The sequence below is a fragment of the Dryobates pubescens genome, chromosome 28 (genome assembly GCF_014839835.1).
Source record: "Dryobates pubescens isolate bDryPub1 chromosome 28, bDryPub1.pri, whole genome shotgun sequence".
Lineage (NCBI taxonomy): Eukaryota > Metazoa > Chordata > Aves > Piciformes > Picidae > Dryobates > Dryobates pubescens.
Genome location: NC_071639.1, coordinates 6,091,644 through 6,163,099, shown reverse-complemented (window position 1 = coordinate 6,163,099; position 71,456 = coordinate 6,091,644). Strand labels below are relative to the sequence as shown.

General features: G+C 43.7%; 2 protein-coding genes across 2 annotated transcripts; one reads left to right on the top strand and one right to left on the bottom strand.

Annotated features, from left to right (window-relative positions):
• The first annotated feature begins 37,644 nt into the window (after positions 1–37,644).
• Positions 37,645–55,407, top strand: HSF2 (heat shock transcription factor 2). The gene is made up of 13 exons (XM_054174072.1): positions 37,645–37,824; positions 41,173–41,281; positions 41,478–41,605; positions 42,370–42,494; positions 42,896–42,971; positions 46,673–46,734; positions 46,834–46,918; positions 47,735–47,901; positions 51,064–51,333; positions 51,904–52,009; positions 53,412–53,465; positions 54,032–54,116; positions 54,465–55,407. The coding sequence occupies exons 1-13, from the start codon at positions 37,687–37,689 to the stop codon at positions 54,752–54,754; spliced, it is 1,695 nt and encodes a 564-aa protein (XP_054030047.1). The 5' UTR covers positions 37,645–37,686; the 3' UTR covers positions 54,755–55,407.
• A 961-nt stretch (positions 55,408–56,368) lies between these two features.
• On the bottom strand, positions 56,369–70,826 carry SERINC1 (serine incorporator 1). Its single transcript, XM_009909524.2, has 10 exons — positions 70,674–70,826; positions 65,387–65,548; positions 63,664–63,857; positions 62,714–62,793; positions 62,386–62,523; positions 61,303–61,472; positions 61,096–61,186; positions 59,556–59,697; positions 58,657–58,884; positions 56,369–57,907 (listed from the first exon to the last, which is right to left on the bottom strand). Exons 1-10 carry the CDS (start codon positions 70,710–70,712, stop codon positions 57,769–57,771), a joined length of 1,383 nt encoding a protein of 460 aa, XP_009907826.1. The 5' UTR covers positions 70,713–70,826; the 3' UTR covers positions 56,369–57,768.
• Positions 70,827–71,456: the final 630 nt, after the last annotated feature.

Below are 71,456 nucleotides of genomic sequence, written 5' to 3'. Positions count from 1 at the left end.
AGGCTGAATGTTAGGAAGAAATTCTTCACAGCAAGAGAGATTGGCCATTGGAATATGCAGCCCAGGGAGGTGGTGGAGTCACTGTCACTGGAAGTGTTTAAAAGGAGACTGGATGAGGCACTTGGTGCCATGGTTTAGTTGATTAGATGGTGTTGGGTGATAGGTTGGACTTGATGCTCTCTGAGGTCTTTTCCAACCTGGTTAATTCTGTATAATACCATAGTCTACATCAGGATAGATAGGTCCTTAATCTGAACAAATGCAGACCTCTTTATGCCATTGTATAGGATGTAAATTAAAAGATAGTAATTTAAAAATCAGCTACATTAGTGTGCTATATACAGGTCCATTGTTTGAGAGCCCCAGAGGTGGACACAGTACTGCAGGTGAGGTCTCACCAGAGCAGAGTGGTATGCAGGTAAACATGTATATGCATATATGCATTCCTGCTAAGGGATAGCCAGGATTTGCTTTGGTTCCAGGTACCTTTTTAGCAGCAAGTAACAACATAAATTGCTGCCTTGGGCAAGCCTTAGCAGCCTGTTGGTATGAGGACGCTGTAAACTCAAATGAACTGTGCACCAAGACTCCTGCTACAGATGGGCAGTAGAGGCTCCTGAGCTAGCAGAAAGGGCAACTTCAGTAATGGGTTTTGACAGTTTATTTTTGGGTAAGGCCCCAGCTTAAAAGCAAAGGAAAACAGCACACCAATAACAGAAACTGAAAAGAATCTAGCCCAAATTCCAGTGTGCAGCTCCACTAATGATGCCCACGTGTGCCTTTTGCAGGGCTGGAACCCTCACTCTTCCTTACAGACATCCACCACTAACCAGCTCCTCAAGGCATAATCCGGAGCATCCCTGTCATTACCACTCCAATTTCCTCAGGTCTCTCAATTCCTGACCCTTCATCCAAGGAGTCTCAATCTCTTCCAAACCCACCATCTTTGTCCAATAGTTCTTACTTGACCTTTCTCCATGACTCCCAGCCTGTCCAAGTGAGTTTTGCCCTTCTTTTCTTGTTGATCAAGACGAATCAAGCTTTTGCTTATTCCCATCAGTTTTACCTCTTCCTTCTCTCTTCCCTACACAAAACCTTTTAATTCAAAGTTATACCTTACATGAGGTAATGCCCTTCTGTCAATTTCCTTGGTAGATCTATGCAGCCACAATTTCTCTTTCCTTCCAGTATGAACCAGCTGGGAAAATCCTTTTCTCCCCTAAAAGCAATCTTCTATTTAATGAGGAAATACTTCTCCAGTAGAATTAAGAACTTCAGTGCACAGCCGTTTTATGACCTGACAGTGATCCTCTGGGTTGGGCAAAGCTTTTAGTTCCTTTTGTTGATGGTTTTTAGTCTCAGACTGTCTTTGTGCTTGTTTTGTGTGTGTTGCCAACCATGTGTCATTTTGGGCCACTGCTCGAGACATTTGTGCTTTCTGCCTTTGTAAAATGTCCTGAAGTTGTTCTTCTGGTACTGACTGGTAAAGCCACAGCTCTGGCCAAGGATTTGGAGATCAAATCTATCTTGGAGAGTTTTGAATAGATTTCCCCCAGAACCTTCACCACATGGCATTGAGCCTGTTCTAGCTTCTGACTATCCAGTTGCATCAGCAGCTCCTCTCCGTCCTTTCCTTGTAGAGGTTTGGCCTTGATCTTTGTCATGATGATGGCAGCATCATAGCTCCAAGTACAAGAGGCAGACATCAAGCAAGAAGAGGACCCATTGCAAGTCTGGGTTCATCCTCCCAAGTCCAGGTTGTCAGCCTGCCAGACCTGCACACTGCCCCAGCAGGGGAGGAGATGCAGAACAGTCAGTAACCACTTAGCCACAGGGATTTTAGTGCAGCATATTTGAACAGAAGGTAAGCAAAGACTTTTGACCTCTTTGAATGCATTTTCCTCAAGCATATTCTCAATAATAGCCAAAGTATTTTGATGGGATTTTCTGCACATGCCCAGACAGCATCTGCCTGTCACTGTCATCAAGCCTAGTAAATTTTTCCTCATGACAGAGCTTTATCTTGCAGTTGCACCTATAGTAAAAGTAAGTAGCTGCCATTCTTTTTTCCTTCACTTCTGCAAAAGATGTGCAATTTGTCACACATAACCCCTGACAGACATTAGCAGACAACTCTGCACACCTAATTAAATACTGGCAAATCATCAGGCTCAGTCAAGTGCTCATAGCAAAGCTTTCTACATTGGTCTGCAGGCAGTACCCCTCCTAGCCCTTCCATATCTCGAGATATTTACAATAAATGATGTAAACGTCCACATTTTCTCCACCAGCTGCACATCTAAAAGCAGTCAGGCCTCCTGGCTTTCTCTGCAGGTCTTCCTCATGCATGGGAAGGGATGAGGGAGGCCAAGAGTAGGAAGCAGTGATATGCAAGGAGGTCTAGGACCGCAGCCGGATCTGAGCGAACGCACGTCATCCCTTTTCCTGTTCTGGGGAGCTTCCCAGAACAGAAACTGGGACTCCAGAATGCACTTCTTAGCTAAAAGAGCATCTAAAGTTGGATCTGTTGAGAGGAGTAACACATACCACAGACAGCCAAAAAATCCCACAGAGGACTCTCTCACCACTATAGAGACAATTTGCTGTCCAATTCAGCTAAGAAAAAGAGGTGTTTTTTTTCCCTCGTTTTTCTGCCCCCCCCCTTTTTTTCCCCCTCTTTTTTTCCCTCTTTATGCAGTATTAATGCCTCTCAGTGTGTTTTTAACCTAATAAAAACCAAATCAACTCTTAACAAATCTGAACTGTAAGAGAATGTAAAGATTAAAGTCATCAGCCATACACAGCCAAAAAGCTTTGCTGCAAGGGACACTATCATCATAGATATTTCCCAATAAGCTGGAAGATATATTTCTTTCTTTTTTTTTTTGTTCTCCCCTTCTCTCTCTTTACTCCAGGTTATTAGAAAAGCTGAAACTGTTAAGAGGAAAATAGCAGCCAGGACTTTCTGTTCACCCTTTAATTTTGCTGCTGTAATGCTAGTGATCCTGTGTAATGTCATAATTCTGTGTACAATTATATATGTATTAAGCAGATTTATCTAATCTGCAGGGGGGGGGGGGAAATGTGCTGTATTTGATAAGCCTCAAGGTAAAGGGCCTCCTTTATCAGCAGTGGGTTTTGTAGACTTCCATCCTTGGCTTGATAGGCAAGTTAAAACCATGGTAAAAAGAAAAAAGAGTGAAGTCCTGTGCAGATAACATGAATTATGCATGGCAAAACTTTGCAAGTAAAATGTATTTATTGAAATAATCACAGCCACACTGAATTACCATTTTCAAGCTGGAAGTAGGGAGCTCCAGAGTGGTGTGCAGATACATAGTTGTAGAATTACAAGAACACGCTCAGATTCTGTCCTACATATTCCTCCCTCCCCCCAAAAGTAACCCTTTGCTTGCAAAGAAGACCTGTAAAAAACCATTGCAGGATTATACAATTGCCTAAACAAATTATCTTTAAAACAATCCACAGATTCCAGTAACTACAGGTTAAGAAGACACAACAGAGAATACAAAGTATATCAAATCAGTGTTCAATGAATGCGTCCAGAGAAGGGCAGCGAGGCTGGGGAGAGGTCTGGAGCACAGCCCTATGAGGAGAGGCTGAAGGAGCTGGCAGTGTTTAGCCTGGAGAAGAGGAGGCTCAGAGGAGACCTTATCGCTGTCTACAACTACCAGAAGGGTGGTTGCAGACAGGTGGGGGTTGGTCTCTTATCCCAGGCACCCAGCAACAGAACAAGAGGACACAGTCTCAAACTGTGCCAGAGGAAGTTTAGGCTGGAGGTGAGGAGAAAGTTCTTCCCAGAAAGAGTAATTGCCCACTGGAATGTGCTGCCCAGGGAGGTGGAGTCACCATCCCTGGAGGTGTTCAAGAGGGTTTTGGACATGGCACTTGAAGCCATGGTTTACTTAGTCATGAGGTGTTGGGTGACAGGTTGGACTTGATGATCCTTGAGGTCTTTTCCAACCTTACTGATTCTATGATTCTAAGGTATGTCCTCATGCTTTTTCACTTGTGCATTCCATACCTGTCTTTAATAGCAAGAGCCCATAACAATATATGTGTGGCAGTCTCCTGCAATAAACCACACATGGATAATCTCTTTTAGCATGCATATTGCTTTGTGTATACCATGCTAGACCACAAAAGCTATTTATACGTTATGCAAGTATAAATTGCATTTACACAACGTGCTACAAATTAAGTATAACAATGAGCAAAGTAGTAAATATCTGATACAATATTAGGCCAACAAAACACTCAGCCAGAAGTTGTCTAGATGGAAATTTATGGGCTTTTATTTAAGGTTTGCATTTCATTTAGTTAGAGCTCGCTTCAGCTTACACATAGCTTATCTCTGTTTGCTTCTTATCATTTACAAATAGGCTTAGACCTAAAGAGAGGTTGATTTTTAAGCTGGAGAGAGTTTCTCTCTTACCTTGTTCTCTCCTTTAATTTAGAAAGTGAGCTCTGTGTAAGGAGCTTTACAGCCAGCCTCTTCATTCTGCAGAACAACTATAAGAACCCTTTATGTATAGTGTGCTGTATACCTGCACACTGCAAGGGGGAGAAATTCCATGCAAAGTTAAAATGTTCAACTAGTTACTGCTCTTAACAGGAATTTTAACTTAGTTAATCCTCAGCTTTGTATCTGTTGCCTGTTAAATAAAGCACTGGTATTACAGCTTTGCTGTTGCTGTTAACATTTGCAAAACCCCAGCTTCCAGGTCAGAAGAGACTTCCAGAGCAAAAGTAGAAAATGCATAATGGGATGATGCTGATTTAGAAACTCTTGTAAGTATTCTGATTTATTCACCTATTAAGCATGCAAATACGCTGCCTAAAGCCTTCCCCTTCCAGCCCTGGTCCACCTAGGAAAACAAATATGTGCAGGCTAGCACAAGCAGAAGGTATATTTCCTAAGGGCCATCCTTAACTGCCAAGTAGCATGAAGGATTTTCTTAGCAAGAAACCTCTCTGAAATAAGTAAAAAGTGGGGGAGGGGGGAATTATTGTGTATATATATGTATATGATTGATAGACTGACTTCCTCTGGGAATAGATCTATTTGCTTGTTAACACTCATTGCTCAGGATATTCTCTCCTGTGGTTCTTCCAAGCTTTCTGCCCACCCAGATGGAGGGCTTTGCAGTCCAGGGCTTGTGGCACCTGCCTTGGTAGGAATCTAAGTGAATCTGGAGGCACAGAGCTGAAAATCAAAACTTGACTCAAGGTCCATGATGCAAAGTCCACTGCCAGGGAGCCTTCTGTCTTACCTGGACTCATAAGACACATTCCTGTGATAACACAAGGAAGGGGCTGATACTTAACAGTTCTTTCCAGGTTCATCTCTGTGTTGTCAGGCTCAGCCAAAGTAGCTGAGCTCTCATTCAGACTCAGCTCTGAGTGCAGAAATTACAGAAGTTCAGCATGAATAGCACTGATTGCTCAAGTTTTCTGACTGCTGATTTCTGAGACACAAAGTGGATATCTAAAGAAAGCTCTAGATAGAAATGTCAGGAATGTCCACAAAACAGCCAAATAAGGTGTTTTAATTGTACTACAGGCACAATGAGCTCAGTTTTAAAGCATGAGAATATTTTTATGCAGTAAGTTACAAAGACCTGGAGTTGTATTAGCTAAGTTTTCTTTCCTGTCAGATGTCAGAAGTGGGATCATCGAAGGAAGCATTAGTGAAATCATCAGCAACACTCTTTCCTCACTAAATAAAGAGGCTAAGCACTTGCTTTGCAAGCTAGGACCCAATGTTCCTTGGTGGATGAGGCACATAGGACTGAAACAATTTTTTGGAGGTGGTCTTGAAAGAGATGCAATGATGTTGGGTCCAGTGCCTTGGCAAGATACAAGCTTGGATAATTACAATGCTCTGTCCTCCTAAAACTCTGTTTCCTTCCCAAGATGCCTGCTGTGGATTTCCTGTCTTGCAATGCTGTACAGCATCATAGAATTGTTAGGGTTAGAAGGGACCTCAAGGATCATATAGTTCCAACCCTCCTGCCATGGGCAGGGACACCTCCATCAGGTTGCTCAGAGCCACATCCAGCCTGGCCTTCACCTCCAGGGATGAGGCTTCTACCACCTCCCTGGGCAACCTGTTCCAGTGCCTCACCACCCTCATGGTGAAGAACTTCTTCCTCACATCCAATCTGAATCTACCCATTTCTAGTTTGTTTTTTTTCCATTCTCCCTAGTCCTATCATTACCTGACACCCTAAAAACTCCCTCCCCAGTCACCACTACTCCATCGTTCAGTGTTGCTCTGTGTCCTTTAACATTTTCCTTTTTTTTTCCAGCAGTACATTCACTTGGATACTGTGCAGACTACTGCCAAAAATATTTATATATCTTCATAATAAACCCATGATGGTATAGCATTAACTCCTGTACCCAGAGTCACCTTCCCACTGCACCAAAAGCTGTGACACACAACAAAATTCCAGACATAGATGCTTTCTTTCCTGGAAAGGGATTGGGGCTGCACTCATTCATCTCCTGTGGGTCACTCTCCCAAGCCTGGGAAATTTGCTCATAGAACTCCAGCACAAGGTTGGCACAAGGATTTTCCAAGCATGTCATGATCCTACTTGGTGGCAAGCATTATAAACTTGGATAATCTGCACTGTGGGATGTTTGGGTCAGGATAGATGAGAAGTTATAAGCTCCTTTTTCCTCATTTCTGCCTTTGACACCAATGGCAGGAGTACAGACATTTTCTGCTGCACTGTGAACAAGCTTGTACTGGGTTGTTTTGAAGGGGACAGACTTTGAAATATTTGCAGCACAGGCAGTCAACTTGTGCTGGTGATTTCAGTGCTGCTGCCACCCACAGAGATGCTCTGGCAGTCGCATTCCTCTGAGAGCAGGAATAACTAAGAAGGTTGCACAGCCAAGCTTCTTCTACCAGGTCCAAAGCCAGCCACAGACTTTGATAAGCATTCAGTCAGAATTTTAGTGTTTGTGGTGTATTGACCTTCTACTGCACCATTGAGGGATAATTCTATGTGTATTTGTCACCTAAAGATGTGACTGTATTTGCCCTTTCCTTCTTCAAACGAGCTAATGGCATTCCCCTCAGGATTAACCAAAGCAGTAAGGAAATCCCAAACCCAGGTAGCTGCATCTCTGGGAATAAATATATGCAAACACAAGACAAGTAGAAAAATGCAAAAGACCAGACATCCTGCTTCCTCTAGTGGAAATAACTGAATGTTATGCATGCAGGGAGGAGGGCTCTGGAAAGTGGAGGAGTTGCAATTTTACATACATATTTAAAAACCCTTTAGAATATATTTATTTAGATACTAAAATAGTAATGTTTTGAAATACTGAAAGTCTGTAGGTTTTGAGAAGGAAATTCCCTCTCACTACCTATATTTGTAAATTCTAGAAGTTGATTATGGATTTGCACCTGAAGAAGCACTGCTTCCAAATCCACACTCTGCCTTACCTTCAGAGCCTTGCCATCTAAATCTGCACAAAGCTGACTATATAACATTAGTCACAGAATCAGTAAGGTTAGAAAAGACCTGAGAGATCATCAAGTCCAACCTGTCACCCAACAGTTCATGACTAACTAAACCATGGCTTTAAGAGCCATGTCCAATTCTTTTTTGAACACCTTCATGGAGAGGGACTCCACTACATCCCTGGGCAGCACGTTCCAGTGGCCAATTACTCTTTCTGTGGAGAACTTTCTCCTCACCTCTAGCCTAAACTTCCTCTGGCACAGCTTGAGACTGAGTCCTCTTGTTCTGTTGCTGGGTGACTGGGAGAAGAGAATCATAGAATCATATACAAGGTTGGAAAAGACCTCAAAGATCATCAAGTCCAACCTGTCACCCAAGACCTCATGACTACTAGACCATGGCACCAAGTTCCACATCCAATCCCCTCTTGAACACCTCCAGGGATGGTGACTCCACCACCTCCCTGGGCAAGAGACCAACCCCTACCTGGCTACAACCTCCCTTCAGGTAGCTGCAGACAGCAATAAGGTCTCCCCTGAGCCTCCTCTTCTCCAGGCTAAACACCCCCAGCTCCCTCAGCCTCTCCTCATAGGGCTTGTGCTCAAGACCTCTCCCCAGCCTCGCGTCCCTTCTCTGGACACATTAACTCTCCTTCTTCTTTCCCATATCAAGCGAATCAGAGTGTGTATTTGTATAATAAAGGATAACAGGAGTGCCTATTAAAGGGATTTTCACTGCCTTGCCTTCACATCAAGGCAGCACAGCATAACTGAACAGCTTCACAACTGAGGGTTTGGGGTCTTTTTAAATTAATGGCTATTCTATTTTAATTCTTTTTTTCAAGTGAACGGAAATTGACCTTCATTGTCTCTTTAGTCAATTCAGCTCAGAATCAAAGAGCAAGTTAATTATAGCCATTTAAAACTTAACAGTTGAAGCCTTTTGATGTAATATTGCATTCATTCCTAATTAACTGTACATATGTCTTCCTGAGTTATCCAATAACTCTTGAGATCTGTCAGCATGCAACCTTAATAAAAGCATGAAGACTTCAGGATGAAGATTAGACAACCTTTATATAAGAAGGAACAGAAGGTGAGAGGGAACAAGGCTGCATATAGGAAGAATTCTCTGCCTAACTGCTTTTCCTCATGGGTTGTTACAAATGTGGCTGCTCCTACACAGAGCATAGTGGCTTTGTGTCCTGAGAGTCTGGCTTGTCAACTTTAGTTTTATAAAAGCAAAATACAAGTAGTTGTATGTTTCAGGCTTTTCCATTACCTGTTGTGTAAAGTTTTCATTTGGCTAAGCATAAACCTTTAGTTTCTGAAGCTATTTACAGCCCCTCTCCTAGAACCTGGGCATCAAAATCAGTGAAAACCACCACAGCAGCACAGTGGAGTAAGCTGAAGTCAAGGAAATGCTGTTCCTCTCCCAGTGAAACTCTTCCCTCCAGTGGCTACGTTCACTGGGCATGAAGTTTGAGTTGGGGTTTGGGCTTTGCAATCCAGCAATGTGCTAGGATCGCAAATTCTCTGAAAATGAAGCTACATTGTCTCTTAATCCATTATGTTTATCATTATCATTGCTATTTTTAACATCCTCACTCCTAAAAGTAGCTCATGTTAAAAAGAGACTTCACAACATGGTCCTAAATGTGATTTTCATCCCATATGACTCTTAAAACAGCAATGAGCTAAACAGCAGGGCTCAGAGCCAAATTCACAGTGTGCTTGCTTTCTTCAGAGTTTCTTCAATCACTCAAGTGGCAGATTAGGTTGGTTGGATTTTTATTTGATGCAGGAGGGACAGGAGCAGGTTGATTCTCCCCTCTGCTGCTTCAGCTTTGAACCCTCTATCAGGTAAGGCAGTAAGAATGAAAGTGAACTGAGCAGCGTCCTCTGTGGGTTCACCCCTTGAGGCACAGCTCCCCACAGCTGAGCAATATAAACTGAGTGTGATCTGTCTGCTCACAGTATTGAAACTCAGGGGATAAAAGTCTTCATCAACAGTGGTAACAATAAATCAAGGTAAGAATGATCATTGTGTGGAGGAGTACAGACACCAGAACCAAATGGCTGGAAACCCTTTGGAAGGAGTCAGTGAAGATATGGGGAAGGATGCTGGAAAGACAAAAACATCAGGCTCAGCAGGAAGAGAAGCTCTGTTGGTTTCTCTTAATTACAATGTCAAAGGTATTTGGAGGTTACTCTGGGAGAAAAGTTTGCAAAAGGCCTGGGGAAGGTCCAGGGTAACAGAGGGGAAAAAAATATTATTAAAGGATGTAATTTATTATGGATTATTGCTACCTTGGGAAGAATGAAAACTAATCTGTACTGGATAATTAGAAGAGTCAGGAATAAAGCAAGACTGGGGCAACAGCAGACACCAGTGGAGGAAATCTGTATCCTACAACACTGTCACTGATGAAAGTGTGACACATCAGGAGGCACACTACGGCATTTTCTGCTCTCCTGAACTCCACTGAATCATAGAATGGTAGGGGTTGGAAGGAGACAGGAACAAAGAAATGCCAATCACACTCAAAGTAGTCAATATTTTTTCCCCAGAAAAGGGCTTGCTTGATTTTATGTATTGATGAGCCATAGCAGATAGGTGCAGTGGATAGCAGCTGCATTTTGTTTTCACTTCATTGGACTTTTTTGCCCCACTGAAAATCCGTAACCAGTAAACCTATTCCTGCCAAGGTCTGGGAAGAATCAGACAGAAGGTTGCATAAGTCTGCATCCAGTTAAACTTAAAATAAAAGCATTTAATTGACCACAAAAATTAGTCTTGTCCCTGTACCATCTTTCCAAAAAATACTGAAAGGAAATTATGTCACTGAGACTATTTTGTATTCAAATGGTTTTGCTTAGCTTCTCATCACAGCCAGCTAGCTGTCATGAAAGGACTTTTAAATTTACAGTGTTTCTCAGCATGAATGATCCCAAAATGCTTTGGTTTGGGGAGAGGGGTGTGTTTGGTTGTGTTGGGTGTTTTTTTTCAAATGGGAAAACATTCACCACTGAAATGCAGCCCCTTTGGCTTGGAAGAAGGCAGGCAGCTAAACAAATGGGACAGGAAAAGGCTGCACAGATATAAAATGAAGTAAATCACAGCCAGTGCTTACAAGCAGAGCTATGTACCATGAAAGTGGGACCAGAATGAGTTTAATATCCACTGAGTGAGGGCTGCAGACTGGAAAGTTAACAGCAATGCACCTGTGAAACTTGAAGCTCTTTATCTAAGGTTCTGGGATATAGCAAACTTTATTCATCAGCCTTTAAGCTCTCACTGCTCTTGGCCTAACCAGATGTAAATTGAACTTGGGATAAGTACAGATGTAATTCTCCAACTTGTACAACCTGTAGTGCAGGAAATTAGTATAATTCAGCAGTATGGTGGCAATATCCTCAAGGTAACTACACCAGATGTCTGGCAAATGAATGGTATAATGGAACTTTCATGGGTCTGAGACACTCATGGCTGAATCTGCAGGACTTTGGTTCCTCTCACTCTTTCAGCTGTGACAAAACCAACCAAGATGCAAACTCTTCATGTGTGACCTATAGCCCTTCAAAGACATACCTAGATTCACTTTATTCTTGCTTCTAATAGATTTAAATCTCCACTGGATGATTTAAATCCCCACAGGATGATTTCTGCTCATTCTGTCAAGATGAAAAAGCTGTGCAAGGGGAAGTTTAGGCTTGATCTCAGAAAAAAGTTCTTCCCAGAGTGGTTGCCCATTGGAATGGGCTGCCCAGGGAGGAGGTGGAGGTGCTTAAGAAAAGAGCTGCCAGGGTCTAGTTGATTAGATAGGGTTGGGTGATCAGTTGGACTTGATGATCTTGGAGGTCTCTTCCAACCTGGTTGATTCTGTGACTATTTACAATGTCCAGGTTTAGTTCAGTCTGCTTTAAAGGACTGGCTGTAGATAATATCAGTCACTTGTGAAATGTGATGGCCAGTTTACCAAGCAATGAAAAGCTCCTAGTACTAAGCCCTACATAAAATCCCATTCAGGGATTCACCACTGAAACCAAGAAGAGGTCAGCAGCTTGCATGATCAGGAACTTTCTGCACAGAAACGAGTTCTGCTCAAAAAAATTCAACAGCTGTCCATTGTGAAAAATAAGAAAGATCGTGATGACAGGACTGAGAGTCTGAAACAGAAGATAATTGCATTGGAAAGGAGTTATCTAGACAGTTGGTTATATTTAATGAATGTGAAAACTCTATTTTGTGCAAAAAAAAAAAAAAGAGAGATGGCAAGTTCCTTTAACTCCTAGTCTTTTTAAGCCAATAAAAGACAAAGCTGGGAAAGAAAAACTGGAGTCTAGACATCTGCCATCACACCCTGTCATATTATTCTTTTTAGAAATGCAATCTGATGTCCCTGACTTTATTTCAACCCACAACCTTCTCACTCTCTCATTTTCCCTGTTTTCTCCCCTGTCCTGCTGCCATGGCAGTGAGCAAGTGGCTGTGTGGGTACTCAGCCACATGCTGAGGCCAAGATGCACTTCTGATCACCTTGCAGAAAGTCCAGTTGAAGATTTAAACATTTAATCTTTACCTTCTTATTTGTAGCTGCCTGTCAAGAGCCTAGAGGAGAAGAGTTTCTGTCTTCCACAAAAGTAAATGGAGAGGACTGCCAGCAACCAGTAGTCACCAAAGGCTGTTTTGGGTACTGAACATTACACACCTAGCAAGGGAGTCTCTTTACTTAGTAGCAAGAAAGGAAAGGGCAGAAAACAGAAGAACCTGAAGTTGTTATTCAAAATTGTAAGCAGAAATGTCAAGGTTAACTTGACTCCACAGTGTCTGAAGAGCACAGTGATGTGTCTGAAGGACACAGTGATGTGTCTGAAGGACACAGTGACGTGTCCTTCAGATCAAAGAGAGCATAGATTAAAATGATCTGGTAGATAAGACAAGGTAAAGCTTGCAACCCCCAGAATATGAAGGAGGAAAAAAAAGCAGGGGGGGAAACAGCCTTGAAATGGTGTTCATGTAAGTTCCATCTTTTCAAATCTGCTTGGCCTTATGGAGTTGCTTCCAAGATGCCAGCAGAGCAGGCAGCTGCAGCATGGCAGCAGTCATTCCTGAGAACTCCTGAAGGAAGGGGGAAGAATCAGAGGCCTAGAAAATAAAAAGATAATGTCTATCTTTAAGAAGGAAATAAAAGTTTGAGGCCACATAACTTCAGTTCTGTTTCAGAAATGGAAAAAATCTAGATAATAATTAATTATCTGGAATAAAAAGGAGAGCGTGGGAGTCTGTCAGGAGCACAGTGTTTCAAACCCCTTTGGTTCCTTCTTGGGCAATGTAATAATTAGCTTTAGCAAAGTTTGCTTCCTATCCATTCCTACCAAATATATTTTAGATGAAATGTCCACAGGATGGAGGAGCACTGGTAGATAACCCTACCTACAGAGTATTTCCTAGTGTGTCACTGTGAGTCTGGAGAGAGTCCTGTGTCCACTTCTGGGCCCCTCAGTTTAGGAAAGATGTTGAGTTGCTGGAACATGTCCAGAGAAGGACAACAAAGCTGGGGAGGGGTTTGGAGCACAAGCCCTATGAGGAGAGGCTGAGGGACCTGGGCTTACTTAGCCTGGAGAAGAGGAGGCTCAGGGGAGACCTTATTGCTTTCTACGACTACCTGAAAGGAGGTTTCAGCTAGGTGGAGGTTGGTCTCTTCTCCCAGGCAACCAGCACCAGAACAAGAGGACACAGTCTCAAGCTGCACCAGGGGAGGTTTAGGCTGAATGTTAGGAAGAAATTCTTCACAGAAAGATTGGCCATTGGAATGTGCTGCCCAGGGAGGTGGTGGAGTCACCATCACTGGAGGTGTTTACGAAGAGACTGGATGAGGCACTTGGTGCCATGGTTTAGTTGATTAGATGGTATTGGATGATAGGTTGGACTTGATGATCTCAAAGGTCTTTTCCAGCCTGGTCTATTCTATTCTATTCTATTCTATTCTATTCTATTCTATTCTATTCTATTCTATTCTATTCTATTCTTTTCTATTCTATTCTATTCTATTCTACTCTACTCTACTCTACTCTACTCTAAAGATCTAATGACTACAGTTCTCTAAGGGTCCTCCCTGGGTGCAGGATGTTCACTGTTTAAATTAACCACCCAAATGATACAATACAGAGTAGGCTTAATAGGAATCCCAGCAACACAAATCTGGAAGGGATTGCAACTGTGGTAGAGGACAAAATACCAATTTTTAAATGAACTTGTTCAGGAAAAGTAAAGGGTTATTTATATATCACAAATGCAAAGAAGTGATTTCTTAGAGAACAGGAAGTTGCTGTTGAAGTCACAGTTCTGCTGAAACCGACTGGAAGGTTAGAAAGCTTCACAAGCTAAACAAGAGTTAACAACATCATGCTCTTACCATAAGAAATTTTCACAAAGGCAAAAAAAACCCCACACTAGAATTTTAATTGAGATTACAGATTGAAGGATTTATAAAGGGATCCTTCTGTTCTGTCCAACATCAGTGAGAATATTTGTATACAGCACAGCTCTTAACCATGATTTAAGGAAGATGCAGAATAAACAGATGAGTGTAGAGCAAAGCAACAAGAACAAGAAGAGCTAGAAAGCACCTTTGGCTAGGGAAGATGGACAAAATTAGAAGAGAAAGTGGGGGTAGAGACAGTAAATATTTCAAAAGCAGAATAAAATGGAAAACAAGCAAGCAAACAAACCAGTAAAGGATTAGTTTATTTTCTGATGTCATTTTAGGTGCCCTAATGTATCCCACTTGGCCTTGGCTGCTTGTCCTGGACAGTGTCATGTAGGATTTGTTGCAAACAGGTAAGCCTCTAAAATGTCACTAGGCACCTTTGATACCAATCTCTCCATGAGAGAAGACTGGTATATAGATGACACTGTGGGGAACAGACCTCAAGGCTAAGTTAATACTGAGCAGTGTGCCTTCTCCATATGCTCTGTTCACTTTGGGAATGACTCATTTCACCCAAAAGTCTTCTGTCTGAGATATATTAGATGACTTGCACTCTAGAAGCATTTCCTTGCCTCTATTCTTCACAAGAGGAGAGTGACCAAGGCAGGTGTAGACGTGTGTGCTGTAAATATCTACAGTAATATGAGATTAATTTCCCCCCATTGTAAAAATATTAACTCCCAGGTCATCCAATATTTTCACTCCATCACAAGTAATGGTCTTGATGCAAGAAATGCAGACAGAACTCTAAGACCTATGCTAAAAAGAAGGTCAGATTGTAAATCCCCTGTTTATTACTTTAACCTGCTCAGGATGAGCAATGTCTACTCTTCTGTGCAGCATGCCACTAAACTTCTTGAACTGTGATAAGAATCACCATTACACACTACAGAGGTCATAAATCATGGAAATAGTATGCCTGCTCTGGAGGCAATATAATTTCTCAAAACAAAAGAGAGGGGAAATTTTAGCTGTTATTCACTCAACAAAGACAACAACTGTGCTGTAATATGGTTAAGCTTCGTCTTTGATCTCTATATTGTGCTTTAAGCCTCATTGTCTAATGCTCTCAGGAAGACCAAGTGAGGACTGTATTTCAGCCTCAGTAAAAGGTAAAATGTTTTCCATCTCTGGAAATGGACAATTTCATCCACAGTAATTTGCTGTCCACCTAGCAGGAAATAATCCAAAGCTCAGTTCCATCTTGGTTTTGAAGGAAGGAAGATAACATCTAAAAGAAAGCAAACCATTGTTTCTCTGCAGGAATTTGGTTTTAGCTTTTCCATCTTGCCTTTTTCCCTTGTGTCAGCCACTGCATAAGTGCAAGAATGGTGAGACCACTGCTGTGGTTTTTTTTCCTTCTCTTCTGGCAATTACAGAAAATAAAACCCAGTACACCTGTCACTGCTACTGGCAACAACTTCCTCAAAGAAGTTCTCAAAGTAGTCCATAAACCCCACCACCACCACCACTACTTTACTATAACCACTTTTTTTTTGCCTAAGCAGGACTTTGGCAATAAAAGAATCACCTTTATTTTCCAGAGACTTCCACTGTCCCTTAGCAGCACAACACAAAGCACCTCTAGAACAGATGCACTACAGACTTGTCCTGGGTATACATCTGTAGGTTATCAACTGCCTTGACTTTGATTCCTTGGAGAGTCTTTGGTGAGTCTTTGGTAGACAGACATGTGAAGGATGTAAATTGCTGGTGAGCTTCCACCTTCAGTTTCTGACATGTTAAAGGATGAAGCCCATCATTGTTTTTTATCATCTGTGTTGCATAAATAGAAGTAAGGGATCCTAGCAAAGAAATTAAGTGAAACTGAATGGGTTGTGCATGTAAACTCCCACTAAATGTGCAGTAAAATGACTCAAGATCTTCTAGATCTTCAGAGCCTCACTTGGATTTCACCCTCTACATGAGCTGTTTCAGCACCATCCTCTTAGGCAGCTGAAATGTTCCTGCTAGGGTTTGCACAGCTCACAGCATGCAATGGAAAGATTCATGTACCAATAACTGCACTTACTAGCTGCTGTCTTTCATTTGTATCTCTTGGGTATCTACAGATCTAAACCCAATTTGAATACTAAACCTTGATTCAGGAGCAGGTACATGGTCTTCAAAGGCACTCTCTTTGTACTCCTTTATTCCTCTCATAGATGGGTATCTCTGGTTACTTGGAATGACAGCTGGCATTCACGTGGAAGGAAGGAGGTTCTTTTTTCACTATTACCTCATTGTAGAGACACAAACGTTCTTCTGAGATATGATGTGAGTTGACATGAAGTGAGGCAATGGCGAAAAGGCTTTTTCAAGGTTCCTTTCAGCTTGGGTGATTCCTGTCAATTTATGGAACCGCCACAGAGCAAAATGCTTTGTGAATAATTAGCAGGTTAATTACCCATAAGCAGTGAGTAATTTGTATTACCTATGTGGTTAGCTCACCACACTCAGACCCATGCTGGCTGCACATGTCTGTGTTGCCTTACAAATTAAAGGATCAACCCTGCAAGGTACTGTCTGTCTTCAAGTCCTATTTTGTTCCAACAGTGCACAACACCTAATCCAAAGGAGATTCCTGAAGGATGACAAATGTGTGGTGGAGTTCAGATAGGATGCCCTACAACAATGTCCTTCAGAAAATAAAACAACCAAGAAAAGCAAGGAGAAAAAATTAAGTAACTGATCCCCACTAGAGCAAAATTAAATGTGTGCTATTCCAGTTAGAATAATTTTCCTTTATTGTCTGTTCAGTATTCATAACATGACAGGAATGATCTGTTGTTGGACAAACATTACTGCATGACTGCTGACCATACACATACCTGCTTGCTTCATCTGCACCCACCCCATCTTGGGAAGCTTGGAGAAATTTCCCCTTTTGCCCAGAGACCCATTGGCAGAATTTCCTTCAGCACTCTTTAGTACATCTCTGTGGTTTCCAGTCATACAAAGACTTCTACATTCAATTTGTAGGCCACAACAGCTGGCTACTCCTCATCAAACAGAATTTTCTGAATGCATTTGAAAAAAAAACCAATGTGGAGTTTTATTATATTGACCACAGTGAACCCAAAATTTGCCCAGGTATCACTATGCTCCCAAGTCCCAGGAGAATCCATGAGGTCATCTGGTGTTCACCTTGACCCAGAACTGATGCAGCACAGTACAGCACACACATGCATGCCAGGAAGGCAGTGGTTCCTAACCCGTCCCCTCTACACTCAGGCAGAGCACTTAGGACCAAGTGTCTCCAAGTGGCCTGCATCAGGAACAATGTGGCCAGCAGGAGCAGGGAGGTCATTCTCCCCCTGTACACTGCACCGGTTAGGCCATACCTTGAGTACTGTGTCCAGTTCTGGGCCCCTCAGTTTAGGAAGGATGTTGATTTGCTGGAATGTATCCATAGAAGGGCAATAAAGTTGGTGAGGGGTTTGGAACACAAGCCCTATGAGGAGAGGTTGAGGGAGCTGGGGTTGCTTAGCCTGGAGAAGAGGAGGCTCAGGGGTGACCTTATTGCTCTCTACAACTACCTGAAGTGTGGTTGTAGCCAGGAGGCAGTTGGTCTCTTCTCCCAGGCACCCAGCACCAGAACAAGAGGACACAGTCTCAGGCTGTGCCAGGGGAGGTTTAGGCTGGAGGTGAAGAGAAATCTCTTCACAGAGAGAGTTGTTAGCCATTGGAATGTGCTGCCCAGGGAGATGGTGGAGTCACCATCCATGGAGGTGTTCAAGAGGGGATTGGACGTGGTGCTTGGTGTCATGGTCTAGTAGTCATGAGGTGTTGGGTGGCAGGTTGGACTTGATGATCTTTGAGGTCTTTTCCAACCTTGTTGATTCTATGATTCTATTCTATGATTCTATGATTAGTGCTTGTGTAAGACAGTGCTCCAAACAGTGAGCAAACTAATATCCAACATGCCACAATTCTTTGATTAAGCACTTGAGGGGGTTTCAGCTCCATTTCTGAAGTGATTAGCTCCTGTGGGCTCAAACAAGATCTTTAAATTTTATTGGGACATAGATTTACGGATGATTCATTTACCAGCAATTGTGTGGCTTCCTCTTTGTTGCAAATCATCAATACGTCGAATAGATGTGCTGCCTTCTACTCGAGAACTGTGCTCAGTGTTCTTCTTGCTGTTCGGAATCTCTCTGTTTTGAAACTGCGACTTTGAGCACTGGAATAACGTCAGCACCACCTAGAGGCACACATCTAAACCACGCTCATGTTCTTAACCCACAAAGACTCTGATTTCCAAAGCTCTGCCAGTTGTTACTATTATACCCCTTTAGTTAGAGAGATTCCCTTTGGCCCCTGGTTTTGAGGGTTATTCCCAACACAACACTTCTCTTTGACACCTACATTGAATATGAGATTTGGAATTGAAATAAAGGACATTTTCTTTGCTATCTTCCACCTTGAGAGAAAGAAACCATGCCCCCTCAGAAAAAAAATCATTTAGATTTATTTTTACATAATTAAGATGGACAAAATCTCCTTGGTAATGTGAGAACAGACAAAAAGCACAAGTGGTTCTGTTTACAGACAAAAGGCACAAGTGGTTCTGTTTTATTGTCTTTAAACCAATTAACAAATTGCAGTAAAATTGCAGTCTCTGTATGTCTGATTTTGAACACAGCTGCTCAGATCTGTTACATGAGCTCACTCCTAGGAGAATATTCTCCCAGGAGAATATGCCAATATAGGATCGCCCTTAGTATCCTCTTAAAGCTCAGAGACACTTTGCCTGATTGCCACTGTCTTATTTTTGGCCCATATCATGCCAGTGACTCACAGTCCACCTGTGTTCATCCAGTTTATCTAGGTCCTCCATTTACCACAAGGTTGTAGGAGAGTTTCACAGCTGATCCCTCAAACCATGACTTTGCATTTCATCACATTTTTTTCCTTACACCATAAAATAGCAAGAAGCATCTCTTATTGGAGCTGGGACAAACAGGAGTGGTCACTGGCACTGACCATACGTATGCCAGCGTGCCTTGTTTGCACACACCCTACCCTGGGACTCTTAGAGGCATTTCCCTTTTTACCCAGAGACATGTTCCCAGAGGTCATAGAATCATAGAATTGTTAGGGTTGGAAGGGATCATGTAGTTCCAACCCCTCTGCCATGGGCAGGGACACCTCACACTACATCAGGTTGCCAGAGTCACATCCAGCCTGGCCTTAAAAACCTCCAGGGATGAGACTTTTACCACCTCCCTGGGCAACCTGTCCCCTCAGAGCCCTTTAGTACATGACTGTGATTTGCAGTCAGTCAAGGACTTTCTATCACTCTGTTTCTCAAAACTACTTAATTTTTCTAGTGCTTTTTTTTCCTCTCATTTCCTAGTACAATATTCCAGTTCTTCACCCTCTCAAAAAAGTTTTCCAGCTTTTTATGTGAGAAATGTCACTTTCAGATGACTTATAGGGTTGTATTCTCATCTCTGAATGCTTTCCTACCTTTCTCAAAATGCACCTTCTGAACACAAGGCCTTGCATACCCTGTTTCCTCCTGTGTTTCATTTCAATTGAATAAACTCTAAGTTTCTAGATCCAGATTCCCAGATCAGAGACTCTTTGATAAAGTCTCTTAACCTGCACTAGGAACAACTGTGTCCCACTGTTACTAATATCATCTTGCCCTCCAGCCTATACTGGGCAATGAAATCATCATGACTAACCACTGCACAGATTTTCTCTTTCAATTCCTTCATTAACTTTCTCCTCTTAATGTTTTCTGCCCCTAAATAATATTCTGTAAGCTTTTCTTGCTGTGGATTGCTGTGCTTTTCCTCAGTTGGAAGTTCAGGTTTTGGATGGGGAAAGGGTGTGTAGGGGAGTTGTTTTTTTTTCTAAGGATTGAGTTATTTAGTCGTACCCTGGAGAACTTTTATGTTTGTCCTAGGTTCAGTGGTCAGAAACCAGAACAATATTTTAGAGACTTTGTGTTTATGGAAATTTCTCAGTGGGTATCAAGACACGAAGTGCAGTTTATTCAAACTGAGCATCTGGGCAGTATCTCCTTAGGGAAGCTGAGAAGGTTGTATGGGGGCATGCTTTGGGGGTGGGAGTTGTGGTGTTTTTTCTTCACTCTGTGGCTTTGTCCAAACTTGGAAACCTTAATTATCATTTAAACTTCAGGATGTTTGTAAAGGACCTTCAAATTCTGAAGGGAGAAGATTTCTTCCTCTCCTCCTCCTCCCCTCCCCTCCCTCATTTTATATGGCTTTTGTAAAGTTATGCAACAGGAGCTGGACTTTGCTAGGCAAGGCCACTATGGCTCTGGCAAGCAACATCATCCCTTTCTTCAAAACAAAAGGACATCAAAAGTTGCTGTGAAAAATAAAAAGGAAAGTAAATAGCTTCATCTATTCCATTCTATTCTATTCTATTCTATTCTATTCTATTCTATTCTATTCTATTCTATTCTATTCTATTCTATTCTATTCCATTCCATTCCATTCTATTCTATTTCCTGTTTCTAGGTAATAATATCCTGAGACTGTTAATCAATTTAAATACTTAACCCTGAAGGTGTTCAAGAGGGGATTGGACATGGCACTTGGTGCCATGGTTTAGTAGTCATGAGGTCTTGGGTGACAGCTTGGACTTGATGATCCTTGAGGTCTTTTCCAACCTTATTAATTCTATGATTCTATGATATCTCACAGATAGAGATGGACCTTTGGTTAGTCATATTCACCTTATAAGGTATAAGAAGCCTTTATCAAGTGTTGCTGGACAGCATCAGTTAGTATTGCTATGATTAAGTTATTCTGATTGCAGAATAACTAAATAACAACTTAATATCCTTAATAACTGTGGTGTGCCCAGAGCTTCTGTAGCCCTCAGTATTTGCACCGTGGCACAAGAAAACTTTTCACAGTGAGCAACCCAATACATTCTCTTCCGTTAAAAAATGTCAGAGGACTCAAAGGCACAAACTGTACTGCCTCAGAAGGCACAATTGTGTATGATGCTGAAATGCTGGCAGTTCTTACAGATCTAACATCTGTGTCTGAAAAGCTCTATAAACAGCACTCTCATTTTGGAATGTAAATATCTCATTTCAGTTAATGTGAATGTTAGAAGAGCACCAGCTTCCTTGTTCTGCTGCTTCAACCTCCTTTTAGTTCACTTACTCGGTCACCCGACACTAAAGGGACACACACAGAGAGGTTCTTTGGGGGATTCTGGGCAGAATGGGGATGCACTAAGCTGCAGTTAAAATTAAAACTTTATTTTCTTAACAGATTAGTATGATTAGTATAGCACTAAATGGTACGTGGTTTCTACAAGCAGGATTAATGTAACACAATTTATAAGTAGCAGAACAACTTCAGTTATGGCTTTTAATCAGCTGGACTCACTGCAGCTCAGGCCAAATCTTAACACATGGTTTGCTGTATTGGCACAACAATCATAAGCTAGACTCAAAAATCATATAAAGGAATGTGAGTTGCTCCTTCAGTCCTGGGAGGAGGCAGACAACAGTGGAGGTGGCCAGGGTCACCAGCAAGTCCTGGGTCTTGCTGTCCAGCAGCAGTTCTGGTCTAAGTCCCCCACTTAAGATTTGTAACTGCTGGATTTTATAGGCAGTGCTGTGTGTGATGTTTATGCTTCTTCTCTCAGGGTCATCCACACAAGGCTGGCTATGTGCCTGGCACCTTCATGGCTGGCAAGGGAGGGTGCATGCCTGGTGCCCACGAATCTTGAGGCCATTAGGGAGGAGAAGAAGAAATCTGCTTGGTTTGTCTGCTTGGTTCACAGGACCTTCAGGGCCTGATAATGAGGGAGAGGGAATGCATACATGACCTGCTTGGTCACAGAGAACAGCTGCTTGCCTTAGAAAATGAGTTATGCTAACTATGTTACCAGTGGTCAGGAGCAGAGGTCAGGTCATATGTACAGGCTTCTTTCCTTTTCATGAACCTTTTGATAATGTGAGGGAGATGCTAAGTAAATGCTCTTCTTAAGTAGTCATTTAGTCTTTTTCTCCCTGCTTTTATTCACTGTTCTATGCTGGTTGTTTTAGGGACCTTTACCTTGTATCTCCATTGATTTCCATCAGTAAGTATGACCCAGGAGAGATCAACAAGGTGCTGGCAGTTGTTCATCAGGTTCAAGGAAAACATGAGGTAATGCATTTCACACTTTAATAATTAAAACAGTATGTCAAGCTCTTCTAAAACTGGTGTGTATCAAGACTCTGAGTGTGGGGGTTCAATCTTGGTTTATGGCTAGGAGTATTTTGTTTTCATTTCTGTACTACCATCCTCAACAGACAAAATTCTTCTTTGCTGGTAGACAGGCATTCCAGTTTTTCTCTTGATGGTGGAAAACTATTCCATTATGAAACTGTATATCTGTCAGTTTCTACAGGGGCCAGCTTTATGGGGTTGGACTGATTTGATAATGAAATGTGGTGGCCAGCAGCCTGGAAATGTACTGCATTTCATGAGCTTGGGCCAGGGTGTCTGTATTCTATAAGGCACTGCCACTCCTTGAGCAATGTTGAACCACATTCCCAAGTTATGTCTTTATGATCCCAGTACTCACCAAATTATTGTTTTCTTTGTGTTTATGTATCTAGCAGGGTAACAATTGAAGCAAGAAGCAACCTGCAAAGCTAAGGAACTCCAGTTTGAAAATTGGATCTCTAACTCACCTTCTTCTAGTATGGGATAAATTACCTTTGGGATATGCATGGCTTCCTGAATCTGGAGTAATTTGCTTAGATGAGATGCCCAAAGGTTTCTATACTATGCCTGGAGTGCCTTATGCTTAGATGAGATGCCCAAAGGTTTCTATACTATGCCTGGAGTGCCTTATGCTTGTTGCAGAGTTACTTGGTTATATTTCATGTGCATATGTATTATGAGAACACATTTCTTAAGCACAGCTTTAAGTTCTGTACTGTAAAAGAAATCTGGGAGGCTTCAATTGCCTACAGTTTTCTTGCACAACTTTTCTGTGTAAACTCCTGGTGCTGAAAGCCAAGGAACCAGCTGAAGCCTGGCACCTCACTGAGACCTTTTCTTGGCTTTTGAATACTTTCTTAAAGAGTTGACCTTCAAAGCTAATTCAGGTGTCCATCAATGTTAGTAGCTTGGATGCATGTGTCTCTGCTTCTCTAGGTGAAGTATCATCTCATCTGTTCAGGATGGACTGTTGGCTAATTTTCCTGCCCATATTCAGCTGTTTCTCTTAGGGAAAAAAAAAAAAAAAAACAACAACAAAGAAGCCTCTAAAAAAGGAAGTCCCTTTAATAAATACCACTGTGATAATGAAGTTCTTCCCTGTTCCCAGGGATTGGATTTCCTCCTGCTGCCTTTTTCCACAGCATTGCAGTACAAACTTAAAGTAAACAAGTGAGGTGCTGTTGCCTCAATCTAGGGTGTTTCCTGAATGTACTATCTTCCTGTATGTGAGGGCTTTTTGCTTGCTTGGCAAAGTGACATTTTGAAGTGCTAAGTCTTGAAATTATGTATTGTGAAGGTACACAACTCTCACTAACCAGCATCCTGAGTTTTCATTACTATATCTTTGCAGAGCCTGCATGGCCTATAATAAAATATATCAGATGAAGCTTGTGGAGGGAGGTAATTATCTTTTATTAGACTGGCTTATAATGGGGCAGGCTGTCATGCAAGCTTTTGGTCACACAGTGACCTCAGAGGGCTTATGTGCCTAGATGCACATCAGGTCTTTTTCCAGCTATATTAGTTAGTCTAATAAAAGGTATTACCTCTCCTTAGAAACACTGCTTGACTTGCAGCCTTCACCATCTAATGGTGCAACAGCATGGCAACCATTACTAAAGCTGCTCCTCTGTGTGCTACTTCCAGTCCCCTCCTCTCTCTCTTTAGGATTCAAGATGTGAAGAGTTTCTCTCTATTATTGTGACACAAATTTTAGTTTGTCTAAATCAAAATGGCTAATTTCACTTTGCAGTGCCTCTAGCATCTCTCAGCAACATTTCACTGCATGTTTTCATAAATGAAAGCCAGGTTTATAAGCCTGGGAACATTCAGGTTTGCTTTAAAACTTCTTTTGTGTTCCCGAGCAATGAATGACATTTATTGTTGCAGTTCAGTTACAAAGTGAAGGATACTAGAAACTTGTTTCTGATGCCTGCTTTAGGCAGGCTGTATTTCCTGATTGAGATAATAACTAAACTGAAAAGCAGTTTAACTAAGAAGGTATTCAGATGTGCCAGTAACAATGTCTTCACTTGCCCTATCTCCAGAGATCTCCCTGGCTTTCATAGAATCAATAAGGTTGGAAAAGACCTCAAAGATCATCAAGTCCAACCTGTCACCCAACACCTCATGACTACCAAACCATGGCTTCAAGTGCCACATTCAATCCCTTTTTGAACACCTCCAGGGATGGTGACTCCACCACCTCCCTGGGTAACACATTCCAATGGCTAACAACTCTCTCTGGGAAGAACTTTCTCCTCACCTCCAGCCTAAACTTCCCCTGGCACAGCTTGAGACTGTGTCCTCTTGTTCTGGGGCTGGTTGCCTGGGTGAAGAGACCAATCCCCTTCTGGCTACAGCCTCCCTTCAGGTAGTTGTAGAGAGCAATAATGTCTCCCCTGAGCCTCCTCTTCTCCAGGCTAAAAAACCCCAGCTCCCTCAGCCTCTCCTCACAGGGCTGTGCTCAAGGCCTCTCCCCAGCCTCGTTGCCCTTCTCTGGACATGTTCAAGTGTCTCAATGTCCTTCTGAAATTGAGGGCCCCAGATCTGGACACATTATTCAAGGTGTAAACAAGTTTTACTTCATGGTAAAGGAAGCATTTGGTGATTGTTTTGAGGAGTTTAGTGTTATCAACAAAATCCCAGTTTCTCCTCACCCTTACTTATGTACCCCTGACCCTGAGGAGTATACTGGTATCCACCTGTAATTGCCAGCTGGATGGACTTCTAAGACATATTTTGGTTTAAATAGCTAAGAATATCTGTTAGTGATTTATATTACTACTCTCTGGAATTCCTTACTTTAAACCTGGTTTCTCTGAGCTATTTCAGGTGGAATATTTAATGTCTTTTCCCATAAATGAGAGCATGTATATATAAATAGTATCAACATAACATATCTGTCTGGCAGCTACAATGATCAAGAGGATGGAGCTAGCCAGGCTCCTTTGCCATGGGTGTTTGCCATCATGGTTTTTTCTACTGTCAGCAGTCCCTGTAGTGCATCTGTTCCATTAGTAATCAAAAGTTTTGTGCTGGCAATGTAATGGCTCATGGCTTTCCAATATGTAAGCTGATGAGGGTGGGGAGGTTTTAACTGCAATTTAATCATGGGTAAATCGAGAAAAGTCTTTTTTCTTTGTTTTAGAGCAGGAAATCTGGACACAGGACAGAAACTGTGTGCATTTACTTTTCTAGAAAAACATACAAACACTCCCAAAGTCTCCTTTATAATAGCTGAAGAAGGCAAATTTCAGTGTGCTTTCCATGTTAGTGACATTATGGTGCTTTAGTAGTTAATAGAAGAACAAAGAAGTATTTGATATCCCCCTAGCTGTAGCCTTCTCCAAATAATACAGGTTTTTATTATGCCTCTTGATACATTAATTTTGATCAGCTGTCAGTAGGTTATCCTTACCTTCACTGGCTACCAGCACTCTGACTCTTCCTTCACAACTTCATTTCTTTTTTAGGAAGTTATAGCACCCTTAATCTTGGGAAAGAGAAATTCAATGTAATTAATGCCATGTGTTAATTGTTATCTTCAGTTTAAAGTTATGGGGGGAAAAAACGCTTGTTGATTTGTTCACATGCACACAGTTCTCTCATCCATGTTCTCTCACCCTTGTTGCCTGTGGTGAAAATGAACACTACTTGAGTTGAAATTACATGGGTAAATGGTGTGCTTTGCTCATACAGCTTGAGAGAGAATGTGCATCTTTATAGTAGCACTGGCCAAGAAGGCAAACAGCATTCTGGCCCGTATCAGGAATAGTATGGCAAGCAGGACCAGGGAAGTGATTGTCCCTTTGTACTCAGCACTGGTGAGGCCACACCTTGAGCACTGGAGTCAGTTTTGGGGCCTTCACTACAAGAAAGACATTGAGATGCTGGAATATGTCCAGAGAAGGGTTAATAAAGCTGGCGAAGGGTCTGAAGAACAGGAGTGGTGAGGAGCAGCTGAGGGAACTCCTGTTGTCTAGTCTGAGAAAAAGAGGCTGAGGGAAGACATCACTCTCTCCAACTACCTGAATGGAGGTTGGAGGGAGGTGGCTGTTGATCTCTTCTCACTAGTAACAAATGACAGGTTGAGAGGAGACAGCCTCAGGTTGCACCAGGGGATATTTAGGTTAGATATTGGAAGAAAATTCTTCACTGGGAAGATTCTCAAACACTGCAACAGGTTGCCCGGGGTGCTGGTTGAATCCTCATCCATGGAGATGTTTAAAAGCTGCAATGATGCGGTGCTGAGGGACATGGTTTAGCACCAGCCTTGGTAGAGTTAGAGAACAATTGGACTTTATGATCGTAAAGGTCTTGTCCAAGTGAAATGATTCTGTAATTCTGTAACACAGAGGCTAAACCAGAATCTGCTCCATAAACACTACAAGTGACGTGCAACAGGAGTCAGTCATTTAAGTAAAAATAGTCATGAGCTGTGTACAAACCAAATTTTGCTTCTCCATTTGCATTTCGGCTCCTGTCTGGCATGGTTAGTAAATCTGCCAACAAGGAAAACTCTTTCACTGGGTACGTGCTGTTCTAAGGTTTGTGTAAGCTGAAAGGTACTGAATTGTTGGATAAAACTCATTTTTATTTGATGCAGTGAAGCACGTGGCCAACTTTAGTCACCTTCATTGGCTTTATTTAGTAGGTCTAAATTTTTGCCAGCAGTAGATTTCATTGGAACACTCTAAATAACACTATTTGCTGTTGCACAGCAGCATATGGTGTGTTAATGCTTTCTTTTTATTTTTAGTAGGCCAGAACTATGTGTTCCTCCCTCCAGCATGAGCTGGCTTTCCTTGTGCACATTCCTTGCAGTCCATCTGCCTATAAATGTTTCTCGGAGCGCATTGAATGATGATGCTAAGATACTGATGTGTTAAGTCATTAACAATAAAAAATCAAACAGCAAATGTTGTGGTGTGCTTGGCCAGCACACATTCCACTATTGCCCCAAAATCGAGTAGGCTCTGGTTTTCAACTAAACTCTGATTTGGAGGTTTGTCATCTAAACTCAGCACTTGTCACATTTGGGAGTAAACCTGATATATTCCCCTTGTGTTTGGGGGAGAGGAGAGTTTTGGTGTGATTAAGGCAGGCAGTGTAAAGCAAGTGCTCTCAGACTTGGGAAGAATGAGTGTTTTTTCCCAGTCACTGTGAAATGAAGGCACCCAAGACAGGCTGCATGCCTGTTAGACACAATCCAGCCAGTAAGTTGTTTTTTCTGAGAGGTGAGTGATTTTCATTAGATAATGCTCATGCAAAACAAAACTGTACTTTCGTGATGTTGTGGTATAAAACACTGCATATTTGCAAAACAGCAGAGGTTGCCACCTCTTCTTGCTTTACCTCCATAACTATTGAATTATCAAACTTAGAGTTGCCTAGAGCTGACGAGTTGCTTTTTTTCCCCCAGTGGGCTCCTCAGGACTATTGAGTTTACTTCAGGAGTAATTCTTGCTCGAACAGAGCCTTGAACTCAAACTGGTATTAAACAAGAGTCCCAGATTTTGTGATTTCCTAGTGGGGAAAAAAAGGGTAAACAGGTGGCAGGGCTAGAGAGAATGTTTCTTTTCATTTTTACCACTGCTCTGACAGCTTGCCCTAGAAGCTTTCTCTTTAGAAAATAGATACAACAGTAAACAGAACTGGTCAGGCATACACAGCGCCTGCCAGCCTCTGACTCCTGCCATCTGCACTGTAAATCCTTGGGTTTAAGGGTTGGTCCTTTACTTGTTTACACTGCAACAATTTTATTCTTTCTTTTAAAAAAAAAATAATAATTAAAATAATTAAAATCTTTTGTTGTGAGTGTCTGGTGTGCTCCCCCCAGTCACACTGAAGTTAAATTAGCATTGTCTATCAAGGCCTATGTATAAGCTTAAAACAAGTATTGAGTAAACAGTTGATTCACAGCAATATCTCTGTGCTCTTTACCAGTCCCAGATCAGTATCTAACTAGTAGAGCAGCATACACCCACTGTCTCACATGTAGTAATACTTCAGTATTTAATAGCAGCATTTTCTAGCACAGTTCATTTTTCACCAGGATAAAAATGGTTTTGAGGTGACAATTCTGCACTGCGTTTGAGTTGGTGTAGACAGCTTTGTACTGGCAAATGGTCACCTTGTTCTCATCAATAGCTGCTCAGGGATGAGCAGAAACCACAGCAAATGTAGATTACATCAAGAAAGAAGAAATAGAACTGCTTCACGTGGATCAGCAGAATGCTGCTTCATCTGGATCTGCAAGGCAGGTACTGTTGGAACCCTTCAATACTCAGATGAGCATTGCATCCAAGTTTAGATCTCTGGCAGAATGCTTGGGAAAGTGGGTCTTAAACATCTGGGCATAGTATGCCACTTCTAGCATGTCAGTAGCCAAAATTTGGTGTCTTAACCCAACTCTTTTGTAAAAGCATGTCTGCCTACCCCCCTTTATATTAACTTCCTCTATGTTGCATCCTTATCTGCAGCCCCCTGTGCTAGTGAGTAAGCATGGCAGCATCTAGCTTACATGAGTTATCTCAAGTGGGTATTTAAAGTGCTAGACTCTGATAAAATCCCACTGATTCTATGCTTTAGGTAGTAGGGTGACTCAAAATGCCTTTGTCAGATGTCTAACTTCTCCAGCTGTCCTGTCACTCAGGAAGAGTCAGAAGCTGGAGTCTTACGCTCACTAAATCTGGAAGGCTCAACTGTTAGCATAACAGATTTGGCAGCTTGGGGCAGGATGTGGATGACACCAGCCTTTTCCATTGCTGCCACACCTTGCAGAGAGAGGAGCAAAGTCTTCTGCTCCTTTGTTTTATTTTACACTGACAGTGAAAACAGCATTTTCCAGGAGAACTGAGCTGACTGAGGGCTGATAACAGAAACTGATTGTGGCAGCTTCGCAGGTTGCTTGCATGGTGAACACTTTGTTCACCTTCTATGAGATACAGCAAGTCTGGTATTTGGGGGAAGGTGTTGAACTTGCATCACGTGCATGATACAGGAGGTCACTGGTCTGCAGTCCCCTGAGCTTGAAAGAAAGTGGGTGACTGAGTCCAGTCAGAAAGGCCTCCATTAAGCCTTGGCATCCCTACCGTGTAGTACAGATACACAAGGAGTAGGTACTAACTGGGTTCATGTGCGTAGTCCTGATGTATCCAAAACTAAAAGTAAGAGATGTTCTTTTAGAGACTCTGGGCACAATTAAAACTTTATTTACTTGCATAACAGGATAAATAGTATGGCACAGGGTTCCACAAGCAGGATCAATGCAACACCATTTTTAAGTAGCATAATGCAACACTTACAGAACAACTTCAGATATAGCTTCTAATCAGCTGGCCTCACTGCAGCTCAGGCCAAATCTTAACACATGGTTTGCTGTATTGGCACAACAATCATAAGCTAGACTCAAAAATCATATAAAGGAGTATGAGTTGTTCCTGCAGTCCTGGGAGGAGGCAGACAACAGTGGAGGTGGCCAGGTTCACCAGCAAGTCCTGGGTCTTGCTGTCTAGCAGCAGTTCTGGTCTAAGTCCCCCACTTAAGATTTGGAACTGCTGGATTTTACAGGCAGTGCTGTGTGTGATGTTTATGCTTCTTCTCTCAGGGTCATCAACACAAGGCTGGCTATGTGCCTGGCACCTTCAAGGCTAGTAAGGAAGGGAGTCATCAGCTGGCGCCCAGTAACCTTGGGGCTGATAGAGAGGAGAAGAAGAAATCTGTTTGGTTTGTCTACTTGATTCACAGGACCTTCAGGGCCTGATAATAAGGGAAAGGGAATGCATACATGACCTGGCTGGTCACAGAAAACAGCTGCTTGCCCTATGGTGTTGGTTATGCTAACCACATTACCAGGGGAAGGAGCAGGGGGTACTGACCACATGCTTGATGCTGGTTTTGGTAGCACTAACCTAAGGATGTTAAGTAGAACCTCATCTCCTCTCAACAAGGATAAAAAAAGACTTCACAGAAATCATCCTGCATAAACTGGTTAGGGCCTGCATGTGAGATCTGTGGACTTCCCCACCCTTGAGCCTTCAACAGGAGATCTCTGTGCTTTGTGGTCACCTGGCAACTGTGTACACAATGCAAGAGCGAGTTTTCTCTTTTCAAGTTACATGATCTTGATTTAGCCTTAGTCACAAACTGCTACAGTCAGGTTATACACATTTGGGGTTGGGGTTTTTTTCTCCTTTGTCCACAGAAACTACAGTTCTAACATCACACTGCATGAAATAGAGAAACATTGGGTTTTTTTTTCTGTAATTTGTTGATGGTTACCCTAGCTGCATGTTTGAGTACATTTTTGCTTCTAGCATAGTGTTAAAATTGTTACACAAACAATCCTTTCATTTTACTTCCACAATACCTCCTGCAGGCTTCTACACAAACAAGATTTAGTCCTAACTTTATAATTCCATTTTAATTATCCTCTTAAAAATACAGCTTTTACAGCAATAATCATAACATTTTCAACTCTTTTTTGGAAGATTTAGTGGTTGTAAGCTAGCTGGATTTGGAATAGTCTGATGAACAGTCATGAAAAGAAAGAAACTAGCCTGTGTGATGCAGTTACTAAGACTGAGATCTGCTTTAGTCAGGGTCAGAATAAAATAAACTGCAATAAAAATGTTCACTAACTAGGAAACAGTATCTTGAGAAACAAAGATTTGGAAAAGTTGGAGAAATTGAAGAGTTAGAGAAACTGCAAAGCTAAAAGAAGGGCAGAAAAATCTGTAAGTGTAGAAGCTTGATGAGGAGACAGTTTATGGGACTAGATGAATGAGCAGCACCCAGCTGAAGAGAACTAAAGGATAGCAGTTTCTGAATGGTAACATGGTGGGGAAAGCTTTGTTTCTTCACAAGGAGAAAAGTGTTTTATGTTTATGGAGTTTGTTTAGTAGTGTAACTAAATTTGTCAGTGGAATATCCTAGTGACTGGCTTGGTAAAAGAATTTAACACACAGCTCTACAGTACAGATTCTGGTTCATAATACTTGTCATTAACAAAGGAGCACCATAGCCTTCCTCAACACTCAGTGACAGACCTTAATGCTAAATAAGGAAATGAAAGAAGTACTAATTTGTAGAGGTGAGTTCAGGATCTAGAGAAGGGGAGAGGAGGAAGTGATATATACTGCTGAGCCTACATTAAAGTTTCAGGATAAGGCACCAAATGTGTGCAAACGTCAAACAGAATCTTCCAAAACTGTGAAGTCCAGATGCTCTGTGTTTAGTTCTTACATCTGCAAGATACAGAAAACTACCAGTTGCAGCTTTGTCTTTTTTTTGTATTGTGGTTTGGTTTTTTTCCTTTGCATATGCCCTCAAAGGCCAATATATGTGGGGAAGAATAAGCAGACAAGACAATCATAGAATCAATAAGGTTGGAAGAGACCTCAAAGATCATCAAGTCCAGCCTGTCACCCAAGACCTCATGACTACTAAACCATGGCACCAAGTGCCACGTCCAATCCCTCCTTGAACACCTCCAGGGACAGTGACTCCACCACCTCCCTGGGCAGCCCATTCCAATGGCTAACAACTCTCTCTGGGAAGAACTTTCTCCTCACCTCCAGCCTAAACTTCCCCTGGTGCAGCTTGAGACTGTGTCCTCTTGTTATGTTGTCTGGGAGACAAGACCAACTCCCTCCTGGCTACAACCTCCCTTCAGGTAGTTGTGGAGAGCAATAAGGTCTCCCCTGAGCCTCCTCTTCTCCAGGCTAAACAATCCCAGTTCCCTCTGCCTCTCCTGGTAGGGCTTGTGCTTGGGGCCTCTCCCCAGCCTCATTGCCCTTCTCTGGACATGTTCAAGAGTCTCAATATCCTTCTTAAATTCAGGGGCCCAGAACTGGACAAAAACACTGATATAAAATCAAAAATAGCCTGATTACATTTCACAAACTACACAAAGGTGCTGACAGCTGCAATTGCAGTTGCAGCATGGATAGCATTTCAGTCACCAGCTGGCCACTGAACTGTGATGCACGCCTGCTCCAGCAGCAGTTTTAACCAAACTGGGAAGGAAACACCAGAATCCTGTGAAAACTACAGCAAGTCATTACTTTCTTCAGTATCTCTCACAGTACAGTTGAATCTGTCATTTGGGTCATACTTTTAGAAATCAAGCAATTATGAATCCTTTCATAAAAACTTAGAGGAATGTCAACAAACAATGGACAACACCAGATTAGGCAAACTTGGAAGTTTACAGTTCCAGCTGCTCAGGTTCAGGTAAATTAGACTGAGCTTAACCAGATTGGTTTGCTCTACTTTCAGTTTGAGGGTTTTCCAGCTTGAACAGGCTGAAGAGAGCTGTTAAATAGCCATTAGCATGATGAGCAATAGGACATGACAGGCCCCTCAACTACAGAGCAGTTGCTTTTTGTCCATTCAAATCATAGCTCTGAATGGCCTCGAAGAGCAGAGTAACCTAAAAGAGTTCATTCTTGAAAATAAACTTAATTTTAAAACTTATTAAGAATACTGGTGTTTTTTACTTGTTATCAGAGCTTAATTTGAAACATTCTGTGGGGAACAGTTACCTTAAATTCATTTTAAAACTTACTGCCAGTCTTTATTGTATCTGTGGCCATTAGATATCTGCTGTGCTGACTGGGCTGTCTGCTTTTCCTGCAAGGCATGTGGAGAAGAGAAGGGGGGGAAAAAAGACCAGTACTTGAATTGGATGCACAAGCACAGCATAAAGCTAACTGAAAGGATATTGGCTTTGAAAGAATAATCTTTTCAGCAGCTCTCTCAAGTGTCATCCACCTTGCCTACTCTAGCTAGTTTCATCATGAACACTGTCCCAGGTTCAAGGACTAATTTAAAGCTAGGCCTCTAAGGGCCACTTTTAATTCAAGGAGACCCTTATATGTGCAGAGCTGGGACTCCTAGGTACACTTTTAGCTACTTAAATGGCATAATACTTTTTCTTTTTAAGGTGGAAGGCTTGCATTGAATTTGTCTTTGAAGGTGCTGTGCACAGTATTTTGTACCACAGACATTTCAGGATGGTTTACTTGTGGTCTTCTTTGCTTGCTCCAAGGGAAATGTGTGCAACCTCAGCGACTGATTTGTCTTTTGCTTTTACAGGGATCAATATAGGCAAATCAATAAAGATTTGTCTGTGCCATACATTGTAATGCATGCCTTAAAAATGTCATGCATTTCAGTCAGCACAAATGGTAATCACAAAGGAGAGCATCACTTTGAAATGTCATCCTGCCTTTAGCTCTTTGTCATTTTCACTTGCTTGTTTTGCATCATCTAGTCTATCTGAAGGGACATCCATAAACTGGTATCCCTTGGGAAGTTGGCTCAGGCTTTACTCAAGGTCTGATGCAACAGGAATTCTCACAAACTGCATTTCATACTTACAGAGAGCCATAGCAACAGCCTGTAAAGAGAGCTTGCCTGTTTACACTTGCTGTATGTTCCGCTATGGTGGATGAAAAGAGGAATGAGAGAAGACCAATGGAGTTCATAACAGAAAAGCGTTGTTACATGTATTTGTAAGTATGCCATAGAAAAAAACAATCCATGTTCCAAACTAATTTTTTTTTTCTTAAACCACAGCAAAGATGGACTATCAGTGGCCAAAACACCTTTAAGAGTGTATGGAACTGCTATGGGGCTTGCCTGCTGCTCTAGCATGAGATGAAGAGGTGGTTGTGATTCTAAGCATATGTGATGTGAAAATAAATAGGTAGCGATATGAGCGTATCTAGTTTTGCTCCCTTGGCTTCCTGCCCAGGTCTGTAGTGTTGCTACCTATACAGCCTCTCTAGGAAAGCTTAATAAAGAGTTCCCTGTTGGCAGTGCTCCTTTGGTCCCCAAGCTCTAGGTCTCAGCTGGAACTCCTGCAAAGTAGGGAAGCTATGGCTCCTAGGGAGGGAGAACAAGGCTGGGGAAGAACAGCATCTCCTGGAGCTCATGGGCTAAGTGAGGGATATGGAAGAGATCTGTTCTTTATGAATTCCAAACATTTCACAATACCCAAAAAGTTTTACAGTGTTTTATGTTTTCCTGGTAAGGGGAGACTGAGAACTGTACCATGAAAGATTTAAATAGCTCCAGCCTAAGCCAGGGGAGGTTTAAGCTGGATGTTAGGAAAAAATTCTTCATAGAGGGAGTGATTGCCCATTGGAATGGGCTGCCCAGGGAGGTGGAGTCACCATCACTGGAGGTGTTTAGGAGGAGATTTGATGGGGTGCTTGGTGCCATGGTTTAGTTGATTAGATGGTGTTGGATGATGGATTGGACATGATGATCTCAAAGGTCTCTTCCAACCTGGTTTATTCTCTTCTACTCTATTCTATTCTTGACCTGTCTCAGAACTGGTAATTACCAGACTTCTGCAAGCTGAACAGAGGAAACTTATTGCAGAGTGCAAGAAAATGATTCACAGCACCGTTCATGAAGATACTAGGATGTCAAATAGCCCCAGGTTAAAGACTGGTGAGTCCTGCAATTGCTGACTTGAAAAATAACATAATGTGAAGCTTTATGAAGATGGGCAGGTGATTATTTGTGCTCAGACCTTGCAAGATAATAAACTAATTGAAGGGTTACTTGAGTTTTGCATCACTAACATTTTAAATTAATAACTTCCAGTTCATAAGCCTAAAGGCATCAGAATATTTTTACTATTTTTTTTCTAAACTGAGCTTTAGCAAGAAGGTTAAAAGACTTCCCTCAGCTGTAAGATGTTGGAAAGGCAGTCATGCAATGGTCTTTCTCACCAAGATGATGTTCAATCTCCCAGCGAAATGCAAAACCCCACAAGTGCACGGTTCCACTTTTGTCTGAGCACACGATAGCAATTACAGAGTTTTACCTTTTGAATAGTTCAACATTTCCAAGCACAGTTTGAAATACTGTCAGCAATTCTGCAAATCAACTCCTGTTTTCAAATGCACATGGAAAACTAAACCTGTGAGACGGAGAAGAACGCCTTGTCCAGATTAAATCATGGCCATATTCTCTCTGCTTATCTAGCATTTGTAGCTAGATAAATAAAACCCAGGAGGACCTCACTGCACGTACATCAAGAGACAAAATTATGTGGACAAATACTGTAAACTTCTGCCTAAGTTTAAAAGGCATTCTTTTAACTGTTATCATTCCAAATACTGACCTTGAGAAGCTAAGCCAGAAACTTAGTAACTGTGACTTTGCCTTTCAGGAATAATCTAGTGAATACCAGTCAACAAGTTTGTTACAGACTGTGGCAGCCTAGCAGTGCTATGAGAAAAGAGGAGCTGTGTGATGTGCAGCTTGAAATGAAAATATTTAATTTCCCTCCAGACTATGAGGCTAAAGCTTCTTAACTGTTTTTTCCTGTGCTACTGTGCTTTATTATCACTGAAAACTGAAGCATATTAAGCTGACCTTGACTACTTGAGAGCTTTTTGAGAAGTTTAAAGAAAATAAAACATCAGTAACACTGTCAGTTGATGAGGATTTGTTGTGAAAATACTAGTTTCAGTTCCAAAGAACTCAGTAGAATGTAGGAAGGAATTAATTTTATTGCATTTTACCATTCATTAGGCTATTTTCTGTGAAACCTGATTTAAATCAGTTTCTTTTCAGAGTCTCTTGGAGCCCCCAGATCTGAAGTCTAAACACAACTTGCCTTGGAGAGAGATCTCCTGAGGCCTGCCTTTTATTCTGGAGAAGCAGCTTGCATCTTTCTGTTGTGCATCTCTATATATCAGGATATTTTCTTTTTCTTAGATCATGTGTATAATGTATTTATCATGTGTGTGTGTGCCCACATTGAAAAATAGCTGATTAGCTATTTCTTAACTTTTCTACTCAATCTTTCTGAAACCATAGGACTGGGTAGCCTTTTAAAAGGCACATTCTCTGCACCTGTGAGCCACTGCTGAGATCTTGCCAGCCTGTTCTGATGCCCTCCCTAGATCCCAGTCATAAAGGAGAGTCGACTGCTCTGAGAGAACTGGCAGCAGAGGTGACCACTTCAACTAGCTGTGAGAAACCTGAACAAATTTGCACTTATTGTCCTTGAAAATGTCATCAAAGAGGAACTCAAAAATTTGGAAGTCAGAGTGGTTTCAAATTTATTTAATTATTACTACCACAAAAGGCTTGAGGATGATAAATAAGTATCTCGAATTATGCCTTCATTGGCAAGTAACTTGCCAAAACAGAAGGCAAGCAGTAGGTTGAAGGGGATGGTGCTGAAGCTTTCTGTTGGTGGTGCGTTCTCTCTAGATGTAGTCTCCATCTCCACTCCATGTGTGATACCTTCTGAAAGGATCACTTACATAATCTTTCTTCAGCTGAGGAACTCACCAACAAGTGGTACTGTGCTTAACACTTTATACAGCTGATATTAAAAGCTGCATGTTGTTAATAGGAGTCAGTCTTGTCATATGTGTAGCACTGGGCCACAGAGGGAGGATTGATGGAGGCAGGATAGATGAGCAGAGTGTGCAGGTGGCCAAGAATGCTACCAGCATCCTGGCCTGTATCAGGAATGGTGTGACCAGCAGGACCAGGGAAGTGATTAGCGATTGCCCCCTTAGGCTCAGCACTGGTGAGGCCACAGCATCTGAGTACAGCATCTCGTTTTGGGGCCCTCACTACAAGAAAGACATTGAGGTAGTGGAGAAAAGTCCAGAGAAGAGCAGTGAAGCTGGTGAAGGGTGCAGAAAACAGCTCTGGTGAGGTGCAGCTGAGGGAAGTGGGAGTCTGGAGAAGGCAAGTGGACACCTTCTCACTGAAGGCAAGGGGCCACCTTCTCACTGAATGAAAGTCATAGTGGGGTAGATGTTAAGACTCTTCTCCCTAGTATCAAGTGATAGGATGAGAGACAACATGGCCTCAAGTTACACCAGGGGAGGTTCAGATCGGATAACGGAAGAAAATTTCTTTACTGAAAGAGTGGTCAGGCATTGCAACAGGCTGCCCAGGGAGTCACCAGTGAAGTCATCGCCCCCGGAAGTGTTAAAAAAAACGTGTAGACATAGCACTTCGGAACACGGTTTAGTGGACCCGGTGGTGTTAATTCGACTGCTGGACTCCACATCCACAGAACGGTCCCACCACCGAACTGACGCCGTCCGACCAACCCCCTCTTCGCCTTCAGGAGGTGGCCAGGGGCGGGGCCGGGTCCCGGGTATGTCCCCGCCCCCAGGGCAGAGCCGCATCCTCATTGGCTCCGACCTCCCCCGCACGAGCAGGGCGTGCCCGCTGCCACTTCCCTCGCCACGGGCGCGCGCTGTTGTGACACGTGAGGGCGGTGCACGTGGGGCCGTTACGTAAGGCGCAGGGGAAAGGGGCAGGCCGAGTACACACGCACGCGTATTAGGGTGGCGCGCAGGCGCTGTGCGGGCACTACGCAGGCGCGTTCAGGAGGGGCGGGGGAAAGGCCGGGCTCGGTTCTCCTCCCCCTGCGCCCCTCCCCCGGCCAGACGGCGGAGGCTCCTGAGCGACAATGAAGCAGCAACAGCAGCCGCAAACCCCCCAGCCCCAGCCGCCGCCCTCCGCCAGCGCGGGGGTCCCGGCCTTCCTCAGCAAGTTGTGGGCGCTGGTGAGCGAGGCACCCAACAACCGGCTCATCACCTGGAGCCAGGTGCGTCCGTAGGGCGGTGGAAGATGTTCCGTTTCCCACCCGCTTTGCACTTCCATTGGCGGCACCAGGCAGCCTCTGCCACGCCTGAAGAGAACCCTGGGCCTGTTAGGGGAGGGCAGGCCGGTGGGCCTTCCTCGGGGTCTGCGGGAGGTGAAGGCGGCTGGGGAGGGCGGGAATCCCGCGCACGGCCACTTGGCTTGGTCAGGCTCCCCTCAGCCGGCCCCGAGAAGCGTCTCCTGCCGCTGTCGAGCAGCTGGGGTTGGGGGCAGCCGTTTGCCTGTCCCGAATGGCCAGGCTGGGGGCTTCCCCGGGGGGGGCTGGATCCCCCTGAGCTCTGAGGAAAGGGCTGGGATGCAGGAACGGTCGGGGTTTTGGGTGCGCTGACACGCGGTTATTCCTACGGGCAGCGCGGAGCCGCGGCGCGTTTTGCCACCGCAGGCTGGCGAGTTCGTGGACGGGGCGGGGGGAACCGGGGGCAGCGTGACAGCGTCCTGCTCTGGGCTGAAAGACGATGGAGAAATTAGGGTGTTTGGCGTCTCCTGGTCGCCGAACAAACCGCACCGCCCTTTCCCCGTGTGGCACTGATCTAGGCCTAGCGGCGCTCATCGCGGGCCGGGCCGGGCGCCTGGGGCTGCCCGCGGGGGCGGCGAGGCCCGTGCTGGCGGGAGCCCCGGGCACGTGGGACCGACAAGTGTCGCGCTCGGGTGGCGTCATCCCTGTGTCGTGTCCACCTGCTGGGGCGGCACTCCCCCCGAGCACCCACCGCCATCCCGGGCTTATGCAGAGGCGGCTGTCCTGGGGGCGGTGTGAAGGGGGTGGGTTACGGGCACCCCTGGAGAAAGTGCAGCTGGGCACCTGGCAGCAGTGACAGGGCACGACGACACGCCTCTGCTTGCTTCAGTAATTGAAGCCCCTGTCCTGAGAGCTGCGGGTTCAACGTGCCTAGTGGCCATATTGATAGACATTTATGCTGCCTTTTTTTAACAAGATGGAAAAGCTGTGTTGGCTGGCCCTTTATCTGGAGTTCTGTCCAGATGCCGGCTGTTGTAGTGATGAATCTTCGTTTTCAGACCACAGAGTTTGTAAGCATCTTAAAGCATTGGAAGGCAGGAGGTAACCATCTTCTTGCAATGTAATGAAGTGTTGGCAAGTTGGCTGCAGCATCCTTAACCTTTGGGATGAATGCCAAGCACATTTATTAATAACTTCCTTTTTAACTCTGTATCCTAGAAGATTTTCAAATAGCATGTATTAAAAGTGCTGTTCCTAAGCTGTACCATCATCTTCAAGGGGTGTTGAGATGGCAGCTCTCAGCTGAGTATTTTAAATGCTCAAGCAGTGATAAAATGTCTTGTTAAACGTTTTGCTGATAATGAGTTACCAGGAGCTTCAGCCAGAACTTTCTGAAGAAGTAAACAGGTAGACTGGGTAGATTACAGCAGCTTTTCCTCCTCTTGTTGGTTGTTTTTTCTGTAAGAGCCGTACTAATGGCTACATGAAGATGAATGGCTACATGTTGTCTAGCTTCAGAAGGGCCACCTGGCACTCTAATGGAAACTTTCCAAATTCATTGCTTGTGTTTATCTCTAGTAAGCACACCAAGGCTTAAGCGTCCTTGTATTTACTTAATTAAAAATAAAGATTAATTGTTTCAGATTCTTCTGCAAGGCCGTTTGTGGGAGGAAGATCCACAAATCACAGCTGATGTTGTTGGCATCCAGCAGCTCGTGGGGGAGGAAGGTTTTAGGATCTCTTGGTGGACAAGTGATGCCACGTTTTTTGAGTGTGCTGTGTCAACATGGGCACAGAAAGCGTACCAAACATAACAGGGAACAAAGAGTACAGTTACTGTAGAATTTCACTTTTCTCCTGTTCTTACACTGTAAGGGTAAACGCCATCTGAAACTGAGCAGCCAAGTTTTGTCTCTCTGTGTACACATCTGTGTCATCCATGGAAACCCAGACAAAGAGGACTAGGTGAAGTACTTGGAAGAGCACTGTGTGCTGCAGTCAGTAACTCTAGGGCTCGAAAGAGGCGTTTAGCTCTGTAGTAATGCGTCACTGAGTTCAGGTCAGGTCTGCAAGGTGGCACAGCTTTGCTGTAACTGAGCATTAGGACAAGAAGAATTAGCAGGTATGTTTCACAGATATTTCTGTGCTAGGCCTGAACAACATCAAAGTGACAGTAAATGAAGTGCTGCCTGAAAGCTGTCTGTTAGCATCACAGGTCACTATAGTGCCACTTGTTTAAGTACCTTCAGCTGATGAGCTTCATTAATGCATTGGCTAAAATAGGCTATTACTGCCCTTTGCATTTCCTTTCCCTGATGGCTCATCGGTGGAGTTAAGTAGGCATTACTGGGAAGTTTTCATCTTCTATCCTTCCTCTCAGTCTTAAGCTCCTAACTCATCCCAAGGGAAGCCATTTATGAATCCTGTTTCTGACGGTCCTTGCTGGTTTGTTAGAAACAAGCTCTTGGGCAGGCATCTCCACATGTTCTTACAGCTGGTTCTTCAAACCTCTTGGCATCATAGAGCTGCTGGCATTTGGAGGAAGAAACACGTGTGACTTTTTGAAACTAAAGGGCTTCTAAGGAACTGCAGTATCAGTGTTGGCATTTGCAATAATGATAGGCTGCTTCTTAAATATGGGGTGAGAGTACTGTGGATGTGCAGAAAAAACCTAAACCATTTTGAAGTATCTAATTTAGATTCTGGCAATTTTTTGTCCTGTAGTTAATGAAGCAGAGTTGCTGAAGAACAAAGAGCTGAGCCTTCTGGTTTAGTCAGAGCCTGTGGACAAAATAAAAGATCAGTCATCCCTCACAATCGGTATCATGGGAGGTGGGAGATATCTTGAGTGTTTACTGTTCTGGTAGCTCCAAAACCTGGTGGATACCCTCAGCTATTGGACAACTGTATCCACTCTACAGGTCTTATCACACTAAAAAGCTTTAATACTGGAAAGCAGAAGGGACTCTTAGCTGGTTGTTGGGTTTTTTTTCCCTTTCACAGTCTGTTTTCGATTCCTTCCTAAGCTTTTGAAGCTACATTGGCCTGTAGCGAAGCAGTAGTAGTTGTTGGCAACCAGTTAATTAATTTCTTGAGGAAGCAATGACTTAGAGAGGTGTTCCCCTTCAGATATGGATAGCAATGTAAATTGATAGTACTCCGTTGCTTTGCAACAGCAGGGTTTGCACAGGTTTTGTTGTGGAAAATACTAGGCAAGGGGATCGGTTACTACTGCATGCACAAAGGAAACATTCCAATCTGGTGATTAATTCTAAAAGCCCAGCATGTTTTCTCCCGTGGTCGTTAAGTACCTTAAATGTGTCTCTCTCCTTTTAGAATGGCCGGAGTTTCTTGGTGCTGGATGAACAGACATTTGCAAAAGAAATTCTTCCCAAGTACTTCAAGCACAACAACATGGCAAGCTTTGTCAGACAGCTAAATATGTGTAAGTTTGGGGGGGGTTGTTTTCTAGCATAGTTCGAGGTCCTTTACACTTTCCTTTGAACTGTGGCCCTGTGTTCCCTGCAATTGGGATACTGTCTTACCCTCAAAGCCGAGAGAGATAGTTGGAGCAGCATAGTTTGAATTTCTTACTGTGGCTTTTGAGAGGTCAAGAGTTGTTTCTGTCTCCTTTTTTTAAGATGGCTTCCGTAAAGTTGTCCATGTTGATTCTACGATTGTCAAACTGGAACGGGATGGTCCAGTCGAATTTCAGCACCCTTATTTTAAGCAAGGCCGGGAGGACTTGTTGGAACACATTAAAAGGAAGGTCAGTGAAAATTCTGTCTGGAAAACTTGTGTCAGTTGGAATTAATAGCAAAGTTCATGTTAAGTTGTATTGCAGGGTTATGAGTGTAAATAAGTTCAGAGTTTGAGGAAGCAAACTGTGCTGCTCTCGCATGTACCTTCAGTTGTTTAAAGATGTTGCAGGGGACTTGACTAGGCACCTGCCCTGTTGTCATTGTGAGGGTTCACAGGTGCAGAAATAAATGAGTTATGCAAACAGGATGTTTTGCAAATGGGTATTAGAAGTGCAGAGCATGCTTTGACTTCATCAGTAATAGAACAGTCTGCTTTATTTTTGTGTAGCTTGTTTCAGAACAAACTTTCTGCAAGCATTACATTTTCTGTTGAAGGGGGCAAACGTAGAAACGTTTGTTACGCTGCTGAATGATTCTGAAATGTGCTCTGCTGCTCCTGTGAGTTAGGTGAATATAGATACCAAGTAGAAATACAGTAACTTAAACGGTTCACAGGGATGTACTCAACACTGTGAAGCTGTTAGGATGAAGTAGAACACTTAGAGTGCCTGAAGAATCTAAATGGGCACAAACGTTTGTCAGAACTAAAGCTAAATGTGGTGACAGCAGCAGGAAGACTTTTCCCTATGTCTCTTATTTAATGCTTGGTTTATTATTAACTTTAATGCAGAGTTTATCAACACCAGGGGAAAATACACTTGATCAGCAACAGAAAATAATAGCTTATAATGAATAAAGGTAAATGTTCTTTCTGGATTTTGTTCTTTTTAAGGTTTCTTCTTCAAAACCTGAAGAGAACAAGATACGTCAGGAAGATCTCTCCAAAATAATAAGTAGTGCTCAAAAGGTGCAGATTAAACAAGAGACTTTTGAATCTCACTTGTCTGCTTTGAAGAGGTAAGTTGCTCCCTCAGCAGATGATACCTAAAATTGAGTAATTCTGATAAGATACTGGACAAAGACCTACTTCCAGGTGTCTCTGGATTGCTTTTTGCCTAACTTTACGTACTGCTGTAGGGAAATATATTTCAGTAAGAGAATTGCATCACAAATTGAATATTCTCATGGCTAAATGTAACAAATGATGCTGGTGTTTGAAGAACTGTCCAGTAGTGGATCTCCATTTTGCAATTACCTGCCAAGTCTGTCACCTCTGACTTCCCCCTCCCCCTTCCCTTGGTATAAAAACGCATTGCAAAGAGCCTTAATGAAGCCAGCTGATCTTCAACACAAATGATGAGCGTAGAGGTTTTAAAACTTAGTTTTAATATGACTTTGAATTCATCCTTTTCAAACAGGGAGAATGAATCCCTTTGGAGGGAAGTGGCAGAACTGAGAGCAAAACACTTGCAACAACAGCAGGTTATTCGGAAGGTAAGGCTTCATTCAAGTGTTGTAGATAAATGAGTGTCTGTGAATTAGGAATACTGTGCCATGTGTTGCCTTTCTTTGCCCTCACTTTTTTTTTGCAGTGTGAAATGTTTTTTCAGTACAAAAAAACCCTGACAGGGTGGTGTATAGTGAATAAATCCTTGTGAAACATCTATCCAGTGTCTTTCACTGCACAAGCAAAAGACCAACTCTTGAAAAGCTTTTCAAAGTCAAATAATATCAAAGTCAAATAATATCAAAGTCAATAATATCAAAGTCAATAATATCATAAATCATTCCTTAAGATACCCTTTTCCCATCCTTTTTTATTACTTATGGAATCAGATGCAGTGGGCACTAGTGGCCTCCCTACTCTAGTCATGGGGTCTGTGGTGACAGGTTGGACTCGATGATCTTTGAGGTCCCTTCCAACCTTAGTGATACTGAACTGATACTGAACTGATACTGATTACTAATATTCTGTGTGGGATGATCTCAGGAGAAACATCTCACCGCAGGAATTACAAGGTTCTATATTGGAAATCTACTGCTGTCCCACTACTGTCTGCAACTACCTGAAGGGAGGTTGTAGCCAGGTGGGGCTTGGTCTCTTCTCCCAGGCAACCAGCACCAGAACAAGAAGACACAGTCTCAAGCTGCACCAGGGGAGGTTTAGGCTGAATGTCAGGAAGAAGTTCTTCATAGAAAGAGTGATTGGCCATTGGAATGTGCTGCCCAGGGAGGTGGTGGAGTCACCATCACTGGAGGTGTTTAGGAAGAGACTGAATGGGGTGCTTGGTGCCATGGTTTAGTTGATTAGGTAGTGTTGGATGATAGGTTGGACTCGATGATATCAAAGCTCTTTTCCAACCTGGTTAATTCTATTCTACTGCTAATGGTATATTTCTGAAATTATTAGAATAGATTATTGAGTGGAACCCATTAATAAAATGTTAGCTTACCTTAGTTTAGCAGATTTCTGATCTACAAAAATTGATGCAGAGCTTTTATGGATTTGTGTTTAACATACCAGAATTAGCAACACTGAAAGCAGCCTTGTAGCAAAGACTTGCTGGTGTTTGGTGTGTTTTCAGTTTGTTCAAGCCAGATACATACACTTAATCCTTAAGTTTAAAACATAAAGGAAGAAAGCTTAACATTTCAGAAGGGAAGACAGCTGATTATTACTGATAAGTGGTACATGTAATTGTTTCCTGAGTCTGTGTAATGGGTTGGGGCAGGTCCCCCCCCCACCACAGGCAGAAATAACGACTCAGGCAAACGGATTGCAAAAGTGATGAAAGTTTAAATAGAAAGCAGTGAATGTTACAGAAAACCCAAAGCGCAGTGACAAAGAAAGATCCCATCCCCACCTGAGGGTGCATGCAAAACCCCCAGGGCTCCTTCTTCCCCCTCCCTCTGCTGGGCTAGTCTCAGCTGGCCAGGCCTGAGACTGCCCGTCCCCCTGTGGCCTTGGGCCTAATCAGGCCCATGGCCGGGAGATCTCTCCCCCAGTTACCAAGTCTCGGAGAGGGAAGGAAAGAGGAAGTGCCAGACTCCGCACTGGATCTTATAGTGGTGCAAAGAATTATGGTAGGAAATACACAATTTCCTGTGTCCATCCCTCTGGGCTGGACTTCTGGACACAGGAAGTGAATGCACCAGGGGGGCACCCAGCTCAAACTACAACATGCCACCCCTGTATTTCATACCATAATCCTTGCACCCAAACACATCATCAGATCAGAAAACTTCTGATGACATGTCCGGCGAAGTCCATATCTTCATCTGGGCGTCCACCCAAACAGTCTCTCATTCAGGCTCAAGCATCAGTCCATTCCAGTTGTTCTTCCTCATGTGATGGAACCTCCCAGCGACGCAGTCCTTCTCCTGCAGCGTGAATTCCTTGTGGACTCCTTGGGACATCCTGGTCACCTAGAAATACCTCACAACTTCTCAGCCAAGCCTTTGCTCTCCTATTCAGCGGCAAATTCTCCACCCCTGGGGCAGGCCAGTCGGAACAATCCGGCTCCACGACTGCCTTTTTCAATCCATCCAGGGTGCCGCAGCCAACCGCTTTCACGCGGACCAAAGCTACACGGATGCATGTCAGAGGCACTCCGCACCCCCCGGCTGGGCGCTCGCGTACCGAGGCAGGACAGCATCCGGCTGCACAACCTCCACCCCCGGAAGAGGGAGGAGCTGCGCCACAGCCCACTGAAGAAGCAGGGAGGCGGAGCCAGGTGCTCGGCGCCATTTTCGGAACACGTCCGAAAACACCAGGGAAAGATTTACAGCTGCCGCCGCCGCCTGAACGCAGCCCGGCTCGGGCGGTGCCGCCGCCGCCGCTTGAACGCGGCTCGGTTCGGCCCCCGCCGTCTCTGTCGCCGCGATGCAGAGTCCGAGTCACCTCCAGCAGTCGCTTGCCCGCTCGCCGCGGGTGTCCGCTCCCCACAGCGGCCGCGGGCCGACCACGCTCTGCTTGCCGCTGCCCCTCCTCCGCTCCCTGCCGCTCCGCAGAGAACGAGGAGAAGGCAGGTCTCGCCTTCTTAGGCTACTAGAGCACTCTTAAGCTACCCTGGGCAGAAAGTCACAGAAAGAACCACCCCTCGCTGTTCCCAAACAACAGGAGGGAATTCCATGCCATCAGCTACGCACCAGCTATCCTTCTGCAGTCCACAGGAGTTCACACAGTCGCCCCGGTAACACAAAACCTGAGCCCCAACTTTCCAAACCCAAACCGACGCCCAGAACTAAATTTAAACTCTCCATCTTTTGCAATCCGAGCTGCAGTTGGCCCCACGTTGGGCGCCAAAAAATGTAATGGGTTGGGGCAGGTCCCCCCCCCACCACAGGCAGAAATAACGACTCAGGCAAACGGATTGCAAAAGTGATGAAAGTTTAAATAGAAAGCAGTGAATGTTACAGAAAACCCAAAGCGCAGTGACAAAGAAAGATCCCATCCCCACCTGAGGGTGCATGCAAAACCCCCAGGGCTCCTTCTTCCCCCTCCCTCTGCTGGGCTAGTCTCAGCTGGCCAGGCCTGAGACTGCCCGTCCCCCTGTGGCCTTGGGCCTAATCAGGCCCATGGCCGGGAGATCTCTCCCCCAGTTACCAAGTCTCGGAGAGGGAAGGAAAGAGGAAGTGCCAGACTCCGCACTGGATCTTATAGTGGTGCAAAGAATTATGGTAGGAAATACACAATTTCCTGTGTCCATCCCTCTGGGCTGGACTTCTGGACACAGGAAGTGAATGCACCAGGGGGGCACCCAGCTCAAACTACAACAGTCTGTCAAATACGCCTTTCACCAGAACCAGTATTTACTGCTTACATACACAGCTGACATCCCTGTGTGCATTCTGTCATTGCTTATTGGAAATCTTCTGATAGTTCCAGTTTCTGAATGGGTTTTTTTTGGTGCTGTATGATGTAGTGTTAAGATCTACTTCTATCCCCTGCTATGTACAAAGCCTTTCTTAGACAACTGAGCAGCTCTGTTCTTCTTAACATTATCATCAGGGTGTTGTATTCTACCACCATTTTTTACTTTTCTCCCCAGCTCTGTTATGGGAGTAACTGCACAAAAATGTGTTCTGCTGTTCATGTGTAGATGTTATCATTGAAATGTTCTGTTACAAGGTATTTTGATAGTCTGGAAGAATCAGCTGCAGAGCACCTATCAATACTGTTCTTTTTCTTGCAGATTGTACAATTTATTGTTACCTTGGTGCGCAACAACCAACTAGTGAGCCTGAAACGCAAGAGGTAAATATGCAGGCCAGTCAGTGTGCTAACAAGTGTTGCTGGCTAAAACCAAAGAATCAGGTTTGAGATGGGTTTCTTCCTTTGCTCTTTGTGGTTTAGGCCTCTCCTCCTGAACACTAATGGACCTACAAAGTCGAATGTATTTCAGAAAATTGTGAAAGAACCGGCTGACAATAATCACCATGTAAGTTTGGTTTTATGCATGCTTTGTTATGATGAATAAAGGAGTGGAGGGGGCAGGCAGATCAGGTAGCTTGTCATATGACCAATAAAACCAGCTGTGTACTGAGAGCTATCAAATTTTAAAGTGATAATGCTATGTTGTATTTCCTTTGGAAGAGAAGTGTGTTTATATTCACCGCTCACTTTGTAATACAGCATGTGTAAGGCAGTTACTTGTGTATTAAATACAGCCTGGTGTGATCCTACTGAGAGCAACTTGCTTTGAATGATAGTGCTGCTAGAAATAGGGTATGTATATTAGGTTATCTCTGGGAGTTAGGCACTCCTGGCCCCACCCAGGGACAAGAATCCAGCGTGTTGCTCTTCAGGGCAGCATCCAACCCAGCAAAATCACATCAAGCTCCTGTGCCACTGAACCTGTCATGCCATTGAGTTATTTTCTGCTGCCCAAATAATGGTTGGTGTGGAGATTATTAGATCGAGTGCACTAGAATTAATGGCTTTGTTACAAAGTACTATTGAAGTGGCAGTCACTGCTACAATATTTTTAGTTCTTGTGTATTCCTGTTGTCATGGTGGTTTTGTTGCTTTTGCTGACTGTGCTAGTATATTTTTATTTCTATGCCTGTAGTATTTGCCAAATACTTTTCTTCTATGGCTGTTATTTTCCAGGTTGTTCATTTACTTGTATGGCTTTTCTATTAAATATAATCTGAGTTCACACTGCTAGAACTGAAACATTAAGATAGAGCTAGAACTGCGAGAATGCTGAAGCTCATTGTCATGCTGTCCCCTGACTCTTTACAATGATTCTCAGGTACCTCTCAACAGAAATGAGGGCTTAAAGCAAAGGGAACAGATTTCAGATGACATCATAATTTATGATGTCACTGAGGACGTGGGTAATGAAGAAAACCCCATGGGCGATGAAGAAAGTCTTCCTGTTACACCAGAAGCAAGTGAAGATACTTCAGATTCTTCCAAGTAAGAAGTCACTAGAATATATAGAGAGATAACTGGCTTTCAGTGCTGTATAAAATATAGCAGTGCAGATGTTTTAGGTGTTTGGTTCTTGTCAGAACAATTCAATGCTCCTTCACATACAAAAACTATGAATTCATGCTAGGTTCTGATTTATTGACTTCTGGATTTGTTCCCAATAGTCAATTTTCTGTGGAGTTTTGATCTTGAGGATAGAACTAGTGAGAATCAGTGTTATGGCACTGTTGCTAAATATACTCTGTTCAAAGAGAGAGTGACTGGTGCCATCTTAGTTTTGGATGCAAATAGTGTCATGGAGCATGATCAGACTGGGATGTCTGTCCAATGGAACTAACACCATGCAGCCACCCTAAGCTTTAGGGATGATGACCCAAAATGCACACTTAGTCACTCACCCATAAAGGCAAGGGCTCTCAGTCTCAAGGAGCTACTTTGGGCTGACCCCTGATGCGAGGGGAGAGTCCCCAGCTGCACATCTGCTGCTCCCAGGAGGCGTGGTTTCATTTGCCCTCCAGCAAGGTTCCAGCTGGTCTGTGGTCATACATGGTCAATGGTCTAGAAATGTTCCTTGGCTGAGAGCCTCATCTGCCAACCAAAGGGCCTTGCCTTTCCTGTCCCTCAGCCAGCTGGATGGCTTTTCCCCCAGTCTGCTTCTAGTTTTAACATTTTCCTTTCAGTGGTTGGGAAGTTTCCATCTTTGAGGCAGGTGCAGCAGCCACACAGACTGCTCCATACTCACAGCCACATGACCAATCTCCTTGGAGTGGTGGTACCTACCTCAGCAGTCTTGGTGAGTTTTGATGCTCACTGTAGATCTTAATTCCTTAATTATTCTGCTTACATTGGGATATCTGATTGCTGTTGCACTCTTAATACAGCTTATGACAACATATAAACCAAAGCAATCATCACTATAACTATTAGTAAAGACTGGAGGATGCTAACTGGTCATTTGGGCAGAGAAAACCCAGACCTATCAAAACTTACCTCAACCAACAAGTTCCTAGTGCAGCTTCAGAGTCCCTTGCTACTTTCATTATTTTGTTGATCTAATCCTGAAGTAGCACTGACACCTTTGAAACATGGTTACAGCATTTGCTTATCACCAGGTGAAAGACTCCACATACCTCTTTCTCCTTCAATAATAGCAAATCCAGTGCATATTGTACACAGTGATTCCTAACTCATCAGCTTGCTGTCTTTAGAAGACTAATTTGGGCCCTTGTATCAATTAAGAATTCTAAACTAATCACCTCACACCCACAGGGATAAGTATTTAAGATTCCTTGTCAATGGGCCAGTGGCAGGAACCAGGGGAAGTGGGTGCCTGGACCCCAAACCATAACCACCCCTTCTACCTTCCCACTTTTCCCCTCTAGGAATTGCAACCAGGGAAATCCCACAAACTAAACTACCAGTTTGTGTGTTTGTCAAAGGAACTAACCCCATGCAGCCAACTGAAAAAGCTTTAGGGGTGGTGACCCACAATGTACAATCACTCACCTAATAAATCAAGGGCTCTCAGCCTTGAGGAGTTGCTTTTCTAGGGGAGAGTCCTCAAGGTCCTGCTGCTGGGAAGAGGACTGGTTCTACTTGCTCTCCAAGAGGGCCCTGATTATACCTTAGTCAGATCTGTGATCATACATAGTCAGTGGCCTAGAAACCTTTCACTGGCTGAGGGCCTTGTCTGTCAAGTGCAAGGCCTTGCCTTTCCTGTCTCTCTGCCCAGGTGTATACTCACACACTCCTCAGCCCAGACTGAGGCTCTGAGTTTATCTCCTTTCAGCAACTTGAAAAGTTTTGGCCTATGTTGGAGCAAATGCCACAAATGCAGACAAGGACTTGCCTTCTTTTTACAGGTGTTTAGAGAGAATAATCTGCATGTGTTGGTGTGGTCTTAGAACTTCATTAACCACTTAGTTTCAGGGTTTTTTTCAGTCCCAAGTGTGGTATGTTCCTTCCTGTCTGTACTATAGAAGCAGTTCATCTTTCAGCTGTGAGCAATTAAAACTTGGTCTGGGGACTGAGATGCAGCTCTTCTGAAATACAGTGTATTGGTAGGCACTGTATTGTGCCTGGAACAAATACATATTTCTACTTACACATGAGCTAGTACCATTGCTCTGGTTCAGCTGATGCCTGGGAATGTATTCTCTGTTAAAAAAGCTTCTCAAATATAAGGCTGTGAGAGTGAACCAACACCAAAGCTAAGGGTTAAGGAAATCAGAATATGAATGAAAGCAAATTCTGGAGAACAGGTCTTACAAGGAGTGGCTGAGGGAGTGAGGTTGTTTGTTTAGTCTGGAGAAAAGAAGGCTGAGGGCAGACCTTGCTCTCTACAACTACTTGAAAGAAAGTTGAAGCCAGGTGAATGTCAGAGTCTTCTCAGTAGTAACAAGTGATAGGACAAGAGGAAATGGCCTCAGGTTTCACCAGGGGAGGTTTAGGTTGGATATTAGAAGATGCATCACTGAAAGGGTTCTCAAAGACTGGAACAGGCTCCCCAGGTTGGTGGCTGAATCCCCATCTCTGGAGGTGTTTCAGAGAGGCAGAGATGTGATGCTGAGGGATGTGGTTTAGCTGCAGCCTTGGTAGAGTTCGAGAACAGTTGGACTGGGTGATCTTAGAAGTCTTTTCCAACAGAAACAATTCTATGATTCTAAATTATCTGAGACTCGCTGGTTTTTAGGCTGCCTTCCTGCTAAACATAACAAAGTAAATTAACTACAGCACTATCCACTGAGATCTCTTATGTTGCAGATGCTCCAGAGATGATTCTGTTCAACCGGAAATATACTAAATATATATTGGTGATTTAGTTTCATGGCCTCATACACTCTGGCACACTTGATACATACTTTCCATTCATGGGTGAGCTTACAGTTGTAGTGCAAGGAAGAGCAGCGTTCCTATGGCTTTTTTGTAGCTGTTGGGTACTGGCACAAGTGTCTGCCAGCTGAGCTGCTTTCATTTATGGAGCACTGCAGCACTGTATCAATGGAAATAGAGAAACTTCCCTACTGCTTTAAGGCAGTCTATATGTTTCCTTACTCTTTGAGCTTGACTAACATCAGAAGTAACTAAACCTGTGGAATAGTGCCAATTTCAGTGAGTGCATGAAGTGCTTTGTTTCTCTCATTACAGCTGTAGCCGTTCTCCTGATATTGTAATTGTGGAAGATGATAATGAGGAAGAGGATGCCCCTGTAATTCAGGGGGATAGAAGCACTGAATCCATTGCTGTGCCAGCTCATGATCCCCTCAGCCCTGCCAGTGACAGCGCAAGCCCACTCATGTCAAGTGCTGTGCAGCTGAACAACCAGTCAACTTTAACTGCAGAAGATCCAGTGTCAATGATGGATTCCATACTCAATGAGAACGGAGTCATTTCACAGAATATCAATCTCCTTGGAAAGTGAGTAGCCTGGCCTTTGGCGGCTTTTAAGTATTAGAACTGATTGACTGAAGTAGAAAGAGCTGAGTAGCGGTTTCTGTTGAGAACTGTAAATTGATAGGTCACTTTTATTCTAGTCAGCTTCTGAAGATCCTTCCATTTTAAGTATTTTAAGAGGAGACCTCTGACTTTCCTGGTGAAGTGAGATGAGTGCATTATCTGACAGTGTGACGTTCTGAATTTCACTGTCTCAACTGTCAGGATTTATCTGCTACCTCTTGTAGGTAGATGGGGCTCACTAAGGCTACCTGGGTGCAAGAATCACACCTCTGTTAGTGTCATGTCATAGCATTACATGGATGTAGTCACTGTTTTGGAGCACTTGGCTGCTTTACTGGGGTTCTCTAAAGATGCCCACAGTTATCTTTTTTTGTTGTTGTTTTTCCAGAGGTGGTTTCTAATGAAGGACTTCATCCTGGTTCTGGTGAAGATCTTTTTTAGATGCATGTAATAAAGCTGTGTAAAGCTGAACTGTGGATTTCTCTTTCATCTTTTAAGATACATGGCATTAAAGTATTATTTGTCTTCTAGGGTTGAACTTCTGGATTATCTTGACAGCATTGACTGCAGCTTAGAGGACTTCCAAGCTATGTTATCAGGACGACAGTTCAGCATAGATCCAGATCTCCTGGTCGATGTAATTTTCACTGTTTAAGTGTTTTGGTAACACTGCAGACAGTCCTGGTTACTTTGGTTGCTTTATACACCTTGGATATTTTTGTTTTGCCTTTCTTCCCTTTAAAAGAGAAAGTATTTATAAATACTTGTGACTGTGTGTTTCTGGGCACTGGTGTAATTCTCAGTGCCATACCAGTGCTTAAGTGTTGTGCTGAAGAGTAGCTGTCTTAATGAAATCATAAACTCAGACACCAATTAGTTTAATGCTTATGCTTCGAAAAGAGCCCAGCACATTATCTGTGGTCTTCTCAGTGAAATGGGGTTAAAAATGCTCTTGGTACTCACTTTGCAAGTTTCTCTGCCATCTCAGGTTAGTTCTTAGGAGGATGTATATAATCTCAATTTCCTTTCAGATGTATGTCAAATAAAATGGTCTGGACAGGGCTGGAAGGGACCCATGCATGTAATCTAGTCCAGCCCCTTTGCTCAAAGCAGGGATGCTGTGAGGGTTAGCTCATGTTGCTCAGGATGTTAAGTCAAACTCTGAAGTCTCCAAAGGTGGGATATTCCACAGCCTCTCAGGTGCCTGTTCCAGTGCTTCACCCTTTGTAAAGAATTTCCTTGCACTGGTCACAGGTTTCCATGCTGCAGCTTGTAGCTCTTGCCTCTTGTGTTTTATCCACCTCTGTGGTGTTTGTCTTCTATATGACTGCTCTTTAAAAGCAATGGAAGAGTGGTTACCCTCGCCTTCCAGACAGGGTCACACAAGGTCCCTCAGTCTCCTGTATGTCATAAGCCCCCAAGCATCTGTGGCCCTCCAGACTCACTCCAGTTTCAAAACTCTTGTCCTGGGAGGCCTAAAACTACACACTGAGTGGCCTCAGGCGCTGTGCGGAGTGAAAGAAGTGCTTGCAGTGACCTCCTGGCTGTGCCATGCCTGGAGCTGAGCAAACCTCCCTGGAGCAGGCCCCACTGCTGGCTCATGGTAGGGTGTTGTTAACCACAAATCCCACGTCCCTCTCCAAGGAGCTGCTCCCTGTCCTGGGCCAGTGCATGAGGTCATTGTGTCCTAAGTGCCTCTGGATGTTAAGCTGATGGAGTGAGTGCCTGTTGGCCTCTCCTGCTGTGCTGAGACCTCTTCACAGCAGCTCTGCTCTGCTCTCCCCCTTATTGGTGGCTTCATCCAATTCAGTGTTGCTTGTAAACTTGAATCATGGGACATAAAAGAGTTATTTCCCTTGTTACTGAGATTCATGAACCTTCTCCAAACCTGGTGGTTGTTTTTTTCACACCTGTAAATAAACTGGTCCTGATAGAGTAAAACCATCAGGGACTCTTCTCACATGTGCAGATAGGATGTTCTTGTGTTCTTAACAGCAGCATCCAGATCTCTAAACCTTGCTGTGTTTTGTCTTGTTCAGCTATTTACAAGCTCCGTGCAGGTGAATCCCACAGATCATATTGCTAATACCAAAGTAAGTCCATTGCTCAGTGTGCACAGTAGTGACAGATCTAAACTCTGTGTTAATCCTTGACTACTGCTATGACAGCACTGTTTTCATGCTCTGGCTTTGAAGGCTTCCATAAGAGTAGGAAGGCTGTGGCTAAATTCATCCCTTTTGTTGGGTTTTAAGCAGAAAAGGGACAAGCACACTAACTGATGATGTCCTTTAGAACTTCCTGTTACCTTGTGGCTGTGATTGTGCCAGTCACTTCACTTCTGTATCCTCTAAGATTTTACTCTTTGCAGACCTGGCACATACTTCATCAGGATGGTCTTGTGGGAAAAGAAACACAAGGATAAGCAAGCAAAGCAAACCTGTAGCTCTTTGAACATGTCTTGTTCATTTATGCACATTACTGGTCTCTCCTGCTTGAGCAAGCCTCCGTTTCCATTTCACATGTCCTCAGCCAAGGTCTGTTAGTGTAACTGACACCACTGCATGCCTTTGCAAACTAAACATTTATGCTTTGCCAGTAATTGGTCAGCTGTGTTCTAGTGGCACTGGAGAAGGCTTTAAGATTCTGCTTTTGTTTCCAGATGGAGACAAAGGGAATAGAAACTACAAAGAATAATGCTGGTCCAGAGGCCTCACAGGAAACACAACTTTCCAAGCCCAAATCAGGTTAGTTTTGGTGTTTCATTGAAACAGTTTAACAAGCTTCGTTTTGAAGAATCACCTCAGTTTGCTCCTTGTCTGGTTTTGTGTCATGCTGATGAGCAAAGAGCCAAAACAAAACCCTTGCTCTATTTGCTTTGTAGGGGTTTGGCATTCCACCAGAAACTGATGTGTTTGCAGGGGAATCTGCACGCATTCTGTGATGCAGGAATGTAACAGTTCTTGAATCATGCTTTTCAAACACACATCTAGCATGGCTTTTGTTTAAATTCTGTGTATTGGCCTTTGTGTTTCCCTTCTGCACCTAGAAAAGTGTGTGAGCTGATAAGGTTTGGGGGATTGCTTTTCCTGCAGATAAGCAGCTGATCCAGTACACAGCCTTTCCACTCCTCGCCTTCTTTGATGGGAACCCAGGCTCTGACGTGGAGAGCGGGAGCTCTGCAGGTGGAACCCCTTCCTCTGCTGGCAAAGCCCCAGAAATGGATGAGCTCCTGGAGAGCAGCCTGGACCCTGAGCCCACCCAGAGCAAACTGGTGCGGCTGGAGCCACTGACGGAGGCTGAAGCGAGCGAAGCCACACTGTTCTACCTGTGTGAACTTGCCCCAGCACCCATGGACACAGACATGTCCTTCCTGGATAACTAATGCCATGGGGACTCTGTACATAGTCATGAACTATTTATTTAGGATATTGTTTGGTATCTGAGTTTTTGTAAATCACTGTTTTATGTAACCAGATGATGTGGAATCTCAAGAACCTTTCCTATATTACTTCCTGCAAGCAGTTGTTTCACCTCCTGGTTAGACAGCCAAGCTGGCAACACCAGGCTGCACTGCTGTCAGACCCTTGCTCTTAACACATATCACCAAATATCCAGGTAACCTAACCCTTGTGGATACAACAGGGGTTTGATTGATGGTTTCTTCTAGTTCTGATCTTACATATGATGATGTAAACTACTAGTGTATGGCTAGGGAGCACTGACTTTCTGTATCTTGGGTTGGTTTGGGTGTTTTCCTATTTTTTACATTTTGTTTAACAATCATGAAGCTTTTTGGTTCTTTTTTTTTTTTTTGGGGTGGGGGGACCAGGACCTGATGTAGGCTTTTTTTTTCCCGGCTTCAACTGGGAACAAAGTGCCTGTACCTTGCTAAATCTTGGTTCTGCCTTACTTTCACTTCAGTGGAAGTGCTCACACATAGCACAAACCGGGGAAAAAGTTCTTGACAGCCACCAGGCTCCTCAGCTGCATGAGTACTTTGGACCACCTACTCTGCCAAAATAAATGTTAAGTGTGATACTTAACCAGAGTTGTCCTTCATTCCCTGGACCAGGTAGGTGTGGATTTTAGCAGCCTGTGGTTTTCATGCTTCAGTAGCTGTGCAATGGGGTGTGCACGCATGTTTAGTGGGCAGGAGTTGCCTTGCCTAACCCTCAAGGTTTATTTTATGAGCCTCCAAAACAAGTGGCTAATGCAGCACTGTGGTTTCACAAACAATTGTGTTCTCCTTTGTGGTATTTTTTTTTTTACTGAAACCCATGGCAGAGACCTGTAGTTTTCCTGCCAGGGGGAGAGCTCTACCCCTCCTCAAAAGGTGTTTCCCTGTTGCTTTCACTTAAGCTCCCTGTTAAATGACTTAGCTGTAGTATTGCACAGCTGAATGCCAGATGTTATTGCCACACTGTGTGAAAGTGCAATTGCCACACCTTTAACTCAATCCTCTCAACCCAAGCTCCTGATCAAATACAAACAGCAAGTTAAACTACCTAAAAAGCTTTCTCTCTGCCCTTAAAGGTGTAGAGAGGAAGTGGGAAAAGCTCCCCTAAGATATTCCAGTGAAGGGACTAAGTGGCTGGCAGTAACTTTGTACATGTAAGGAACAACTCTTGTAAGTGCATTCAAAATTACTTTTTTTAAAGGACTAATCTAGCCACTTGTCCAAGGAGCTGAATCCAGAGACAGCTGCCTGTTCATTGTCTGCACTCAGAACTTCTGCTGCCTTACAGCTGGTGTTCAGCTCTTCTACTCTGACTCACAGAAGACAGGAGCAGGTTGCTGCAGTCTGAAGCATATTGTGTGTTCTCAGATGGGTGCAAAGGGCAGCGATAGGAACTGTCAGAAAATGTCCCACTGGGCCTTAGGCGATCCCCCACAGCACCAGGACACTGCCTTCTTGGGCATCCTAAGAACAGCAGCTGAGCACACAAAACCCTGTGCTATCCCCAGCTGGAGGTAGGAAGAGACGTCAAAATTCATTGGACATCATCCAACTTTATTTATTAATAAGGGAACAACATATTCCAAATTCTGACAAGCCTTTACTAATCGTTACATGACCACCTCACGTTTGATTGATGTGTCAGGCTTCTGTAGTGTCTGTGTTTAGGTGCAGAATTAAAGTAAGAACTGGGAGAGTCATTAGCAACAGGAATTAACAGCATAGACACTACAGTAACAGATCTGCATGACATCTGCTGAGGGCTCCAGGGTGACTCCTAGTCAGGCTGCTCTAGTCTCACATTGTAGCAAATAACAGATCAATACTGCAGCTCACAGACTTCAACTGCGAAGCAGCAAGCACTAAAGCGTTTGAAGTTTCATCACTGCACAGGAAGTCTACAGTATTTTCATCAGACAAATGTCTTAGCCTTACACCTAGGCTGAGATTTCCCAGGCTCAAGTCCATCTCTGGCAGTGGACAAGAAACAAAATACTGAATCCAAGATTTCAAAATGAAGCGCCCCAAATAAGACTACAAAACACTTGTGTTGAAGCCTCAGTTAAAGCACACCTCGCTTTAGTTACTGCAATTTTCCTGCTCCTCTTCCTCTGCTTTTTTTTAACCTCAATACTCCAAAAATTCCTCTCAAGGGCTTGCACAGCTCTCCCCCTTGGCTCCCTGACAACTGTGATTGTAGCTTAGCCAAGAGATAAAGTGGCACAGGCAACAGCAATAAGTTACAGCACAGCTACCCCACTGAAACTACTTTAAAAATTAAGAGTAATAATACAGATGCACATTATAAATGGGTGTCTTAAAAACATGCTTCTGAGCATCTGATACCAGGCTGGTTTTCCCCAGGGGGTCTGTCCTGTCTGCAGTGGGACCCAGCAGCAGCACAGGACATCAGCTCCTCTGCAGCTTCAGGTGCAGGTTTCCCTGCTTCAACACCCTCAGCACAAGGAAAGGTGGGGCTGTTAGTGCCAAGATGCTGCACAGTGTCAACTCCAACATGCAGTTTTGAGTGTGACAATGCTCACTCAAGACTGACTTTGTAATCAAGGCAACAGGGATGATCAAAGGCAGCCCCCCCTTTCCTGGCAGGGCCTGATCTAACACTTGCATGATTTTCCCTAACACTAATGCAACTGAGAGGGAACAAAACCTACTTTCAATAGGTCTTCATCTTGCATCTAATGCTGCTGAAGCACTCGCTCTATGAGTACGCCTATGGAAACCATCATTGTAACAATTGTCACTGAGCTCAGCTAGAAAGTCATCTAGTGAAATGACAGAAGACATGGTTCAGGGTCATCATGCAGGGCACATTACATGGACAGCACACACAGGTATTTACAACTGGCTCTACTGTCTGGAATACTGCTTGTCTGATGGGCAGTGGGAAGCCAGCACAACTCTCTGGAGAGCAGCACAGCTTAGTCAAAGTCACGGTTTGTGAGAACCAGCGGAGCAACCAGTGTCCAGACGTAGAGCACGATGCCGATCCAGCTGGAAGAGATCTTCACCCAGACAGACGGCCACTTGCTGGTCATTGTCTCGTAGGAAGAATCCGGACTGTGGGAAAGGGAGAAGAAAAACAAAGATGATTGGCAATTTTCCTTTCAAGATGACATCCTTGTGCACTAAGCCACTCAACACTCTTTCCACAGTCAATCATTGTGACTTCAGCTCCACACCTCACAGGAAATCTCTACCCCTTCTCACAACAATCTGTCCCAGAAGTTGGTGTCACAGGAAGGTGCAAATCCCCAGCAGCCCTAAAAATGTTTAGTAAGAAAAGCTGTCAAGTAGCAGAAATTGTTAGAAGAAACTTCTAAGCAAGCTTGTGGAAGGGCAGGAAACGGACAGCATTTACAGCTACAGAGAATGCACTCCAGGTGGTGTCACCAGTGCTGAGTAGATGGGAAGGATCATGTGTCCCTCAACCTGCTGATATAAAATGTCCTGTTTCTCCTTTTTCCAATTCTCTGTATCAGGCGAGGGTCTGGTGTTTACTGATTTTCAGTGATTACAGAACTGAAGACGCTATCCTGCTTACTTCAACAGGACATATTTGAGTGAATTAGGAGAATCAGCCCAGTGAATCAGAACTATCCTAGAAGACATGACAGGCACCTTGTGAACAAGGTCAGCTACTCCAATTTTCAAATACCACTCATTTAACTGAGGTCAAACTGAATACTTTCCTTAAATAGTCCCATTCAAGACCTAGACTCCTCACAGCACACAGCTTCAGCCTCCTCCTCCAGCAGAAGACAGCATCTTGAGCATTCATTAGCACAATGTATTATCAGTGTAAATACCTGTACCAGTTGGTGAGCGTCATCATGATATAGAGAGATGCCAGGAAAAGCATGAAATGGAAGAAGGAGTAGCTGTAAGTAACTCCATCCCTCTCGTTATCTATGGCTCGGTGAACATCATCATCATCAAGGGAGCCATCGCTCCTGGGCATTCCGTCCTCGATCAGCGTGGATTCATCGCTGGTCAGCATCAGCTTGTTCACTTGGCTGTTGTTGGATGTCCGGATGCTGCAGGGGACAGGAGAGGGCAGGGTACAGTTACCCAAATAAACACCACTTACCAACTGACAATGCAAGCCAACAGGAATGCTTTGAGAGTGTCCCAGTTTGAGGCCAGGCAGATCCTCTCTTGCCTCCCACCGGGGCAGAAAAATGAGACTCACATAAATGGATTGCAGAAGTGATGGAAAATTTAAATGGACAAGCAGTAAAGTGTTTTACAGAAGCTACAAGCACAGTGACAAACCCAAAGCATACACAGTCCCTTACAGCATACCCAGAAGCCTCCCATCATTTCCCTTTCTCCCATTCTGAGGGTACACCCAAAACCCCCAGGGTTCTTTCTTCCCCCACCTCCACTGCTAGGCTAGTCTCAGGCTGGCCAGGTCTGAGACTGCCCCTCCCTTTTCTCCTCCTGGCATTAGGCCTAGCCAGATCTAAGAGGCCTTGAGGTAACTCCCATTACCAGATAGGGAGCATCTCCCTCGGGAGCAGCAAGGGAAGAAAGAGGAAGTGAGAGACTTTGCAGATGGATTTATAGGGAGCAGGACATCATGGGTATGAAATCGGCTATTTCCTGCGTCCACCCACTGGGCTGAACCCTCAGGACACAGGAGGTCTATCTTGTGTGGCAGCAACAGGAGGTACCCAGCCTAAACTGCCAGAGAGAGGAACCTTACCTTGAGTAGAGAACACACAGCAAAAACAAAACCAGTCCTACAATTCCTTGTGCGTCCCACCACTGCACCACCTGGCCTTGGGTTGGGATGGTGGTGCTGTTGTAACCAATGATGCTTAGCAAACTCGGGTTACAGCGCCTGTCTGTTGGGGAAATACCATCAGATGTGTCATCAAACATGAACAGAACAAATACTAAACAGTACATTTCATTTCCACACTGAAAGCATGGAGACAGAAAGGAACTTTTGTGACTGTGACAGCTTTGAAGTAAAAATAGCTCTGAATCCAATTTTAGCCTACTGGATCTCTCTCTCTAAAGCAGGCAAATTGCAGTATGTGGCACACAAAAAAAATCTCCTTGAGCACACAAAAGGATTCTAAACTTACATAAGAAATGCATCAGCTGCTTTACTGTTCTGTCTCAACAAAATTAAAGTGCTCTGCATAGGAAGCCTTAGAAATTTTACCACTAGGAAACAAGTTTGACACACAGAGGCATCTCAGAAATCCATTTCCTATTATCAACAGTTCCCAAACCACAGCATCCACAGGTAACAGAAATAGAATAGAATAAACCAGGTTGGAAGAGACCTTTGAGATCATGAAGTCCAACCTATCATCCAACACCGTCTAATCAATTAAACCATGGCACCAAGCACCCCATCAAGTCTCCTCCTGAACACCTCCAATGACAGTGATTCCACCACCTCCCCAGGCAGCACATACCAATGGCCAATCTCTCTTTCTATGAAGAACTTCTTCCTAACATCCAGCCTAAACCTCCCCTGGTGCAGCTTGAGACTGTGCCCTCTTGTTCTGGTGCTGGTTGCCTGGGAGAAGAGACCAACCCCCACCTGGCTACAACCTCCCTTCAGGTAGTTGTAGACAGCAATAAGGTCTCCCCAACACCTTACCAACAGCTGAAGGCAGCAGACAATTAATTTCCCCATAATTCCACCAAGAAGTGGAGATGACTCATGTATGCTGTTACAGAGGCACAGATTGGCCATAATTAAGATAAAAGGGCCAGAGAGGCAATTACAACCTTCAAAAATCACTATCTGGCTGGTTTTTTAGTCACCAGAATTTTTGAATTTATATTTACAATTGGGTTTTTTTCTGGAGGTGCTCAGCTGTTTCCAGACACATGAAGCACTAAAAACATTATCCTCAGTTAAAAATACCTGAACAGTAGCATCTCTGACACCAGGTAAAAAAACCTAACAGTTGGTAGGGAGATGAGCTTTCCAAACACCTTGGAAGAGTTGAGGTCATTTGCAAAATCTGAGCTTTAGAATATTGCTTTCCTGCCAATAACAGGCAGAGATTCTTCCAGATGATAAATGTAAGAGCAAACAAAACATATCCTTGGAAGAACTGCTTCTTTGCTATTGCCATTGAAAGCTGGGGTGAGGAGGGAGAACACAAACCAACAAGGCCTGCCTCTAAGTTGTGGGGGACAGTTCTCCATTCTCACACTGCCTCACAAGAAGCTGGAGACAATTTACTGAGCTGTTAGCCAAAAAGCCCAACACTGACCTGGTTCATTGGTCATAGCTGACCAAGTCAAATACATAGTGTAAATGGTGATCACAGAAGACTGCAGCAAGCCAGATCTTGGCTGGGATTCCTAGACAAAGCATGAAACAGCAGGGTTAGGCAATTAGAAGTCTCGGGCACAATTACCTTATAGGATTCTGGGACAAGTAACACCAATAAAGTCCTGAAAGGTAAGAGAATTCCCACCTGAATCTTGGGCAGGATGGACATTACAGAGGCTCCAATACACAGCAGCATGTTGACACTGATGAATGTCTTGTTTTCAGAACAACCTTCTGGGTGAGTGTAATAAACATAAAACAAGACAATAGCCACTAGAGACAGCAGGTAATTGACAGCTGTAGCTGACAGCAGAGCTGTGAAAAGAGACAAAACCAGAGTTCAAGTGGTTAAAAATGGAGAGTATTGATATTTAAATAGTGCATGCTTATCAAGTTTTGCATATGGGATAACATGATGATTAGACAGCAGCTCTGGGCACTGAAGATCTTCTCAGAAGTAAGTTGTTCTTTCTCAAGAGAAAGAACACACTAGGTGGGAAGCCTGAAGCCATATTTGATTCTCCAGTGCTCTAACAGCAGCCAAGAGCAGCAAGCATGAAGGAAAGCAGTTGTACTACACACACTTTGGCTAAAAGCTTAACAAAGAAACTGAAGTACTATTTTTCCAATCGAGGGAAACCCACAATCTTATTTCCAAAGTGCATCTGACTAAAAATATGACAGCATGAAGTGGCCATTAAAGACAGGCTGTGTTGTCTTTCAAACCCCTGAATTACCACATCCAAAACATTGTTAAAAGTAACATATGGCTTCTCCAGGGAAACAACTGGCAGTCTCATTCAATACCTTGGCCTTTCACTCAGCATGTTCCTTGGAAGAATGACCAACCTGCACAGTTATTTTGTACACTTATGCCCAACATGAGGCAGCAACAGGTTAGTTTGTCCAGTGCAAAAGTGTAACAAAACTCATGGCTGAAAAAACTCCAAAAGCTAAAATTGACCCTTCTGTTAGATCATACACTGATGCTCTGCTCTCAGGGCTTAGATCTTGTTACTCAGAGGCTGCTGCCCCTCTCCCTGTGCCCCCTCTTATTTAACTTGACATGCAACAGACAGCAAGTCAAGAGAGCTGAACTCTACCACCTGAGAGCACACTTGTGCACAAAGCAGGCCTCCTACACTCTGGCAAAATGCAACTGCTCGGCGAGTAACTTTTATTAAATACCACACACAATGAAACTTAAAACTTGATTGTAGTCCTTTACCTGCATACCAGCATCTTGAATTTCCTTCTTCCATTTTTTCAACCCAAGATTCATTCCAGGAGTGGGCAAAGTCAATAAGCAAGACCAGCTGAATAAGAATAAAGCAGAACGCTCCAGCCATGCCCACATAAAACCACACTACGAGAGAAATAAAACAAACCCAGCTCAGAATCATAGATCATTTACCACCATCTTAATGTCCCTGAGCACTGAGAAGTGCTACAGTTACACAGCTACAATTAAAACTCAGGTATCAGCCTGCACTTAGTTTTGTTTTAAAACCAGCTATGATTGTACCACGATACAACAGAAGACAATATTCCCATACCAGTTGTAAATGGTCCCTCAGGTATGAAGAAAGCTCCAACACTAATTGCAAGTGCTGTTGCAAATTTAAAGAACCAGAATCTAAAGGGGAAAAAAAAACAACACAACAGATAAACAAACAAAACACCAGTCAGGCAACTGCTGAAGAATGCTCTAACTCACAGAAACTTTCCTCTTTTGAAGTAGCATAAAAATCTTATTGTATCTGCCTAAGATTTTTGTTCTCCAGAAAATGATGCTGACACTGTTGAGAAAAGAGCAAACCCTTACAAACATCAAAGTCAAGAGGAATGTAATTCCAAGGGGACAGATGAGGCTTTTAAATCTTTCTATTTGTTGTAAAAAATCTCAGTGGAATGCAACTTAGTACCATTATTCACCTCTGACTTTTGTTATCTTTGGACAAAAGCAGAATCTCTCATCTTGGGAAGCCTCTGGATAGGTTACTCAAAGTCACAGTTCAGGCTCTGAAAAGTGACAGCCATCTGTCTTTTCCTCCCACAAAAATGAATAGAATAGGAATAGAATAGGAATAGAATAGGAATAGAATAGGAATAGAATAGGAATAGAATAGGAATAGAATAGGAATAGAATAGGAATAGAATAGGAATAGAATAGGAATAGAATAGGAATAGAATAGGAATAGAATAGGAATAGAATAGGAATAGAATAGGAATAGAATAGACCAGACTGGAAGAGACCTTCAAGATCATCGCGTCCAACCCGTCAACCAATCCAACCCACCTAATCAACTAAACCATGGCACCAAGCACCCCATCAATCTAATAATCTAATAATCTGCCCTAAGATAGTAACTGAATGCAATATACTATGAAACTCGTTCTGGAGCAGTAAATGTGAGCAGGGTGCTCAGCCATGGGCCCTGTTTCCCCAGCAGATGTATCCCACACACATGCAGCACCCATCTCAGTTTTGAGTTCTGGATCTTACCCATTGTGCACCGCTGCTCTGGGGTCATTGCTGCTCTTCACCTTGATCATCAACAGGGAGAAGAGAAGGAAGAACATGGCCATGCCAAAGCACACCCGGTACACAGCTTTGTAACCAACCAGCACATCGCAATTCACGTGGCCGTGCACACCAGGTATAGTGGTTCCCATCCCTCCATCACAAAATCCAGGAATCTGTGATAAATACAAGATACTTCAGTCATCTGTAAAAGGCCTCCTGGGAGTCAATACAGGGAGAAATCAATGACTAAACAAATGTGAGTATTAGCAATTTATTAAGACACAGTTCATGAATATGGTGACATTGCTGGATCTGATGCTGAACAGCTGTATTGTTAGCTACCAGCCAACCAGAACAGACAACACACTCAAGGGGGGAAAAAAAATCCCACATAGGCAAATGCCAACAAAACCATAAATAAATTATATTAACAGTGGGTTGAGGGTTTTTTTTTTGTTTGTTCATTTGCTATTAGCAACCTCAGAACTTCTCAAAGACATACAGTTTTTGCTTGTTGATCTGAGTTAGGAGATAAATAGATCTGGGATTTGGTAACCTTGAGTGGGAAGTTACTGTCAGGTTGATGATGAAGGCAGCCTGCTTACATCTCTTTAAAACAGAATCAGCCTCCTCCCAAAAAGCAGCACCACCATCAATTACAAGTATTCTGAGAACATTTTCCTGTCACTACCAAAACAGGAGCAACATCTTTTTGAAGTCAGAGCACACTCCAGAAGGTTGTCATTTTCTTTCCTAGGTAATTAACGTGGCTCTTGCCAAAGCTCTAACCTGGTTACTATACCACATGGAAATAAACATTCAATCATTTGGAGAGGGGAGAAAATCAAAAGCATGCCTAACAGAAGCTGCTGTCTGCTAGAAAATAAAGACAGCAGAACAAATACTCACAGAACAAAAGCATGGAATACAGTGAAACTATAAGCTCACCCATATCATGCTGTAATTTTACATGCAGTGTTGCATCTTTGTGTAACTAATAAACTGTATAACCCTGTAGCCAAGTCCTAACTTCCTTGGTGAAAAAAATATGTTACCACCATCAGTGAAAAGTATTTTTGTTATGCATTTGCAGACTTTAAAATAGAATTTGAGCTAGTACAGCACAATGAAACCAGAAGACATCTTCAGTTGTGGTTATATTTTTTTTTACAGCAGCCAAAATCAATCAAGTACCAGAAATACAAGCATCTCAGTAATATGTAATTTGAAACTCCACACTCCTCTGCTCTGGGCTATTACAGAAGAGATGCAACTTTGTTTCTTAACAGTGCTTTTCATCCTCCATGATCCATTTTTAACAGTAAGAGTGGTAGGACACTGAAACATGTTTCCCAGGGAGGTCATGGATGCCCTCTCCATGGAGGTGTTCAAGGCCAGGTAGGTGAGGCCTCAGGAAATCTGGTCTAGCAGAAGGTGTCCCTGCCCATGCAAAGGGGTTGGAACTAGGTGATCCTTATTTAAGGTCCCTTCTAACCCAAACCATTCTATGGAATCTATTAGTCTGTGCAGTGACTATCCCATGAGTTCTTTATTTGATCTATAATCACATTAATGGTGACTGTGAAGCAGAGGTAGCAGCACAATTACGTACTTTCAAGTAAAACACATGCTTTCAGGATGTCATTTATAATCATGTGTGACATTTGTTCTACCAAACATGTTAGCAGAGAAGTAACCTGACCTTCTTCAGCTGCTCCTCCATGCCTGGTATTAACATCACACAGGCAACGCTGACGCCGACGAGCAAAAAGAAGGCATAAACCAGGCGAGTTATGGTGGAGTTGTTTCCACTGGGGCAGCATCGGCAGAGCAGGCATGGAGCACTTCCACATAAGCATGGGATCTGACAGAGAGACAGAACACAAACAACATCTTTAAAGAGTCTTGCACTGCTAGATTTCAATATTTAATCAGGCTGTGTAGATCATCAGATGTTATGAAGAATGTGACTCATCCCATGTATCTCATCACTAGTGCAGACTAAGTTGCTGCTACATGTTACAGAGGCCCTAACAACCTTGGCAGCACTTCCCAATGCACCACCAGAGAAATTGTGTTTCAAAAGGAACCATTTGTTCATTCAGAAGAAATAAAAACTGGATTTGGGCTCACTTGTTCTCTTGAATTTTATTCATTTCAGCTAAACGAGATGCAAAGATTGCTTGTACTCAACAACTACATCCTCCCTTCCACAGCTGCAGAGACTAAACAAACACAGGGCAGAAAAGCAATCCGAGCACAGCTGCCATAGAGGTGCACTTTCACCTGGCAGAGCTGGGCCACATCCCTCTCTGGGGCCATAAGCATTACTGGAGCACAAACAGTAGCTAGAACAGTCTAAAACGTGGACTGAAATTTAGCAGCTACCCATATATCACAGAATCCTGTGAGCTGGCAAAATTAAGTCATGCAGTGTACAAGTTACAAACCATGAGAACAAAGCAAACACTTTATCATCATCACTACTAAGTACTGAGAGTGGAAAGGGCTGCTGCTGAAACACTTGGGGGGAAAAAAATAGGACAAAATGTACCTGAGTTTAATCCTTCAACAGAAAATTCTGGGAAGAAGGAAAGGGAGCAGATATTGCTGTTTCATTAGGGGAGAGGGAATGTATTTCATCCCTTTGCAGTTTTTTGCCACTTGCTAAGTGCCAATTGGGGAAGTGAAATAAGCACAAAGTTCCACAAGTAAACATGAGCCAAAAGAGAAAAGGTACAGTAAAGATGTTTTGGGTTTGTTTGGTTTGGGGTTTTAATTTACAAATAAATGATTTTGCCCAGAAGACATGGGAAATCCCAGCAAGCAGTTACCAAGTCTTGGAGCTGAGGTGAAGTGAGTGACACTGAGCCCTGGGTGGGCCACAACAGATCACACCAGCCCTGCCAAACCCCTAACAGGCGGTAGAAGCCAGCCTCTCCTCCAGCACACACACAGGGACACCTCCACCAGTGAGGTGTTCACCACCACATCACAGACACAGTCACACAAGATGATGACTAGTTCCACAGCCACATGACTAGTGCATGTCTATCATCCAGTATGCCTGGCATGTGTCAGAAAGAGCTCTTCAAAGTTCAGTCATATGACAAACAAAAATGACAGCCGTCTGCTGCTACTGGGCAAACCCCAGGGCTCACAGGGAAGAGCAGACAGAATCCCACAGCACTCTCTGAGCCTCCTGAGAAGCCCTCAGGAAAAGGCTCAGATTATCTTTTCTTACAGGTTCAACCAGACCCACACACTCAACCCACAAACTTGGTCTTTCAAACAACCTCCTTGTATTCTTTTTGTACTTGTGTTTCTTTCCCAGAATGAAGGAGCCAGGAATTTTCCCTTCACTATGCTACAGAATCATTTCTAAACTAGCAAGCTTCACTATTATATTTATCTAGCTAAAAAAAGGGAAACCAGGTAGATTCTAACTATTTCAGTATGTAAGCTATTACACTGCCCTTTTTTACCTCTTCCTGTGCTCAGCATCACTATAGCACAAAGAGGTATTGATTCCAGGAGAGGTTTCATCTTGATATAAGGAGGAAAAAAAGTTTACAGTGAGAACAGTGACTGCAACAACCTCTCCAAGGACATGGCACAGTCTCCCTACACCAGAGGTTTTTTAAGACAGGAATGAACAAGGTCCCTAAACATGTCACCTAAGCTCCCTTCCCAACTAAAGGTTGGACCAGATGATCCTAGGAGGCTGTTCTGTGACTCTGAAAACATTTTTACCTCCAAACTGCTCATCTTTATGAGCTGTGCTCATGCACATCCCTGAACAAGCAAACCTATTGATGTATTATTCATACAAGTCGGTCACTTCTACAAGGAATCACATTACAGCCCAAGTCCATCTTTCTTTCAGCAAGACAAAATAAAACATTTACCATTCCAATAAACTAAGATTATTTTACTATTGGCAAAACCCCTTCCAGCAAGTAACAAATTTCAAAACCAGAGAGCAATGAATATTTGGCCCATGGAACTGAGCTTATCAGCAAAAGAGACAAGGATGCTCTGTGCCACTTTTTCCACATTCAGAGCACACCTCCTACAAAAATATACTACACCACAAACAGCAAGATACTACTGCACAGATCAAAGCATAATGCAAAGTCCCCAGGTAAAGCCCAGCTCCGTCAGAGATGCAGGGCTACCCTGCAGTTAGTTTTGGGCTTGCTTTCTTAGGGAAGCTTGGACAAGTCACTGTGTCGTAACTGCACAAACCTACTTCCATCCAATACTTCTGGGCTTAGCACCTGACTCGCATCCCTGCATGGTTTTGAGAAAAATAAGCAGCTCAATGCTGTTCACTGAGGCAAAATAAGAAAAGATGGCCCACACTCCTATTCTGGGAACAGCCAGCTAGGCAGACAAGTTAATTCAGGCCTGCTAAATCAGTCACTTCGCTCTCTAGAGCAGTGGAAATTGCAGGGGGAACACATAACAAGATTAATATTGCAGAAGAGAGGAGGAAGTCCCACAAATCCACTGAAAGTCAAGTGTTACTGACCCTGACACACACACAACCAGTTTTTACTGCTCAACAGAATCTTCTTACTGTGGTAATGACCAAATTTCTACATACCGAATTAAGTAGCCACAAAAACACTCCCCCCAGTCCCACTGGGCCTAGTCAGGTTTGAGATACATCACTCCTGCTCCTATGTTTAAAGGAACTCATTCAACCACAGTCTTTGCCTTTCCAGAGAGTACTGAAGTGAGCAAAACAGCAGCTGAGCTACTTCAGGGAACAATGCAATAGAGGCAAGGCCCAGCAGAGTGAAAATGGCATTGCCTGTTCAACTTAGATCATCAGGCCCAGAAGTCTTTCAAGATGACTTCTGAATGCTCCTAAAGCCTTCCCCTCCATCCCACTCCCCATCATTTTTGCTCTTAAAAATGCCAAACTGAAACACTGCTTAATTGGTACACAGTAGGGCTGAGCTGCAGGCAGCAGTAACAAGTCCAGAAGAAATACAGGTAGGAGGCAAGGTGCAGAGGTCTGCAGGGCACAAGAATAGCTACACAGCTGGAACAACGCCGGCAGCAGTGTCTCCCTAGACAAAGGAAGAGCAGTTTCCCTGGCCCTGGCCCTGCCTGCACTAGCAAAAATTCCACCATATCTGGTTCCCCTGCTACCTCACCCCCACAGCTTGCTTCTTTCAGAGCCCAAATGCTGTTTATACTGACATATCCTTAGACACCAGCACAGATTTCTGCTGTAACAACTAACATGTAGGCTTTTAAGTGCTGTGGTTTTAAGTGTGGAAAGAAAATCAACGCTTGAAAGCCATCACTGAAAAAGCAAACAAACAGAAAATTAGCATACAACCCCCTCTGCTTTGTTTGAGCATCTTAAAGGAAGGGATGGGGGTTAGGTACCCACACTAAACCTCACTTCATCAAGACTGCATGCTCACATTAATCAAGCCTGTCTAAAAGACCATTCACTGACTTTTTCTGGGCAGAAACAAAGACTCAAACCCAACAGTGAGTCTTTGTGCACCACAAAACACCAGCCAGTTACCAGAAAGGCTTGAAACTGCAGTATATATAAACTCAAGTATTTGACATAAAACCTAGGTACACAGCTCCTTGGCATTCAACAATAATTACAAATGTTAACTAGATTCTGCTAGTAATTGAAGCCTAACTGGCTTATCCGTTAAGTAGTGTTTAACATGTTAATTAAAGCAAAACAAACACTTGAGGTACTTCATTAACAGGATAGCACTGGTGTTTTAGTCACTTATTTGCAGGTGTATCAGTCTGGAAGATTAGTTCATACAAATTTACTAATTCCAGCATCATTTCATGGAATCTGTATAGAGAGATGATGCTTAGCTCCTAATTAAGTATTGCTCTACACTGCATATTTTGATAGCACAAAAAATAGGAGTTTGAGTCAATATGAGGTTTTGTTATACTGCTGAATTGAGTACACAAAGTCCTTAAATATACATAATTTCATTTAATCCAAGTCTAGTACACTATTTTTGGAACTGAAAATTCAAGTTTTCACAGGCCCACTGCCATTTTTAAGGCAAATGTTTAGAGATTCACAGTCCATGTGATTGTGTCTAGCTGCATAGTGACCACACTTGGAAAGATAACTACTTCAGGCTACAACAGCAATGCCTCAGCTGAGAAGAGGACTGCCATAAAGGATCTCTACTATTTCTCTGCTTTCCTTCATAATGCCAAAGGCTTTAAAACCATTTCAAAACGCAGTTTCCCATTAAGAAAAAAATCACCTGACAATGCTCAGCACGGTGATGACACATCACCACAGAATACCGTGCAGGAAGAAAATGATGGCTACATAAGACAAAGATGTTACAAAGGGTGGAGCTGCTCAAGACAAAGCCGTAAACAAGAGAAATTACACGCAACCATCAAGATCCGGGAAACACGTGAGCTTTCTTTTTCCCGAAAGAAACGTCGAACTTTAAACAATTTGATGTGATTTAAATAGCTTTGGGGAGGAGAAATTTCAGCGGACACAGCAACACTTCCCACACGGTAATGCCGATTAAGCAACGACCAGCAGTGCTACAGGCCTGTCTGAATAAATACGAGGCTCTCCATCATCCCAGCGAAACGGCTTTAGAGGATCCCTAGAGATCCCCGAAGTCCGAGCCGGGGAGAAGCACCGCGGGGGCGCGCCCCAGGACCCGCCTCTTCCAGCCCGGCGGGAAGAAAGCCCTGCCAGGGAGCGGGGGCGGCGGCAGCTCGGGGCGGAGAAAGCCTGGATGGGAACGGGGAGGGGGCCCGCAGCCTCCCCGCAATTGAGAAGGCAGAAAGGCATCGCTACAAACACCCCCGCTCCGGGAGACAAAGGTCCGGAAAGGCGACGGGCGAGGCCCGAGGTGGCGGGGTGGGGAAACCACCACCGACTGGCGGCTGTAGGCCTGCGCTGGGCAAGGAGGAGCAGAGAAACACCGCGGCGCCCGCCCCCAGCTTACCCAGCTCGCCAAGGAGCAGAGGCCCAGGACGCCGCCCATGGTCCGCGGCGGCTCGGGCTCAGGCTTCGATTCCTCAAAGATGGAAGCGCGGCGGCCGCGCACCCTCGGCGAGTTGTTTACCGCTGCACACTGCGCTTCCGGCTGCTCTGACGGCAGCGCACGTCACTTCCGGGGGAGAGAGAGGGGCGGGGAGGCGGGAGGTGGCGTAGGAGAGCTGTGGGGCGGGCAGGCGGTGAGGTCCTTGTTTCTGGTCACTGACTGCGATCGGTGTAAAGGCGCGGCGCGACATCGTCATGCGAACGCTTCGAAGGCCTCTCGGATGCCGCAGCAGGACAGCACGGTCTGTAGTCTCCTTTGTCACAGTTCCGTCAGTCACACAAACGGTGCATTCTTAGCTGGTTGCTTATGAACAGCCTCACTTTCCAAAGAAACATACCCGTGCCTCGTTAAGAACATGAATGCCGACTGCAAACTCAGCAATTACTGGGTATAAGTCATAGAACTGTAGAATAATTTTGGTTGGAAAAGACCTTTAAGATAGGTTAGACATAAGGAGGAAGTTCTTCACAATGAGAGTGATAAAATACTGGAACAGGGGAAGTTGATGCCCCATCTGTAGAGACTCTCAAGAATCATAGAATCAAAAAAGTTGGAAAAGACCTCAAAGATCAAGTCCAACCTGTCACCCAAGACCTCATGACTAACTAAACCATGGCACCAAGTGCCACGTCCAAACCCCTTGATGCGGGTTGATGTGGCCCTGGGCAGCCTGATCTGGTTGGA

Excerpts from the sequence above, each read along its gene's own strand:
- HSF2 (XM_054174072.1), top strand. The coding sequence starts at position 37,687 with ATGAAGCAGCAACAGCAGCCGCAAACCCCCCAGCCCCAGCCGCCGCCC. Across the intron at positions 46,919-47,734 it reads CGGCTGACAATAATCACCAT|GTACCTCTCAACAGAAATGA; the intron begins GTAAGTTTGGTT and ends AATGATTCTCAG. Across the intron at positions 52,010-53,411 it reads ATCCAGATCTCCTGGTCGAT|CTATTTACAAGCTCCGTGCA; the intron begins GTAATTTTCACT and ends TGTCTTGTTCAG.
- SERINC1 (XM_009909524.2), bottom strand. The coding sequence starts at position 70,712 with ATGGGCGGCGTCCTGGGCCTCTGCTCCTTGGCGAGCTGG. Across the intron at positions 61,187-61,302 it reads CCATCCTGCCCAAGATTCAG|GAATCCCAGCCAAGATCTGG; the intron begins GTGGGAATTCTC and ends TGCTTTGTCTAG. Across the intron at positions 59,698-61,095 it reads AGCTATGACCAATGAACCAG|ACAGGCGCTGTAACCCGAGT; the intron begins GTCAGTGTTGGG and ends TTTCCCCAACAG.